The sequence below is a fragment of the Helianthus annuus genome, chromosome 4 (genome assembly GCF_002127325.2).
Source record: "Helianthus annuus cultivar XRQ/B chromosome 4, HanXRQr2.0-SUNRISE, whole genome shotgun sequence".
NCBI classification, from domain to species: Eukaryota; Viridiplantae; Streptophyta; class Magnoliopsida; order Asterales; family Asteraceae; genus Helianthus; species Helianthus annuus.
The window spans coordinates 187,535,294-187,607,382 of record NC_035436.2 but is presented as its reverse complement, the minus strand read 5'-3'; the positions used below and the strand labels follow the sequence as shown (position 1 = coordinate 187,607,382).

Genomic DNA, 72,089 nt, shown 5'->3' with positions numbered 1-72,089 from the left:
CTATTTATAGGCTGAACAGAAGCTCGGGCACGGCCCCGTGTCCATCCTTCTCTCTTTCTTCATTAATTGCAGTTTATCTGCATTAGTTGACCACGCCCCCGTGTCTGCTGAGCACGACCCCGTGTGCAGAAGCGTATCTGTACTATCAAGATTTGTCTGGATTCTGCGAATCTTATAGTTGACCACGGCCCCGTGTCCGCTGAGCATAGCCCTGTGGTGAGCGATAGAAGCTTCTAAAACTTTGTCTTTTCTGCTGACACTTGGGCACGCCCCCGTGCTCACTGAGCACGGGGCGTGTTCATCCTTCTGTTCTCTTGTTTTGCTTGGGAGGATGCTGTCCGGTGGGGGGGGGGTCGGGCATGCCACGTTTGTTCCTTTTCTTGTATTTATGTTAGATTTAGCTGCCTTTTTGCTTCTTTTGTTCATTTGATCTCATTTAATCCTGAAAATATAAAAGGAAGACAAAAACACACTTTTTCCAACATTAATACTAAAAAAGGGTTAGTTTTATGCCACAATTGATGTAATTTATATGTTGCATTTTGTGCACATCAAATACCCCCACACTTGAATCTTTGCTTGTCCTGAAGCAAAACTCTTTATAATGTGGCTTTACACTCTCAAATGGAATGGGTAGAAGAGAAGGTTTTTGGGCTTGTCATAGAGTGTCGGGATTTCCAAGATTCTTTATTATGTTTTATTTTTATTTATTTACAATCCTATTCGTCATGATTTATTAAAAACGTTTCATAAGATAAATTACTTATAAGGGCATAACATGTCTTTTTAAAATTCCATTTATATACAAGTTCACATACCTCACGGGGGATCACTCAACACTCGGCCGAAGGTGTATTTTTAGTGAATCACTCGAGAGCGGCATAGAACTTACTCCTACCATAAGCTTGCCAAGCAATCAATCCTCCTCCTTTTTAACTATACACCTTTGTAAATTTCAAGAGGACTTTTTGGGTGAAGGGTTAGGCTTGGGCTAAAGGTGGGTGGTTGGGTTAGTGGTTAGTAAAAGGGAGAAAAGCGTAAAAAGCGTAAAAAGCGTCGGTTTTCATAAGACTCGATATTTTTCAAAACTTTTTTATTTTGATGAAGCATTTCTTTCAAAAAAAGTTGTTTTTGATTAACTTTTTTGTTTCTTTCTTTAACTTCATCCTCATTTTTTTTAAGTCATAAGAAAAACCGAGCTTTGTTACTAAAATAAAGGGTTTAAAAGGAAAAAGGGTTTAGGTGGTTAAAAAAGGTGTTTGGTTTTGGGTTAGGAAATGAAAAGGTTTAGGCTCAAAGGGGTTAACTAGGGGGATTTTGGGTAGGTGGTAAAAAAAAAAGAAAAAATAATGGTGTAGAAATAAAAAGGGTTAGTCCTAATGTAACACCCCGTGTTTTTGAATGTCAAGGTCAAAGTCAAAGTCCAAGTCAACTTTGACATTCTTTGACTGTAGATAGTCGATTTTGTGTTTTAGTTGTATTATGTGGAGTAAGTGTTGTAATCAGCAAGAATCGAAGTAATCGAATGTGTTTTAACGCGAACCGATCTACGACTGTGAATAATAGGAAGTAACAATGCGATAAAGTTAACCTAATCAGTAATCAAACCGATCTAACAATCAATCAAACTCGAGACTCGAATTATTGAATTGTGGTATTGTTATACGTGTGTGTGTGCCTTATGTGTTACTTGTGTGTGCTTACTTTATGTTTGGTGTGGTATTCAAGCAAATCAATCGAAAATCGAATCGAAACTCGAAAGGCAAACAACTCAAATTGAAACCGACATCGAAACGTGACTTACAGAAGATTGTATGTTAGATATAGTGGTTGGGATTAAAAGTAATTTGACTAGGAACTCTATCGAAATCGTATCATCGTACATCGGAATCGAAACGTCGAAAATCGTCGCAAAATACTCGAAGTGCGTGGCGGATCGAACAGGAAGCATCCTGATCGAACAGGCCAGCCGATCGGCTAGCATCTTGCCAGCCGATCGAGCAGCCCACTCGATCAGATCTCCCAGCCGATCGGCTGCCACTTTCCTCTTTTGGAAGCCTATAAATAGGGCTGTCACTATCATACTTTCCATTTTTGGAAAGCTCTGACCGAACCAGCTATCTTCTTCACCTTTTCTCAGATTTCTCTCAATCCCGGTAAGTTTTCACTCTAATTCTTGTACGTTCTTGATCATTACTTGATTCTACACCTTTCTATCTTTCAAAACTTGGATTCTAACCGTGAAATCACCAAGATCTAAGTGTTCTTGGGTGATGTCATCATGGTGTTCTTGAAGAACATCATGTTTTGGCCTCATTCCACTATGATTAACTTAGATCTAACCGATTTCCACATAAACAAGTTAAGATCCATCATAGATCTAAACATTTTCATGATGTGAAGGATTGAAAGAAGGATTTCCGACTTTCTTTCAACTCTTTTACACTCAATGCTTTCAAACCGGTAGAAACGGAGCTTGAACCGGCTAACTAACCATTCAAATAGATTAAAAGGTTCAAGATTCGGGTTCTATGAACAAGGTTCACCGATTTCGGGTTGAACTCTAAACCGACATTCCGAACCGTTCAACCGGCCGGACTTGGGTGATTCCTGTTCGAGCCAAGGGAACAGGTAGGAACGAAGGTTATCATAGTTCAACACGTTGTCAAAATACCTTGAAAGAATGACAAATAAACAAACAACCAAGTGTTAGACGAAAGGCCGACCAGGTCAGAAATGCTGGCCGAACGGCTAGGCTGTCGAACAGCCCAGCCGATCGGACATGCCAGCCGATCGACCGGGCCAGCCAATCGGTTAGCACATGGTCTCACACTTCCAAACTTTTGAAGTATAGTATTGACGAAGTAATGTTCAATCGAATGGGTCACTCGATGGGTAAACATTAATGTTCGGATCATGAGATACTATGCTTCAACACTTAATCGTTTTCACAACTTGTTTGTAGTAGGGAATGCCAGCCGATCGAACAGACTATTCGATCGAGTGACATTCAGTTGAGGACTAATCCTGAAACTCCTAGCCGATCGAGTGAGCTAGCCGGTCGAGCGAACCGCTCGACCGACTGACTTGAAAGGTAGGAACACTTCAGTGTTCTCAAATACTGCAACAAAAACTTCAAAAGTTCAAATCCTCTAACACAAACACACTAGAGGAAGAAACAATCCACTCGAATGGTCCAGCCGATCGAGCCAACCGGCCGATCGAACAGGACTGTCCAATCGGATATACTAGCCGATCGAACAGGTTGTCCGATCGAACCTGCCGTTCGATCGACCAGCCCATTCGATCCATCCATACTTGTTTACTTTTCCGCGTTACTTATCATTATGCTATCGAACTATTCAGGCTAATCTTACTCTCAGCGCTCCCTTCAATTCACAATCAATCACTGTGAGTGTTACGCCCTAAAACGTAATACCTTAAAATGACGCAGCGGAAATTCGTGCCATAAAAATTTCTTTCATGATATACGTATTGACATTCTAAAAATTCATTTTTATAATATTAGAACATAACTTATCCTCACTAAATTACATAATTAAGCATTCCCGTACAATCTGTCTTGTGACTCGATCCTCGATTTCCAAATCCTTGGATATCCTCATGACTGATACTACCTGCGCTCACCACATAAAATTTACAATATTAGTACGCAAAATAAACACACAAGGTTTGTTCATGTTTACTTCTCGTTTCGACAACTTTTTACATCCCAACTTTCCCATCCTGTCATACCATCCGTGGTGAGACTTCTTTGCTATTCCTGCATTTCCCTTAAAGCTCCAGGTACACGAATAAACAACGTAAACACTTAAGCGTACTGAATAGCCTACATGCATACCTAACTTCATACATATTATTTCCATACATACATACGTACACACATGCATACATACCTACTTGCATACATACTCACACACATACATGTCAACCTACATGCATACTTACATATAAACACATCTACATCATTATATACGTATCTACAAGTACACATACCTACATCATTACATACACTCATGACATTATACATGTACACATACATACATCCCTACTTGCATCATACCAAGCTTATACATACCTACTCCTATACATACCATCATAGGTCCACGTACTTGCTCGCATACTTATAAACATACATACATACCTATCTACATAAGTGCATACCCTTAAGCTCATAAAAACGTAATAAACCTACAATGCATAAAACATGAATTGAATCAGTCATACGTACTTTAAAACGTGTCAAAACGAGTCCAGGAAGCTGAATTGATTGAAATACAAGTTTTTCAACAAAAATGGGTTCTTTCGCGCCACGTGACGGAGCCATGTTGCTCCCTCGCGTGGCGCGGGGGAGGCGCTTTTCCAGCAGATCTGCAGCTCAGTTCAGCTATGCCAGTTTTTACGGAAACGGCCATAACTTCTTCGTTATTGATCCGTTTTACCCGATTCTTTTTCCCACGCGTCCGTAATTTAATCCTCCATCTTTTGGAGTTGAAACCCAACATCCAACAAAATAAATTTTTAGACTTTTAAGCCTTCGACTCATCACCTTTTTACCGTATTTCAACCCGTTTATGCATTTTATCAAACAAACATGATTGTTTGATCCCGATTTCACATGAACCTTATAATTTCAATGTTGTCTAACATATTAGGTTCAATTCACAAGTTTATGCACAATCTTAAACTCATTTATACTTGAATGATTATTTTGACCCGTTATGGGTATTTGCGCAATAAGTGGACTATGACATACCAAACCCTATACTTCGCTTTCATACTTGTCCAAAACATCACTCTAATCGAATAGCTTGTTTCCAAACGACTTCTAAGGTCGTTTGCCCGATATACCTATCAAGGGCATTTTAGTCAACTATGCTCTATCCTTAATAACAAAGGAATTCCTTACATAAGTAACCAATTCCACTACTTAGCTACAATTTCTTAATCACACCTACCTTGCTCGGATCAAAACTAAGATCCGTTTAATACTTCATTGACATCATACAATTCATTCCTATTCGACCTCAATTATCACATATAATTAAATTGCATATAACATTACATAAACAACTAAGAAGTGATTACGGAATCACTTACCTTGTGCATCCGAGTCCATGCTTAGCTTCCGTGTTTAACTTGACCCGTTGTCCTTCCATGCTTGTGTCCATGATGACATACCTCCTATCCGTACATGTCATCATATTCATATCATTATTAGCATACATACACTTATTCAATTGTGTCCTAAAGCTCATTTACGGCATTTATACATGGTTGACTTCCAAAAGTCAACTATCCTAATTACATTCAAATCAAGAACATGACTCCGTTTTAATATGGTAGACCATAATATAAACATCATTTACATTCCACACTCATATTGTACGACATGTAACAATCATATCATTCGCATAATTCATACTTAACTTTCCTTAGTCATTTCTAACAAGCATCAAAACATCTAATCAACTTCATATCCTTTCCAACACACGTAATTCATCGGGTAATCAAAATTAACACATATTAACATAACATGTATCAAACGACTTCCTATAATCCTGCTTTTACGATAACGAGTCAAATCATGTTTCTTGTGCTTGTTGACTTCCAAAAGTCAACTATTAACCATAGGTAACTATCGACTTATCAACATATGCCCGTAACATCATAATCGACTATACGGACGGCATTGTATACATTTTATCATACACTTACATAACTCTTGCATTCACATATAGTATGCATTCCATAACACTTTTTATATAAAAGACCAATTCCATAATTTTCTACATGCAACACAAGACTTCATTATTCATTCAAATTTATAACATTACCCATTCAAACATTTAATCGAACACTTGGCGTGCATATAACATTGTAAGCTCTATGTACAAGTATACAATGCACACTTTCACTAGTAGTCTTCATGAATCATATAATCAACTAAATCCACCTCACTTATTCATTCTACAACCTAATAATCTGTCTATAACTTGCACACAAACAATCACCCATCTGAATTTCTTGATTAATTCACTACTAGTTCACTATTCAACTAGACCAAATGGGTTTTTATTCAAACTTTCAAACAAATCAGTATTATTCATAAAATATCCTCTATTTGATGATTCTAACTCATAAGCAAGTTCAATTTCAAACTACCTCATGGATTAATCAAAACCCTTATCATCATCTAGCATAAATTCACAAAATTCGACTTACCCCATGATGGAAAATCCTTAGATAACCGAGGAATTGATCACATGCATTTGATTATCCATGAGATTTCTGTCCAATTTGATGAAATTGGTGAAACTAGGGTTTCACCTTGTTCTCCTGCCTCTGATCGATCGTACTACACACACACACGCATATGTGTGTGTTTTTAATTTTATTTTCTTTTAATATTTCAAGTCTTACCATTTTACATGTTTGGCCCCTCAAGAATACTATTTGTATTAATATAACTAAAACTATCCTTACATATTTATAATTAGCTTGAATTAACAACCTCATGGAATTTGGGGTGTTACAGTGAGTATACTCGATCCCTTTTGCTTTTAGCACTTTTGGGTGTTACATACGTTACCTATCAAATCACAATTAAACACAAACTATTTGAACGCTAACCGAACGCATGTGCTATTTGACTAAATGAATGCTGTTTATTATGTTTACACGTGGAATGCTATCTACCTGCCTTAGCAACATAGTACTATAGTTTGGACTCAGCACCCGTTCACACGGGGGTTGTTAAGGACAAATACTTGCATGGATTAAAAACAAGGAAGAAATTTCTAAGCCAAGGGGTGAAACCCTGACCTTGGCAGTTTGTTCTGGATTTTATTTATCTCACCAAGGCTCCGATGGACTCCAACGACCTGAACTCACAAGTATGACCTAGGAGGCGCGTGTGGAATGCCCAAGAATCGAGGCAGAAACACAACCGCTAGAGTCGGAAGTGATGACAAGTCTACTGTGAATAGTTGAGTTGCCTTGGTTAGTCGATGTCTAGTAGCCACAGACAATCTATCTCTCGATTTTATATGTTTCGGATTTGACAAAGTCGTCTGGTACACTTGTTGATTTTATGTGTATATGTGTGCTTTCTCTGCTTTGTGTTTATATTTGCTTCTCTGTTTTATTTTGGGATGATATTCGACTCTGCTATCGTTTTAATCAACACCACGCGACTCGTACTGTTATTCTATCCCTAATCGACACCCAGCTATCGCGAATCTAGACGTTATCATATTGTGCTATACGACTAAGTTAGGTTATTCGATGCAATATTCGAACGACACGCAAGCTTTGAATGATAGGATCTTGAGGCAGTTAGAAAAACTATATGTGCTTATAGGGGAATTACGTGATATTACCTGCTTCTGTAATTAAATGGTTACGTGTTTTCGTGTTTATGTGCCTCTGTGTTTATGTGCTTCTGTGCTTACGTGCATCTGTGGTTTTGTGCATATGTGTTTACGTGATATGTGTTTCGACGTGATTCTAAGCTTTAGATAGTAGTAGACGTGTGAGGTGAGATTCGATTTCGTTGTGTTGAGACTCGTGACGATGTCTAATGCAGACCATGTCGTCGTCTGGATCCCGACCCCGAGCCCCACTTACCCGCCAGGAAAAGAGGGACAGACGTCTCGCTGCTATCATCTCCAAAACTGTGGCCAAAGCTGTGAGTGAGGTGTATGAGAACGCTAGCAAGTCGTCTGAAGAATCACGAGCTGAAATCCCTAAGGATTCAAACAAGGCTGCTTTCAGCTTCAAGCAGTTCAAAGCATGCGGGCCAAAAGAGTTTACTGGCGAAGATGGTCCGACAGCCATGTTTCACTGGTTCGACTCGGTCGAAGTCACTCTGCGCCAGAGCGGATGTCCTAAGCATCTCTGTACACTCAATGCAACAGGCGTCTTCAAGTCCCGTGCTCTAGACTGGTGGACGGCTGAACGAAACAAGCGCGGAAATGATGCAGCTTACGGGCTATCATGGAAGGAGTTGAAAGCGATTATGATCAAAGAATTCTGCCCTCCTCATGAGCGCCAAAAGCTGGAGGACGAGTTCTGGGGAATCAAGCAGAAGGACGGAGACAACGCTGCTCTCACTGCTCGCTTCAAGCAGCTTAGCATTATCTGTCCTGATCAAGTCAAGACCTCAGATCAAGCCATCAAGAAGTACATCCGAGCTCTACCCGACTGTGTAGCCGACTTCTTTCACGCCGCCAAGCCAGCAACAATCGAGGAAACCTACCTACTCGCCGCTGAGATCAACGATAAGCGAGTCAAGTCAGTTTTTGGGATAAGCAAACCAAGTCTCTGCATCAAGCCACAGCAACACCCACCGACTCATCTGCTCAATCCTCCAAGTCTTCAAGAAGGAAGAAGAAGAACAACAACAACAGCTCCAGCAACAAGAGTTGTGCTGCCGCAACCACCGATGCTCCCCTACAATCTGTACCAGCTCAACAGCAGCAGCACCAGCGTTCAGCTCCAGTGATCAATGCACCGCCAGCAAAGCGTGCATACACAGGCCCTCACCCACTCTGCCCGACATGTTCGTACCATCATCCAGTGGGTCTAGCTTGTCGCTTTTGCGCTCACTGCAACCTCTATGGTCATTTCACTGTGAACTGCTGCTATGGTCCCCGTCAAGCCCCAGCTCAAGCTACTGTCAACCAAGCTCTACTCCCTGCTCCTCAAGGCCAACCAGCAGCTCCAGCACCAGCAGTCAACGCTCGAGTCTGCTTTGCATGTGGTGACCCTAACCACTTTGCCAATAGATGCCCGAACAGGGTAGTCAAGCAAGAGCCCCAGCAGCAACAGCAACAACAGCAGCCTCAGCAGCAGCAGCAAGCAGCCCATGCCCGAACTTTCAACATCAATGCCCGCCAGGCTCAGGCGGATAACAACGTGGTTAACGGTACGTTCCTTGTGAATGGTATTTATGCATCATGTTTGTTTGATACTGGAGCCGAAAACTGCTTTGTGTCATTTGAATTCGAGAAGCTCCTTAGTCGTAAGCGCTCTTATCTATCCTCGTCATTCGAAGTCGAAGTTGCTACAGGGAGAACTATTGCCGTTAACTCGGTACTTCGTGATTGTACTCTCGAACTCAACAATCACATCTTTCCGGTCGACCTTATTCCGATGCAACTTGGAAGTTTTGATGTCATAATCGGCATGGACTTTCTTCGTGAAAACCATGCTGAAGTTGTGTGCTTTGAAAAGATGATTCGATTCTCGCTCGCGAATGGTGATGTCCTATGTGTATACGGTGAAACAACGTCAAAAGGTCTTAAGCTTATGTCATGTATTCAAGCCAGCAAGTATCTCCGCAAGGAATACCGAGCCTTCTTGGCCAACATCGGAGTAGCGGAGAAGGGAAAGAAAAAGAAAGATGAAGTCAAATATGTTCCAGTGGTTCGTGAATTTCCTCAGGTATTCCCTGATGATCTTCCCGGACTACCACCAAGTCGTGATATCGACTTTCGTATCGACCTCATTCCTGGAGCTAACCCTGTTGCCAAAGCCCCTTATCGACTCGCTCCATCCGAAATGCGGGAACTCTCGAACCAACTCCAGGAATTACTCGAAAAAGGCTTTATTCGCCCAAGCACCTCTCCTTGGGGCGCGCCAGTCCTTTTCGTCAAAAAGAAGGACGGGTCGTTCCGAATGTGCATCGACTATCGGGAATTGAATAAGCTAACCATTAAGAACCGATACCCTTTTGCCACGAATTGACGATTTGTTTGATCAGCTACAAGGTGCAGCGTGTTTTTCTAAGATCGATCTGCGTTCAGGATACCATCAGCTACGGATTCAAGAGGAAGACATTCCAAAAACCGCTTTTCGAACCCGTTATGGCCATTACGAATTTGTTGTCATGCCCTTTGGTTTAACCAACGCACCCGCGGTTTTCATGGATCTCATGAATCGTGTGTGTAAGCCTTATCTTGACCGTTTCGTCATCGTGTTTATCGACGACGTCTTGATCTATTCCAAATCGAAAGCCGAACACGCGCAACATCTACGTTTGGTTCTCGAGTTACTTCAGGGGAACCAACTCTATGCCAAATTCTCCAAGTGCGAATTCTGGCTGGAGGAGGTTCAGTTTCTGGGTCACATAGTGAATAGTCGGGTATCCATGTCGATCCTACGAAGATTGAAGCTGTCAAAAGCTGGATTACGCCTAAGAACCCGTCAGAAGTTCGTTCTTTTCTCGGACTAGCGGGCTATTATCGACGATTCATCGAAGGATTCTCCAAGATCGCTGTGCCGCTTACCGCTCTTACCCATAAGGACAAGCCTTTTGTGTGGGGAAATGCACAAGAGACTGCCTTTCAAACCCTCAAACTGTGACACCCCGTTGAAACGCTTTCACTTACGCTAGCTTGACAGTGGCTGCCTTAACTTTCGGGACGAAAGTTCCTAAAACTTGGGGATAATGTGACACTTCGGATTTTCCCGGATAACCTTTCGATGTAACTTACGTGTATATGTGTTTTTGAATGAAAATTTGAACTATTATGTTACATGTTATGTGTATGTATGTATACGCGTATATAGATATATATATATGTGTGTTATATATATAGGAGCCGAAACCCGACTCGAGACCATGCTCGGTCTCGAGTGAACAGTAGCAGTTGGGCCGGTTAGGGCCTTGCGACCGAGAACCCAACCCGGAAACCCCTAAGCCCACTTGTGACATTATATAAACCAACCCTCCCCTCCCTTAACCATTTTTACAACACTCTCCTACTATCCTCTCATCTCTCTCACTAAAACCCTAGCACAACACCCTCATTTCCTCTCCTTTCCTTCTTCCTCGGATCAACCAACAACAAGAACACCTCGGCTCTAGCTCGGAATCACCAACCGGAAGCTCACTCATCCCGGAAGCTCACTCATCGGTCCATCATCCCCTCACACCTCGAATCTCTATTGGTTAGTGTTTATGATGTTTGTTGTGTGTGCTTGTTGATGCTTCACTGTGTATGCTTATTGATGCTTCATTATGTGAATCAAAAGGTGTAATACGGGTTAACGGTTAGTGTTGCTTTGATATCTTGTTTGTGTGCTTTAAATGCAAGAATGGTTGTGATGTTGAATGGTTTGGTTATCCGGGTAATGATAAGGGTTTGGTTAGAGGATTTATGCATGATTTAGGGTAGAATGTTCATGAATTGTGTGTTATCCGTCTTGTTATGATTAATTGGTTAAGTCCTCATGATAGTGTTGTAAAATATATGTTTCGGATGTTTGAATAAATGAAGAACATGTATGAAGATTTTATGAACATTCAAATATGCTAAGTTTGATCCGAATTTTGCACATTTTAGACAAGAAAACATGTTAGTGGATATAGTACACAATTTGCATGAAAATGCAATTCTATTGGTCAGTACATTGCAGGTTCTAGAAGGTTTGTTGTGCACGTAATCACGGTTGCGAGTCGCAACCTTTGGTTGCTACTCGAGACCACATCAAGCTTTGTCGAGACCTCCCAGTTGCGAGTCGCAATCAACACGAGTCGAATCCGGTTGCGAGTCGTAACCACTGTTGACAAGTCGGAACCGCCGGTTGCGAGTCGGAACCTCTGGTTGCGAGTCGTAACCAAAACGTGATGAACCGAGACCTCAGTTGCGAGTCGTAACCTCGGTTGCGAGTCGCAACCACCCTTATCTCGACTGGGCTATTTTGGTGTTATTGGGCTTTGACTGTTGGGCTCACTGTTGACTGGGCTGCATGTTTGTCACTGCTGATTATATGTTAGGGCTGACCCAATAACCCAACTGTTTGTGTTTACGCATGTTATACGTGTTTGCTATATGTATTGCCATACGTGTTCGCTATGTGTTTACTTGTACCCGACTTGACCCATATTTGGTAACCATGTTAGGACGTGGTGACCAACATACTTGACCGGGTAAAATATCTACCGAGCAACCCAAGGTGAGTTCACAACTTAAAAGCATGCGTCCCGGTGGTTTGGGACACGAGACTAGAACAACCCTATCCCCTTGTAAAGGGGATACCATTTACATTCCTTCCCTAGTTACTGGGAACAAACTTACTTTACCTTCCCTTGTATTGGGAAACCTTTTAGTTAATTACTGTTTATACGGAATGCAACCAAACGGCACTAAACGCAACTCTATCACTCAAGTCCCTACTACATAATACCGATTAGTCGCCGGGGCCAGGCGAACGGGTTATTAGTTGATAGCGCTATTTAGGTTTTACCAACCTCACACCGTGCCATGGTATGGGATCGGTCGTGAACTAATGTACTCAGGCATCCGTCAATGATGATAGAACATTGACATCGGGGCATCCTGCGGAAACGCAAACGGTTACCTAGTGTTCGGTATTGGAAAAACAGTTTAGTCGCTAACTTTTGGGGTAGCTCCCCATGGCATGTATAAACGGATAAATTAACTGGTGAAACGAGTTTTTGGTAATTAAAACTGGACAACTAGTGAACTCACTCAGCATTATTGTTGACCCCCTTACTGCATGCTTTGCAGGAGGCCAGTGACTGGAGCAGCTGCTTGGGATGTGTAGTGGTCGTCTGCCCGTGTGTTGGGCATTTATCATGCTTACCCTATGAACATTGTTTAAAACTGTTTATTTATGCTTCCGCTACTTTTTACTCTGCACTTAAAACATTGAACTCTAAACTTAACACTTGCTAATCGTATGGTTAGTAAGCACTATTTGGATATTAAATATAAGCATTCAGTATGATTGGTGGCTGGATCCTGGTCAGTCACGCCCTCAAAGCGGGTGTTACCCGCAGGTGGATTTTGGGGGTGTGACACAAACATATGCTGTGCAACGCACTGATTCTTACACTGCCCGACGGAAGCGACAACTTCATTGTCTACTGTGATGCTTCTAACCTTGGTCTCGGCTGTGTTCTCATGCAGCGAGACAATGTTATAGCCTACGCATCTCGTCAGCTCAAGATCCACGAGAAGAACTATACAACCCATGACCTCGAGCTAGGCGCGGTTGTCTTTGCATTGAAGATTTGGCGACACTACCTGTATGGCACTAAGTGTACAATCTACACTGATCACAGGAGTTTACAACACATCTTTAATCAGAGAGAGCTTAATATGCGTCAACGCCGATGGGTAGAACTTCTCAATGATTACGACTGTGAGATTCGTTATCACCCAGGCAAGGCGAATGTGGTTGCTGACGCTCTCAGCAGAAAGAGTTACGTGCTCAGTACTCAAAACATCCAAGCACGGCACAACCTCGAAAACCTCATCCGAGAAGCTCAACATACTTGCTTTAACGATCGTACATTGAAGAAAGAAAGGATCTATCACGATGGAGCTCAGTTAGTAAGCAAACCAGATGGGATATTCTATTATCTGGACCGAATCTGGATCCCTAAGCGGACCGATTTGCGAAATATTATCATGAACGAAGCCCACAAGTCCCGATATTCTATTCATCCCGGTGCAGACAAGATGTACCAGGACCTGCGTTATAAGTACTGGTGGCCGGGTATGAAAAGGGATATCGCTCTGTACGTTTGAAGCTGTTTAACTTGTGCAAGAGTCAAGGCTGAACATCAAAGACCTTCTGGCTTACTCGAACAACCGCCGATACCTATATGGAAGTGGGAGAGTATAGCTATGGATTTCATAACAAAGCTCCCGCCCACGCCATCAGGTCACGACAGTATTTGGGTCATAGTTGATCGTCTAACGAAGTCAGCCCACTTTTTGCCTATACGAGAGGACTACAAGGTGCAACGACTAGCCCAAATCTACACCGACGAGATCATTCGTAATCATGGTACGCCTGGTGACATCATTTCAGACCGCGACGCTCGGTTTACTTCGCGATTGTGGGAAACGTTTCAAGCAGCCCTTGGTACGTCGCTTAATCTGAGTACTGCATTCCACCCTCAAACCGACGGACAGACTGAAAGAACGATCCGTACTCTTGAAGACATGCTCCGGGCGTGTGTTATAGATTTTGGTGGTAGTTGGAACAAACACCTGCCCTTGGTCGAATTCTCGTACAATAACGGCTATCATGCCAGCATCCAAATGGCACCTTTTGAGGCTTTGTATGGTAGAAGATGTCGATCGCCTATTGTATGGCACGAAATCGGTCACTCACAATTAACCGGTCCCGAGATTCTACAAGAAACGACTGACAAAATCCACCAGATTAGAGACAACTTGGTGAAAGCTCGGAACAGACAGAAAAGTTACGCCGATAAAAGACGCAAGCCCCTTGAATTCGAAGTTGGTGACTACGTACTCCTAAAGGTATCACCTTGGAAGGGTGTAGTACGATTCGGCAAGAAAGGGAAACTCGCGCCTCGATATGTTGGACCTTTTAGGATTCTGGAAAGAATCGAAAAAGTCGCCTACAGACTCGAATTACCGGAGGAACTTAGTAACGTCCACCCGACTTTCCACGTCTCTAACCTCCGAAAATGCCTTGCTGATCATGATCTAATCGTACCACTCGACGATCTTCAGGTCAACGAAACGTTACACTTCGTGGAAAAGCCTGTCGAAATCATGGATCGCCAAACCAAGCAGCTCAGGCGCTCTAGCATCCCGATCGTGAAGGTCCGATGGGAAGGCAAACGAGGCGCGGAGTTCACTTGGGAACTCGAAAGCGACATGAAGGCCAAGTACCCGCAGTTGTTTAAATAAATAGATCTGAAGCATCAAATTGGTAAATCACGGTGTCGTGTAGCCTTCGAGCCTAATTTCGGGACGAAATTCCCTAAACAAGGGGAGGCTGTAACACCCCGTGTTTTCAAATGTCAAGGTCAAAGTCAAAGTCCAAGTCAACTTTGACATTCTTTGACTGTAGATAGTCGATTTTGTGTTTTAGTTGTATTATGTGGAGTAAGTGTTGTAATCAGCAAGAATCGAAGTAATCGAATGTGTTTTAACGCGAACCGATCTACGACTGTGAATAATAGGAAGTAACAATGCGATAAAGTTAAACTAATCAGTAATCAAAACGATCTAACAATCAATCAAACTCGAGACTCGAATTATTGAATTGTAGTATTGTTATACGTGTGTGTGTGCCTTATGTGTTACTTGTGCGTGCTTAGTTTATGTTTGGTGTGGTATTCAAGCAAATCAATCGAAAATCGAATCGAAACTCGAAAGGCAAACAAACTCAAATTGAAACCGACATTGAAACGTGACTTATAGAAGATTGTATGTTAGATATAGTGGTTGGGATTAAAAGTAATTTGACTAGGAACTCTATCGAAATCGTATCATCGTACATCGGAATCGAAACGTCGAAAATCGTCGCAAAATACTCGAAGTGCGTGGCGGATCGAACAGGAAGCATCCTGATCGAACAGGCCAGCCGATCGGCTAGCATCTTGCCAGCCGGTCGAGCAGCCCACTCGATCAGATCTCCCAGCCGATCGGCTGCCACTTTCCTCTTTTGGAAGCCTATAAATAGGGCTGTCACTATCATACTTTCCATTTTTGGAAAGCTCTGACCGAACCAGCTATCTTCTTCACCTTTTCTCAGATTTCTCTCAATCCCGATAAGTTTTCACTCTAATTCTTGTACGTTCTTGATCATTACTTGATTCTACACCTTTCTATCTTTCAAAACTTGGATTCTAACCGTGAAATCACCAAGATCTAAGTGTTCTTGGGTGATGTCATCATGGTGTTCTTGAAGAACATCATGTTTTGGCCTCATTCCACTATGATTAGCTTAGATCTAACCAATTTCCACAAAAACAAGTTAAGATCCATCATAGATCTAAACATTTTCATGATGTGAAGGATTGAAAGAAGGATTTCCACTTTCTTTCAACTCTTTTACACTCAATGCTTTCAAACCGGTAGAAACGGAGCTTGAACCGGCTAACTAACCATTCAAATAGATTAAAAGGTTCAAGATTCGGGTTCTATGAACAAGGTTCACCGATTTCGGGTTGAACTCTAAACCGACATTCCGAACCGTTCAACCGGCCGGACTTGGGTGATTCCTGTTCGAGCCAAGGGAACAGGTAGGAACGAAGGTTATCATAGTTCAACACGTTGTCAAAATACCTTGAAAGAATGACAAATAAACAAACAACCAAGTGTTAGAAGAAAGGCCGACCAGGTCAGAAATGCTGGCCGAACGGCTAGGCTGTCGAACAGCCCAGCCGATCGGACATGCCAGCCGATCGACCGGGCCAGCCGATCGGTTAGCACATGGTCTCACACTTCCAAACTTTTGAAGTATAGTATTGACGAAGTAATGTTCAATCGAAGGGGTCACTCGATGGGTAAACATTACTGTTCGGATCATGAGATACTATGCTTCAACACTTAATCGTTTTCACAACTTGTTCGTAGTAGGGAATGCCAGCCGATCGAACAGACTATTCGATCGAGTGACATTCAGTTGAGGACTAATCCTGAAACTCCTAGCCGATCGAGTGAGCTAGCCGATCGAGCGAACCGCTCGACCGACCGACTTGAAAGTTAGGAACACTTCAGTGTTCTCAAATACTGCAACAAAAACTTCAAAAGTTCAAATCCTCTAACACAAACACACTAGAGGAAGAAACAATCCACTCGAATGGTCCAGCCGATCGAGCCAACCGGCCGATCGAACAGGACTGTCCAATCGGATATACTAGCCGATCGAACAGGTTGTCCGATCGAACCTGCCGTTCGATCGACCAGCCCATTCGATCCATCCATACTTGTTTACTTTTCCGCGTTACTTATCATTATGCTATCGAACTATTCAGGCTAATCTTACTCTCAGCGCTCCCTTCAATCCACAATCAATCACTGTGAGTATACTCGATCCCTTTTGCTTTTAGCACTTTTGGGTGTTACATACGTTACCTATCAAATCACAATTAAACACAAACTATTTGAACGCTAACCGAACGCATGTGCTATTTGACTAAATGAATGTTGTTTATTATGTTTACACGTGGAATGCTATCTACCTGCCTTAGCAACATAGTACTATAGTTTGGACTCAGCACCCGTTCACACGGGGGTTGTTAAGGACAAATACTTGCATGGATTACGGTGGTAATCATGTATTGCGAACCGTCTCGAACGGTCAACCCGCAGTCGTTGGTATCGATGGTCCCATGTCGATAATTAACATGCATCGTTTTCCTCCGTGTACGTGCCTGGTTATGCGTAAACTATTCGAACTCTATATGCTATTACTAAACTTGTGTGTTCACCTTTACATTTTATGTTTTGACTTTATTTTAACGTATGTGACAGGTGTTTAAGGTGTTAGCTTGCTAGGAAAGCGAGGCAATAATAAAGCTTTAGAGCCCATCTAGCAGTTGTAGGTCGTAGCCTACCTAGGGGTCTCTAGAAGCGAATAAACTCTAGCCATGGAGCCGTTGGAGTTGTTCGATCAAGCATCTATGGCATTAATTGTCTGTAGATCTTGTCCGGATGAGTCTTAATGACTCTGGGCAGTACCTTAAAACATTTGGTCTGTAATAAATTGAATCTGAGTTGTCGAAACAGTACTGTTTGTTTAGTTGTATTCTATGATAACTTGTTTATTTATTTGGGATACGGTATGGGACGTATCACTTAACTGAATTTGTAATAATAGTTGTTGTGGAAACTTCTAGACAATCTGTTTCGCTCAGTGCCGCGCCCCGATGATTCCGCCATCGGTTGGGGTGTGACACCTAATGCCTCCATCATTTACTTACTCGGGTTTAAGTTGGTAAGGACCGGGAATGTATCATCGTGGCAAGTTAAAGAGTTGTAAGAACCAAGCGGCTATTCACACAAGAAACGAAAAATGAGCATTTAGTTTAAAGATATGTATTTGTATGCTCAATAAAGGCTCAAAACTCACTTTTGTGGGAATGGGTTTTTGTGTGATCAAGTATATATAATCAAATTTTAACTAAGTTTGTCATGCCGTTTCATAATTTTCTTATGTTGGTTCTTTTTATCACGACGCTATCAGTTGTAAATTTGTAAAAATATAACATTTTTAGAATTTTGAAATTCCCAGCTTAAACCTAGACAAGTGAAAAAAATGAAAATTTTTTTGAAAAAATTTGGGGTGATTAGCGGTTCCAATAGAGTTTTGTGTAAGGCTTGTTAATTAGGACTTGCAAGATTCAAAGTTTTAGCATCCCCCCACACTTAAATTACACATTGTCCTCAATGTGTCCCAAAAATAAGTTTTTAGGTTGATTGAATGTGTAAAAAGGTGTGAAAAACAAAGATTTGTGTTACTGGTCGTCTGGACACGGCCCCGTGTCGGGTGAACACGGCCACGTGTTCAGAGTGCCAGTAACGAAAACTTACAGAAGGTGGACACGGGGGCATGTTGGTTGGGCACGACCCCGTGTCTGGCAAAAATCTGCAGAATTTAAACAAACAGCAGGTCTAGGAGGTGGGCACAGGGGCGTGTCGGCCGGACACGACCCCGTGTAGACAATTTGCACTGGTGAAAAACAGGTTTTCTGGCTTCGGTTTTCCTGTCCCGGCTTTAGTAGTACTAATATTTAGTACTCTAAGCCTCATATGTACCTGTTTTATCAATAAACACTACACCAAACCATAGCAAATATCCTAGATTACCAAGTTCAACATCTAAACCACAAAGTTAAAAATAAAAACAAAAGCAGAAAATAAAAAGAGTTAAAGGGAAAGTAAATTGTTCAACACTCAGCACACAGGCCGGAAATTGTTCGATAGAAAAGAGGGGTTAACCTGTGGGATCACCAACCAGCTGCTCCTGCTCCTACTCCACCTGCCTAGTCCATATCCTCATCCTCATCATCACCTCCTCCTCCGTACCCCGCCATGTACCCCCGGATGTTCCCGATGTCATCTTGAATATCGGAGATGTTTCTCTCAATGGCTCCGACCCGGTTGTACGTGTTGCTGGCCAAGTTATAGGTGTTCCTGGTGCACATGTGGTTCTCCTGCAACAAATCATGTAAACTTTGAAAGTTAGGAAAACCGCCTCCTTGTGAGGAGGACTGGCCCGGATCACCATGGGGCTGGTGTTGGAAATGAGGGGGTGGTTGGAACTGTGGAGCGTGAAGGACAAGTGCTTCTTGTGGGTTCCAAGCATACCCTTGGACCATTTGGAAGCTAACCGACCCATCTTCGGCTTCATAGATTAAGTTCATGGAGCGGCAGATGTGTATATCTACTTTCCCCGACCATGGACTCCTTTCAAAAGACCGAGGTATGTTCACGAAGCACTTGAAGAGACGGTATATCCAACCCCTGAAGAAGATAGGGGTTGGCGGAGTAGCAAGCCTGTTCCAGTGCATGTTTCGGAGTAGGAGGAAAGGAACATCGAGATGTTTGCGGGTATGAATGCAATGAAGAACTATCAGATCTCACAACCCAACAACGGCACTGCTATCATGCCTTTGACTAAGAGAGTAGGTGAGGACCCGATGAATGTAACGGTAAAGAGGGTCCCTCAACCTAGTACTCTTAGTGCTGCTTGGGTTGTAGTGCCCATCTCTAATTTGTGCCCATGCAGCTTGGCGTTCTTCTTCATCAAGTTCACGTAACCCTCCAGTGTTTTCTTCATTGCCCGCGTCTTCCTCCTCATACAACCCCACCATTGACCCAAACTGTGCCATTGAAATTGAATACTTGGTTCCACCACATCGGAACTCCACACCATTATTGTCAAATAGCTCGCACCTTGAGTTGAACACAAATGTGCTCTAGAATTCCAAAGTGTATTCAGGAACCGAACGAAGGCGAGTAGTAAGGGCGGCTCTCAGCGACCCGGTGACTAGGTTGTCGAAGCGGACCCATTAGTTTACTAATCCCAAAAGATCCGAACACACTTGTCTTCGGTATTCTTCTGGTCTTGTTCGAAGTGTATCATATCTTGCCTTGGCATCGAGCTCAGTTGCGTTGAACCTTGTGAATTTCTTCGACATCTGAAAGAATACACCAAAAGTTAGCATGAAACGGTGAAATTTTCGGAGAAAACTGAAAACAGTGAGCTGGACACGGCCTCGTGCTCAGCGGGCACGACCCCGTGTCCAGGCGTCTGTTACTCAAAAATTTCATTTTTCAACCCGGTCCCGAAAACTTGAAAATTTTTGGTCAAGTAGGTGCGGTTTCCCCCGAAAATGAAACCCCAAGTGCCGTTTTTCCCAAAACAAACCGTTTACCCCTTCGATTTTATCTTTTTCGGTTCAAAAACAAGGGTTTGGGGTTTTTGTGAGAAATCGGGCGAATCTATGAACAGTACAAGTGGATTTACTTCCCATAACACTAATCTAAACTAATGCTAACAGATTTATGCAAAAATTTGAGGTTCGCTCCAAATGAAATTCAAGAACCCTAGATTTTCCACAAATTTTTTATGTTTTAACTACATGCAAGTATCTAATCTAACTACTAAAGATGATAGAATCATACCTTGATGTTGTTAGAACGAGAGGGAACGTCGGAATTCTGCGGAAAATCGCCTGAGCCAGAGAGTTTTCGGGGAAACGGGGCGTGTGGAATGAGGTAACTGTAATGAAAAGGGGTTTCAGCCGTTGGCCATTGACTTTGAATGGAATTCCTTTCCGAGATTTAATTTCTACTGCACCGTGTGGGAAAATATGGGTGATAGAAAAAGGTCCTGACCACCTAGACTTTAATTTTCCAGGAAATAATCGGAGTCATGAATTAAACAAAAGAACTTGATCCCCTACTCTGTAAGAGCCGCTTTTTCATCCTTATAAAATAACATCATTAATACATATTTTTGACAAAATTTTGGCATGACCCGTCCGTAAAACGGACATACCCCTGTTTTAAACATAAGTAGGACAATTACCATTCTACAACTAGTTCAACATGACACTACTAAAAGAAAACCAAGACATCAAGTGTTAAAATGTATACCTACTACAAGTTGTACAAAAAAGAAATTTTGACCCAAAACGTTTGTGCGAACTAGCGGAAGCGCCTGATATAACATATCATGAACACATGCTCGCTCCAATTCTCCAAGTCGCCTAAATTGAGGATTTACCTACACTCAACAACAAAACTTTTAAAAGTTAGTCATTATACTTGCTACGCTTACAATACCATTAATTTAGTTCCATTCGTTAACATACTTTCATTTCTTTCTTATGCATTCGATTTCCCAATTAAATGGGAATAGCATATACACTCATAACGAGATTTAAGCATACCACTTACAACCCGATAACATAGGGTCAATTGCTTTCAACATAAATCTTTCGTTCTATCCGTATAACGGATTGAACTTCATTCCTTTATATTGGCATTCACGACCACCCGTTCTAAACGGATGGCATACATTCTTACTTGACACGATTCAACTTGAACCGGTCAACTTGCAAAGCTCAACACAACTTTCGTTAGCATAACCAAATCCACAAAGGATTTGCTATCTACTCACTAATTACCATAATTATCGTAACAAGGGTTGTTTTACATCAAAGTTAAATAAAAATTTAAACAAGGATTTGTATGCAACGGAACATACCTCGATCTTGCGCGCCTTCTGTTTTCTTGGTGCTTGTATCTTCTTCCTTTACACCTACATTACAACATTCATTCATTCATTTAGTCTATCGATTCATTCAACCATTTTCCATGTTACATACACATTCATCTTTTTGGCATTTCATCAAACACTTGGTAAGCATCATAATTAAGGTGCAAGGTACAAGTCTATAAAGCATATCCCTACTAACTCATAATCACAAAACAATTACATTCATTCGAATTTACATGGCTCTTTCATTCTACATCAATTTCAACTTCCTAGTTTTATGATTTCTCATAATCATCCTACCCTTACTAACTTCTTAACAAATGGGTTCTTGCTATAACCTTTCATGCAACCTAAAATCAACATAATTCCTGCCCTAGGAGGAAATCCTAACTCAGATTTCTTGCATTCAAACACAAGAATTTAGGATGGGGTTGAATCCCTTTATTTAACAATTCATGAATTCAGAAAATCTAACTTACCACTTCAGATATTAGGGTTAGCTATTCGAATTTGAGAGCCTGTGCACTGGAAATTCCTACGAATTTTGATTCAATTCTTGATCTCTTGTAGTTAGGGTTTTCACCCCTTTTCCTGCTCCTTGTGAGATCAACCAAAACACCAGACGTGGTGTTTCTTTTGATTTACTAATTAACCCCCCCCCCCCATTTGCTTATTATTTACACCTTAGACCCTCCTTCTTTGGAAGAGTATTTTAACTTAGGCTTTCCAAATTAAACTAACTACCATTTAGTCATATTTCATTAACCAAGTTACATTCTTTATTTATTTGTACTATTATCATACTAAACATTTTGGGGTGTTACAAGTCTATCCCCCTTAAAGGAGGTTTCGTCCCCGAAACCTGAGCACATATTAAATTCAAAAATTTACATACCGAAAAGAAAAGGATAGTGTTTCCTCATTTCATCTTCTGCTTCCCATGTAAGTTCTGAACCCTTTCGGTGCTGCCATTGTACCAACACTTGTCTAATAGCATTGTTGCGGAGATTCTTCACTTTGAAGTCTTTAATGGCTATGGGTCTTTCGACATAATTCAACCCCTCATCCAACTCGATGTCATCGAGAGGTACTAATGTTGTGTCATCCGCAAGACACTTTCTCAATTGCGACACGTGGAAGGTATTGTGAATCCCGTCTAGAGCAGGCGGTAATTCTAATCGATATGCAACCCTTCCAACCCGAGCCAAGATTTTAAACGGTCCGATATAACGAGGACCTAACTTACCCCGTTTGTGAAAACGGATTATACCCTTCCATGGGGACACTTTCAGCAGAACCAAGTCTCCGACTTGAAATTCAATAGGACGCCTCCTCTTGTCTGCATAAGCTTTTTGCCGATCCTGGGCTGCTTTCAATCTAGTTCTAATCAATTCAATCTTTTCATTTGTTACTGCTATTAAATCACTTGGCGCAAGCTCTCTTTGGCCCACTTCACCCCAGCATACGGGAGTTCTACATTTCCCCCCGTACAGTAATTCATAAGGAGCCATTTTAATGCCATTATGGTAACTGTTATTATAAGAGAATTCCACTAGTGGTAAATGGCCATCCCAACTTCCTCCAAAGTCTAAGGCACACGCTCTCAACATATCCACGAGTGTTTGAATGGTTCTTTCTGACTGACCGTCAGTTTGAGGGTGGTAGGCAGTACTTATGTGTAACTTCGTGCCCACACTCTCATGAAACTTTTGCCAGTAGCGAGAAGTAAATCTAGTGTCCCGATCCGAGATGATTGACACGGGCACCCCGTGACGAGATATGATCTCGAACATAAATTTCTGCCATCCTCTCGGAAGAGTAAGCTTCTTTGATGGGCAGAAAGTGAGCGCTTTTCGTAAGTCGGTCTACGATTACCCATATTGTATCATGCCCTTTCTTTGTTTTAGGAAGCTTGGTTATCAAATCCATCGTTAGTTCCTCCCACTTCCATACCGGTATCTCCAAGGGTTGCAATTCCCCGTACGGCTTTTGATGTTCTGCTTTCACCTGGGAGCATGTTAAGCATTTCGCGACATATTTGACTATATCGCGCTTCATGCCCGGCCACCAATAATTGGCCTTCAAGTCCCGATACATCTTTGTAGCCCCGGGGTGGACCGAATATCGTGACTTATGTGCCTCGTCGAGTAGAGCAGCCTTGACTTCGTAGAATCGTGGTATCCAAATTCGGCTGAATCGCGTCTTGAGTCCGGTCGAATTTTCTTCTAGTTTATCGATTACACCTTTTAATCATTCTTTCTTTAAGTCTTCCGCTCCAAGCGACTTTATTTGAGATTCACCTATCGTCTCAAGTAATCGTGGCGTAACTATCATCTTCATGGATTTTACTCGAAGGGGAGACGGATACTCTTTTCGGCTTAACGCATCGGCTACCACATTTGCTTTTCCCGGGTGATAAAGGATATCACAATCATAATCTTTAATGAGTTCCAACCATCTCCGTTGCCTCATATTTAAGTCTTTCTGCTCAAAGAAATATTTAAGGCTTTTGTGATCCGAATAAATTGTGCATCTAGTGCCATATAGATAATGCCTCCAAATCTTTAAGGCGAACACTACCGCTGCCAATTCTAGATCGTGGGTTGGGTAGTTTACTTCATGCGGCTTTAATTGTCGTGAAGCATAAGCGATAACCCTTCCCCTTTGCACCAGAACGCAGCCTAATCCCTGGTGTGAAGCGTCTGAATAGACCACCAGGTCTTCAGTCCCATCCGGTAATGTCAAGACCGGGGGACGTGATAGTTTCTCCTTTAATATTTGAAAGGCCTCCTCCTGTTCTTTACCCACACAAACTTCTCTTTCTTTCTCGTCAGTTTTGTTAAGGGTAAGGCTATCTTTGAAAAATCCTGTATGAACCGTCTATAGTATCCCGTGAGGCCCAGAAAACTTCTTATTTCAGTCGGGTTCTTCGGAGAAACCCACTTCATTACGGCATCGATCTTTGACGGATCTACTAGGACACCCCCCGAATTGATTACATGCCCCAGAAACTGCACTTCTCTGAGCCAAAAGGCGCATTTTGAGAATTTCGCGTAAAGTTTCTCCTTGCGGAGAATTTCAAGTACTTCACGCAAGTACTTTGCATGCTCAGCTTTGCTTCGCGAATAGACTAAGATATCATCTATGAACACGATTACCGATTTGTCTAACATGGGTCGGCACACCTGGTTCATAAGATCCATAAATGCAACCGACGCATTCGTTAATCCGAAAGACATGACTAGAAATTCATAATGCCCATATCGGGTTCTGAACGCGGTCTTTGGAATATCTTCTCCCCGTACTCTAACTTGATGATACCCTGAACGTAGGTCTATCTTGGAGAACCAACTCGCCCCTTGTAATTGATCAAAAAGGTCGTCAATTCTAGGTAAAGGGTAGCGGTTCTTTATGGTCAGCTTATTTAATTCTCTATAGTCGATACACATGCGCATCGACCCGTCTTTCTTCTTAACAAATAAGACAGGTGCTCCCCAAGGCGACACACTCGGGCGTATGAAGCCCTTATCTAAAAGATCTTGTAATTGTGTCATTAACTCACGCATTTGGGTGGGAGCCAACCTATAGGGGGCCTTCGCAACCGGTTTCGCACCTGGATTCAATTCGATACGAAATTCTACTTCTCGTTCGGGAGGGAGCCCCGACAATTCCTCTGGAAACACGTCCGGAAATTCGTTCAAAATTTCGACATCTTCAAGCTTCGGGGAACCTGGTTGAGTATCTACCACGTAAGCTAAATATGCCCTACTCCCATTAAGCACATACTTAATGACTTGAACGAGGGTACATAGCTTCGCTTCCACCTTTCTTTCGCCTTGTATATGTAATCGCCTTCCACTTGGAGTTTGGATAAATATTGTTTTGGTTTCACAATTAATCTCCGCATGGTGTCGGGCCATCCAATCCATACCCACTATCATTTTAAATTCTCCCGAAGCCATGGGTATAAGGTCGATATCGAGCTCTTCATCCTCTATAGTAAATTTGCAGTTTCTACAGATCTTGCGTAATAAGTAGTTTTTGCTATCCGCTATTTCTACTTCTAGAGGAACCGGCATTGATTCAGTCTTAAACGAGGGATGATTAGCTACCTCGTCCAAAACAAATGACATGGTTGCTCCGGTATCAAATAATACGTAAATCGGCATAGAGTTTAATAAAAAGATATCTGAAACAACATTCGGATGAACTTTAGCCTCTTCGGATGTGATTTGGAACATTCTCCCTTTAGCTTTAGAGCCCTGTTGCTTCTTATCTTCCTTTTTCGATTCTTGCTAAAGTTTAGGGCACTCCGATTTAATGTGCCCCCTTTCGAAACAATTAAAACAAGTCTTCGGGTTGTTCGGGCATTGGTAAGATGAATGCCCCTCCTTACCACATTTGTAACATCCCTTCTTGCCTAGCAGACACTCGCCAGTATGAAGTTTTCCACAAGTCTTTCAAGGAGTAATACCCCCCTTCGGCTTATCCTTCCTTCCTTGCTCTTGATACTTCCCCTTTTTAGATGGACTCGAACTTGCACCCTTTTCGCTGGGTCTCTTTTCACCACGTTCTTCTTGTCTCTTGATTTCGATTTCTCTATCCCGTGCCAAGTTAATAAGCTCATCAAGGGTCTCATATTTCTAGGGAGTGATGAACTCCCTAAATTCCGCCTTTAATACCCCGTAAAAACGATTAATCTTCATTCTTTCAGTCTTCACGAAATCCCCACAGAACTTCATCTTATCCATGAAAATGTTTGATATTTCAATTATTGACTCGTTTTTCTGTCGGAGGCGCAAGAAATCCTCCTGAATCTTATCAATAGCCAACTGAGGGCAATGGTATCTCATAAAGGGCTCCTTAAATTCTTGCCAGGTCATCATTTGGAGTCTATCCTCCCCTATCTCCTTGCTATGCGCATCCTACCAATCTTTCGCTTGGAGAGTGAGTTGGCCAGTAGCGAACATTACCTGATCTTCCTTATCACATCGACTTCGTATAAATACCGCTTCTATATTTGAGATCCATCTTTGACATGCGATCGGGTCGATCTTACCATCATACGTTGCGGGATTGCACGCCATGAAGTCTTTATACGTGCACCGTCGCTCCTTGCTTTTGCCTTTAGATCCTTCAATTAATTCTTTCAACTCTTCGATTTTACTTGTCATCATGGCATCCACAACTCCCAACACCCGACTTTCTACTTCTTGAGCTAATCGTGGAAGATTAGCTTGCATAACCCCTTCCGCCACCTCCGTGACCCTATTGTTAAATGCTTCTTGACGAGCCGTGTCATCATCTTCATTAACGTTTCTTGCATTAGCCATCTATAAAATAGCATTTACATTCATCATTAAACACAAGCTTTCAGTACATCATAGTTCATTAGTCCGACTTTACTTCATTCACATTCTTATATTCTAGACTTTTCTCGTTTTTTTTTTTTTGAACTTTCATCATTCGTTCGTGTCTTTTGACACATTACTTTCATCTTTTACAATTTCCTTACATCGTAACCACTAAGTGTGGTTACACATATCTTATTAGGCCTTATATGTCCCTTACATGAACGTTTAATAGGTCTTTGGACAATTCGGAGGCTCAAAATACGAAAAACAAAACAAAACAATGACTGAGTTTTGTGCGTGGCGTCGGCGACGGCTGCTGTAAATGTCTGTCGGCTAAAAAGCCCGTAAGCAGCAAGTTAGGCCGTCGGCCCATTTGGGGGCGTCGGCGATGCACAATAGCAGTGTCGGCGACGGCTTGTCCGTTGTCGATTTGCTACAGTTGATTTTTTTGAGTGATTTGTTCCTTTTTCGGGTCCATTTCCAGCCACGCTGTTCCTGAAACTTCCCGTATCGACCCCATGTATACTTTTTCACGTAATTAAATTAAATTTTGTATCTCAAGCGCATTACACATGCTAACATTTACCAAAACTTCAATTTTACCTCGTTGGCGATCTTGGAGCGAGCATACTTTCGAATGAGCCATCGGTTTGAGTTCAAGCACTATTACTCTTGCTCGAATCCCTCAAACCTAGGCTCTGATACCAACTTGTAAGAGTCGCTTTTTCGTCCTTATAAAATAACTTACAAGAGTGATTTTAAGATATTCAAATAACATCATTAATACATATTTTTGACAAAATTTTGGCATGACGCGTCCGTAAAACGGACATACCCCTGTTTTAAACATAAGTAGGACAATTACCATTCTACAACTAGTTCAACATGACACTACTAAAAGAAAACCAAGACATCAAGTGTTAAAATGTATGCCTACTACAAGTTGTACAAAAAAGAAATTTTGACCCAAAACGTTTGTGCGAACTAGCGGAAGCTCCTGATATAACATATCATGAACACATGCTCGCTCCAATTCTCCAAGTCGCCTAAATTGAGGATTTACCTACACTCAACAACAAAACTTTTAAAAGTTAGTCATTATACTTGTTACGCTTACAATACCACTAATTTAGTTCCATTCGTTAACATACTTTCATTTCTTTCTTATGCATTCGATTTCCCAATTAAATGGGAATAGCATATACACTCATAACGAGATTTAAGCATACCACTTACAACCCGATAACATAGGGTCAATTGCTTTCAACATAAATCTTTCGCTCTATCCGTATAACGGATTGAACTTCATTCCTTTATATTGGCATTCACGACCACCAGTTCTAAACGGATGGCTTACATTCTTACTTGACACGATTCAACTTGAACCGGTCAACTTGCATAGCTTAACACAACTTTCGTTAGCATAACCAAATCCACAAAGGATTTGCTATCTACTCACTAATTACCATAATTATCGTAACAAGGGTTGTTTTACATCAAAGTTAAATAAAAATTTAAACAAGGATTTGTATGCAACGGAACATACCTCGATCTTGCGCGCCTTCTGTTTTCTTGGTGCTTGTACCTTCTTCCTTTACGCCTACATTACAACATTCATTCATTCATTTAGTCTATCGATTCATTCAACCATTTTCCATGTTACATACACATTCATCTTTAAGGGATTTCATCAAACATTTGGTAAGCATCATAATTAAGGTACAAGGTACAAGTCTATAAAGCATATCCCTACTAACTCATAATCACAAAACAATTACATTCATTCGAATTTACATGGCTCTTTCATTCTACATCAATTTCATTCATTATTTAAGTATCACAACAAGCTTACACACCAACTTCCTAGTTTTATGATTTCTCATAATCATCCTACCCTTACTAACTTCTTAACAAATGGGTTCTTGCTATAACCTTTCATGCAACCTAAAATCAACATGATTCCTGCCCTAGGAGGAAATCCTAACTCAGATTTCTTGCATTCAAACATAAGAATTTAAGATGGGGTTGAATCCCTTTATTTAACAATTCATGAATTCAGAAAATCTAACTTACCACTTCAGATATTAGGGTTAGCTATTCGAATTTGAGAGCCTGTGCACTGGAAATTCCTATGAATTTTGATTCAATTCTTGATCTCTTGTAGTTAGGGTTTTCACCCCTTTTTCCTGCTCCTTGTGCGATCGACCAAAACTACCATTTAGTCATATTTCATTAACCAAGTTACATTCTGTATTTATTTGTACTATTATCATACTAAACATTTTGGGGTGTTACATACTCGAAATTCATTAGGTTTAATATGTTTGTCATGCAAAATTTTCATTATTTCCTTATAAATTTCAGAGTTAGAGTATGCATAATTCCTTAATTCGTCTAATTCATTTAATTGACAAAATTGATTTTTACCTGCAAATTCTAAATCTAAGTTTACATTTTTAATTGCCCAGTAGGCCTTGTGAGCTATTTCTACCGGCAAGTGACAGCTTTTTCCATAGATAAGCTTATATGGGGTTGTACCTATTGTTGTTTTATAAGCAGTTCGAAAGACCCATAAAGCGTTATCTAATTTATCAGCCCTTTTCTTTTTATTTAACCCTACGGTTTTTTCAAGCATTCGTTTTAAACCTCTATTAGTCACTTCGGCTTGTCCGTTTGTTTGAGGGTGATATGCTGTTGAGACCCGGTGATAGACCCCATATCTTGTTAGGATTTTTTCAATTTGATGATTACAAAAATGGGTACCTCTATCACTTATTAATGCTTTAGGTGTTCCAAAATGAGAGAATAATTTTTTCAGAAATCTTACCACAATTCTTCCATCATTTGTTGGAAGTGCCTCGGCCTCGGCCCATTTAGACAAGTAGTCGACCGCCACAAGTATATATTTGTTTCCTTTTGACGGTGGGAAGGGTCCCATGAAGTTGAGTCCTCCCACATCAAAAATTTCACAAACAAGAATGCCATTTTGTGGCATTTCATTTTTGGAAGAAATATTACCTGATCTTTGGCAGGCGTCACATGTCTTGACAAGACTTTGGGCGTCTTTGTAAATGGAAGGCCAATAAAATCCTGAATCAAATACCTTTCGTGCGGTACTAGCGGCACCATGATGTCCTCCGTATGGACCTTCATGACAATGGCGGAGAATTCTTCTTGCTTCACTACCATGTACGCACCGTCGGATGAGTTGGTCGGCACACATTTTGAAAAGATAAGGATCTTCCCAAAAGTAATGCTTTACATCAGCAAAGAATTTTTTTCTTTGGTAACGTGGCCATCCTTTGGCGACTATACCGCTAGCTAAGTAGTTAGCATAGTCGGCATACCATGGTTCTTGTCTATATTCCACCATTTCCAAGGACTCCGTTGGAAATTTTTCGTTGATTTGCTCGTCCCTGGTTGCCTCCAAAGTTGGGTCTTCTAGGCGTGAAAGATGATCTGCTGCGGTGTTTTCTGCTCCTCTTTTGTCTTTGATTTCAATATCAAATTCTTGGAGGAGTAGAATCCACCGAATCAAACAGGGTTTAGCATCCTGTTTCTTGAAAAGGTATCGAATGGCTGCATGATCTGTATAGACTATTGTTTTAGAAAGAACAAGATAATAACGAAATTTATCAAAAGCAAATACCACAGCTAGTAACTCTTTTTCAGTTGTTGTGTAATTTTCTTGTGCATCATTAAGTGTTTTACTAGCATAATAAATTGGGTGAAAATGCTTTTCTTTTCTTTGTCCCAAGACTGCTCCAACTGCAAAGTCACTTGCATCACACATGATTTCGAAAGGTAATTTCCAATCAGGCGCTATCATGATAGGTGCATTGACTAGCATTTCCTTGAGGGTTAGAAATGCTTGATTGCAATCCTTGTCAAAGATGAAAGGGGCATCTTTTTCAAGTAATTTTGTTAGAGGTCTTGAAATTTTTGAAAAGTCCTTGATAAACCGTCTATAAAATCCGGCATGCCCTAAGAAACTTCTAATTGCTCTAATGGAGGATGGTGGAGGTAATCGAGAAATAGTGTCTATTTTGGCTCGATCAACTTCCATTCCTTCGCTTGAGATTTTGTGACCGAGTACTATTCCCCCCGTTACCATGAAATGGCATTTTTCCCAATTAAGGGCGAGGTTAGTTTCCTCACATCGGGATAGCATTCGTTCGAGGTTATCGAGGCATTGGTCGTATGAATCTCCAAAGATAGAAAAGTCGTCCATGAAGACTTCCATTGTCTTTTCTATCATGTCATGGAAGATGGCTACCATGCAACGTTGGAATGTTGCGGGGACATTACATAGACCGAATGGCATGCGTCGATAAGCAAAAGTTCCATAGGGACATGTGAATGTTGTCTTTTCTTGGTCTTCGGGTGCTATCAGGATTTGAAACTAACCTGAAAAACCATCCAAGAAACAATAAAATTTATGACCGGATAATCTTTCTAACATTTGGTCAATAAAGGGCAAAGGAAAGTGATCTTTTCTTGTTGCTTCATTTAACCGTTTATAGTCTATACATACTCTACATCCTGTGACAGTTCTCGTTGGTATTAATTCATTTTTTTCATTAGTTATTACCGTCATACCTCCTTTCTTTGGAACTACTTGAACGGGACTTACCCAAGGACTATCGGAGATAGGATAAATAAGTCCGGCGTCAAGTAATTTGATGACTTCGCTTTTAACCACTTCTTGGACATTTGGATTTACTCTACGTTGTGGTTGAATTACCGATTTGTAGTCATCATTCATTAGAATTTTGTGCGTGCACATGGAAGGACTTATTCCTTTAATATCTACAAGCTTCCAAGCGATCGCATTTTTGTGTTTTTTCAAAAGTTTAATTAATTTTTCTTTTTCTATACTACTTAGGTTAGACGAAATAATTACAGAAGATTTACCATCCTTGTCTAGAAAAGCATATTCCAAACCCTTCGGAAGTTCTTTGAGCTCATGAGGTGGGTCTTTAGGAGACTCCTTATTTGGTTGCTCATTTTGATCAAGAACTTTAAAAGTTTGTTCTATGGCGACCTCTTCTTCAACAAAGTGGTCCATCTTTTCACTTGTATCGGGTGGTTCATCTTCATCTTCAATTAGGGGGTCATTATTGCGAAAAGGATATTTCATTGAGCGCTCAAGATCTATGCTCCTTTTGAATGCCCCTAATTGAAGAGGTAGATTGTTGTACTTCCGGTTTTTCAAAGCTTCGTGAGTTTTTACAAAAGGTCGTCCCAACACTAGAGGAGCGTCATCAAGGATGAAAAAGTCGGTTGGGATTACCAATTGATTTGTTTGAACCAAGACATCCTCAACTATACCGATTGATTTTATTATTTTCCGATTGGATAGAAAAATGGGTATTTGAAGTGGAGAAAAATCACTAATACTTAATTTTTCAAAAATGTAATTAGGCATTATGTTAACACAAAGATCTTTATCAATTGTGACATTACTAATAAAGGAATTTTGAAAAAAACATGGAACCGGTGTAATGTTGATTTCAAAAGGGTCTTCTTTTATTAGTGAAGTTTGATCGTTAGTTAACTTAATACTTACCATTTCGTCAACTTTAGTGCTAGTGTTTAACTCTTTTAAAAACTTAGCATGAGTGGGTACTAAACAATGATTTTCAAAAGAAGGTGACAAGAGATTAATTTCTTCAAAATTAGACTCTTCCTGGATTTTAACGTTGTCGGACTCACCTTTTTCGTTGTTTAACTCATGTGTCGGTTTTTCACTTATTTGTTCTTCCATTTTTACCTCTTCAACTATCTTTTCTTTATTTAATCCTTCTCTTGTGCGGGACTCCTCTTCCCTTGCGCGAGATTCTTTTACGTATCGCTCGATAGTTTTAAGGTGTTCTAATCGCTCGATAGTTTTAAGGTGTTCTAATATCCTATCAGTCACTTCGGTGATAGAGAAAGGATCGGGATTTTCAAAGCTTGAATCTGGTTGTTCGATCCTTGGTTCCTCATAGTACTCATATGAAGTAGATGGTTCATACCATGGTTCTTCATTGTAAGTATATGATGGATAAGGGTCGTAATTTTGTTCTTCATCGTACTCATATGAGGTGGGTTGTTCACGCCATGGTTCCTCATAATAAGAGTATGAAGGTGGTGGCTCATATCTTGGTTCCTCAAAGTATGAGTACGAAGGCTCATACCTTGGTTCATCAAAATATGAGTATGAGGGAGAAGGTTCATACCTTTGGTCTTCATAGGATGTGTATGAAGTGGATGGTTGAAATGAGTTGTAATATTGAACCGAGTGCGGGTTACCACAATTAGTGCAATAATCTTCCTTATAATCATCCTCTTCATAGGTGTAGTTATAGCCTCCTGAGTATTGATCCATAAGAATCACTCAGCAGACCATAACAGAGTCTCGGGACCAGAAAACAAAAATAAAAACGGAAATAGAGGCTGGACACGGCCCCGTGTTCAGTGGACACGGCCCCGTGTTCAGGGTCTGTATCTGGGCGTTTGAATAAAAGTTACTGGTCTTGTTGGGCACGGGGGCGTGTTCAGTGAGCACGACCCCGTGTTCAGACTCTGTATCTGGGTGTTTTATGAAAAATATGCAGCACGGCCCCGTGTTCGGTGAACACGGCCCGTGTTCAGGCTACTGTAAATGCAAACTAAACTAAAATGCAGAAAAACGTGCGCGCGTTTTGAAAAAGTTTTGAAAAACTGATTAGGCCGTCGATTTTAAGCTTTCTTAAAATCCTTGTGTCCCCGGCAACGGCGCCAAAAACTTGATGCATGTGTAGTGTAATGTATTTTAGGTGTATATTTTAAGCCCTTTTTTACACTTTTTTAGCCAAGTTTTAAATTTATAAAACACGATATTTACTAACACTAAACACACATATGGGCAAGTGCACCCATCGTGGACGTAGTATAGTGCTGGTAAGATACCGAGGTCGTCCAAGGACACAAGAGCTTTTAGTACCGGTTTATCCTCAACGTCTAATCAAATCAAAAAGTTAGAAAAAAGGTTTTTAAACTAGAAAAATAAAACTAACTAAAATGATGAAAAATAAAATAAAAATAAAAACAGATAGACAAGATGAATCACTTGGATCCGACTCGTGTGTAGTGTAACCTTTGATTATTTCCGCACTTTTGCACATTTTAAGAGATTATCTTAGTTATTGTAGTAGGCCCTCTTTTGAAGGTGACGTTACCCTCAACCCAGTAGTTTGAGTCAGCAAGGATACAATCCTAAAGGGTCAGATTATTGAAAGATAATTAATTAAGTTATTAATGCATAATGTGGTAGGCCCCTCTTTTGAAGGTGACGTTACCCTCGGCTAAGTAGTCTAAGTCAGCAGGGATACAGTCCTAAGTAGTCGGGTTAAAGTTTTAATAGTAGTTTAACTTATGAGGGGATCAAAGAGTTTGGACCCCCGCCATCCAATACCGGTGGGTATTGAAGGAGGTCCTACTAAATTTGACCCAGGTCCTTTGCAGGATCTATACACTGAACAATGGCAAGACTCTTACCAAACTGTTCCCTTAACCCCCGACCAGCTAGCCAACATATCTCCATATAGACCGTGGAGATATGAATGGTGAAAATCTTTTATTTTATATAGACAGTAAAATAATGCCAAGACATCACGGACAAACAATAAGGAAGAATCACCTTCAACATAAGAAACTAGTTATTAAAGTCATTAATACATAACCAAATAAAAAGTGCGAAAATATTAAAAATAAAAAGTATTACACTAAACACTTGTCTTCACCAAGTGATGTAAGAGACTTAGGCAAACATGGCCTTTGATTGTCAAGAACTCTTACGATCAATCTTGAATCCCGAGACGACTCACACACTCTATGATGGACAATGGATGATGGTGGTGTATTTTGGTGGTGGATGATGGTGTTGTGATGGTGGTGGGTGAAGTGTGAGAGAGGTGGTGTGCTAAGGGATGAGTTGCAAGTGATCCAAGCACTCCTATTTATAGGCTGAACAGAAGCTCGGGCACGGCCCCGTGTCCATCCTTCTCTCTTTCTTCATTAATTGCAGTTTGTCTGCATTAGTTAACCACGCCCCCGTGTCCGCTGAGCACTACCCCGTGTGCAGAAGCGTATTTGTACTATCAAGATTTGCCTGGATTCTGCGAATCTTATAGTTGACAACGGCCCCTTGTCCGCTGAGCATGGCCCCGTGGTGGGCGATAGAAGCTTCTACAACTTTGTCTTTTCTGCTGACACTTGGGCACGCCCCCATGCTCACTGAGCACGGGGCGTGTTCAGCCTTCTGTTCTTTTGTTTTGCTTGGGAGGATGTTGTCGCGCCGGGGGGGGGGGGTCGGGCATGCCACGTTTGTTCCTTTTCTTGTATTTATGTTAGATTTAGCTGCCTTTTTGCTTCTTTTGTTCATTTGAGCTCATTTAATCCTGAAAATACAAAAGGAAGACAAAAATACACTTTTTCCAACATTAGTACTAAAAAAGGGTTAGTTTTATGCCACAATTGATGTAATTTATATGTTGCATTTTGTGCACATCAGAAGTGTATTGTCGTCTACACAAACGGTAGACGAGTTCAAAGGCATCAACGTCTACTTAGAGTCAGTGGGCTAAGTGCACTTCATGAGTGAAGGTTCGAAGGGTAACACCTACCTATCGTATGCAAAACTCAACTGCTAAAATATAATGGGAATTATGTTGTTTCTGAGATCGACCTCCATTCATGTGGGGGATTGTTGGAAAATTAGGTGTGTTTGAATGGATGTCCCAAATGGTAAAACACTTGTCCCACATAGGTGTGGAGACAAAGTGGAAGGTTATTTATAAGGTGAAACATTTGCCTAGCTAACATAACTTTATGACATGTTTTACCACAAGTCCTACGTGTGAGCGCGCAGGGGGGTGCAAAAATTGGAACCGGAATTTAGTCGAACTCATGTGCGCCCGCATGTGCTGCGGACACGAATGCAGTTCCGAAAACCCAGGCCCGCGTGTGGCGGTTTTTTGCATGCATTCGAGAATGTAACGGTTGAACTCTTAATGGGTGTTTTTTAAACTGAAATGATATTCAGTATTAATGAGAATTATCATTGTTTTCGGTTATGATTATCATCAGTTTCGAAACCGATGAGCCATTATGTGAGTTAATTCTGTGCAATGATGAGGCCAGAATCAGTTATAATCTGTGCCTATAAAACCCAATGCAGACAACCAATTTGGACACACCACGACCATCTCTTCTCTCTTGATCTCTTTTGCAGCGTTCTCCTGTTTTCTTTCAGGCAAGTGTTTCAAGTCCGGCAGTACGCTGTTGCTGCTTCGAACCGGCGTACCCTGGGAACAGACGGCGAATCTGTTTAAGGGAATTGTGTCAAACACAAGCCCGGTTCTCGTTTACTGTTTCTCCAATTTTATTACTTTCTGCCCAGATTCTGTTCAATCTTTTATACAGGTTTACTAACAGATTACCATGCTAATGAACTGATATTATATTTCGTTGAAAGTTGAACTTGTTTTGTGTTTGGATAAACGATTTTAGCTTGTAATATATTAGGTTGAACTTATTTTAAATTTTGTTATTTTAAACTATTGAATAACGTTTTACACAATTGAATTTTGAAAGCTACATATTAATTTATCTTTTTACATCTTAGCCTAACCTTGCCGAGCGCTGGCTCAAAACCAGGCCAAGCGCTGGCTCAAAACCAAGTCGAGCTCGAGCTTATATTTTCAGCTCTGTTTCAAAGTCAAGTCGAGCCAGCTCAGTTTATAATCGAGTCGAACCCGAGATTGTTCTGGCTCGGCTCATGAACAACCCTACTCCACTCCTTTGATTCCAGATGACGATGTGATGGTTCGATTTCAAACTTTCTAATGCCGAAAAAGAATTAGGTTAAGAAAAAAATTGAGTGTTACTCTTGAACTTTGTTCTTCATTGTCACTCTAGACGCAAGTATTAAATGTTGATATTTTAAGATGTTCGCTTTTAACCCCAAGAATTTGATATCCTCGTACGCATGTTGTAACTTATTTGGACCACTATTATTATTAAGATATCATAGTACGCATGTTATAACTTATTTGGACCACTATTATTATGATTAAGATGTATAAGCTTCAACTCTTTTGTTTAAAAAGTCACGTCCTCTACGATTTCGTTATTTTCATAGTACAATGAATTTAATATCATAGTACTAATGTTATAACTTATTTGGACCACTATTAAGATGTATATGCTTAGACTTTTTTTAATAGTGGCGTCCTCTACGCTTTCGTTGTTTTTATAATATAATAAAACATGTTATTTTTTATCTGCATTTCAATAAAAGTTTTATTCAAGAGTTAACAAATTAAATATAAATGTTTTTTTATTCTTAACTTGTACCAATTTCTTTTAACTTTTTTATTCAAGGAATTTTGGGTTAGACTTGGTTGGTTCGGTTGGCCAGTCTGGTGGATTACTATGCATGTGGGACTCGGAGTTGTTTGATTACAGGGAATCGGTGAAGAAAATGAATTTTATTATCATTAAAGGTTGGCTTAAAGGTTATAATGAAGTTTTGAGTGTTGTTAACGTCTATGCTCCTCAGAGTACCAGAGCCAAACAGGATCTTTGGAACGAGATTCAAGCGGAGATGGCGTCTGAAGAAGGATACTGGATAATTGCGGGAGATTTCAATGCGGTTAGAGTCAGAGAGGAAAGGAGAAACAGTGAATTTAAACCGTCGTGTCCGAGAAACTTTAACAATTTTATTCATAATAAGGGCCTCGTGGAGTATAATATGGTGGGAAAATAGTTCACCTATGTCAGAGATAGTGGCAGAAAACTAAGCAAGATTGATAGGGTGTTAGTGTGCTCAAAATTCTTCAATAAATGGCCCGAGGCGTGTCTAAGGGTGCTGCACAATCTTCACTCGGATCATAGACCGTTGATTCTTTCTATAAGCTCTTTGAACTTTGGACATAAACCCTTCAGGTTCTATAATTCGTGGCTGAAAAAGGAAGGGCTGGAAGATGTTGTGAAGTCGGCTGCTGCGTCGTTTAAATTCAGTGGTGAGCCAGATCTTTTTCTATCCAAAAAACTAGCATTTATTCGATCCAAAATCAAGATTTGGAGGGACGAGATGATTGAAAAAGAAGGAGAGGAAGAAAGAAGGGTCAGAGATGATTTAGAAAGGCTTGAAGAGTTAATGGAAACTAGGAATTTATCGAAAGACGAGGAATGGACGTTCGCGGAATGCAATAAAGTGCTTAAAGACTTGAGTTTGAAAAAAGGAGAAGACTTAAGACAAAGGTCGAGGATTAAGTGGGCCATTGATGGTGATGAGAATTCAAATTCTTCCACGAGGTTATCAACAAGAGAAAGGCATCTAACAACATTCCAGGTTTATCTATTAACGATATTTGGGTGACGAAGCCGACTAAGGTTAAGAAGGAGGTCCTATCCTTTTTTTAGGAAAAGATTTGTTGAAATCCAAACGGATAGGCTGATGCTCGTTTGTAGTGGTATTAAGACTCTGTCCGATTCGGATCGGGAGTTTCTTAAGGAGCCATTCACTAACAAGGAAATTAAGGAGGTCGTGTTTGAGTGTGGTGACGACCGGGCTTCCGGGCCCGATGGTTTTAGCATGAAGTTTATTAAGCACTTTTTGGGGTGTGTTTGAGGTGGATTTCAAAAGTCTGATGGAGTTTTTTCACAAGGATAGCAAAATTAATGTAAGTTGCAGGTCCTCTTTCATTACTCTCGTGCCTAAAATTAAAGACCCGGTGGATCTCAATAATTAAAGGCCGATTAATCTGGTTGGGATTATAAGCAAGGTGATTTCTAAAATCCTTGCGAACCGCTTGAAGATGGTGATTGGGAAAGTGGTGTCGGACTCGCAATCGAATTTGTTGAAAGGTAAATTTATTCTTGACGGGCCGCTTATTGTGAACGAAATAATAAGAAAAAGGCGTTTCTATTAAAGATCGACTTCGAAAAGGCGTATGATAATGTCAATTGGTCTTTCGTTGTGGATATCATGAAATAAATGGGATTCCCGGATATCTGGTGCAATTGGATTTGGGGGATCCTTAATTCTGCGAGATCTTCTGTCTTGGTTTACGGATCGCCTACTTTCGAATTCAAATGTGAAAAAGGGATGAGGCATGGTGACCCAATTTCCCCGTTCATCTTTTTGCTTGTGATGGAAGCGCTTTCATGTATGTTGGACAAGGCTAAGGAGGAAGGTATCTTGAAAGGTATCAAAACCCCAAATGACGGGCCGTCTATTTCTCATCTTCTGTATGCTGACGACGCTATTATTCTTTGGGATTGGTTATCAGAGAATGTTTTGAATGTTGTGAGGATTCTTAGGGTTTTCTACATGTGCTCGGGCTTAAAAATTAATCTGTCTAAGTCAAATTTGTATGGCATGGGGGTGGAAGGGTGGGAGGTTGAGGAAAAAGTAGCTAGGGTCGGGTGTAAAGCGGACAAGCTCCCGTTTCGGTACTTGGGGTTAATGGTTGGAGCTAATATGAGTAATATTAATAACTGGAAACCGGTGTACGACGTTTTTGAAGCGAGACTCTCAAAATGGAAGGCGGACTCTCTCTCCATTGGAGGCAGGTTAGTGCTCATCAAGTACGTTCTTGAAAGCCTCCCTACCTATTATTTCTCGCTCTACAAAGCTCCCTGTAAAGTGATACATGATCTGGAAAGTATGATAAAAAGGTTTCTTTGGGGGGGGGGAGCAAATGAAGGGCATAAAATCCATTGGGTGGCTTGGGATAGTGTTTCGGTTCCAAAAGATAGTGGTGGGCTTGGTCTCTGTAAGCTTAAAGACATTAATTTGGCTCTCATTTCCAAACGGTGTTGGCGGTATAAGGCAGAGGAAAATAATTTATGGCGGAAAATTATCACAGCCATTCATAGTAGTGTTCGGAATTGGGACTTCTTGCCGGCAAAAAATATATGGGAGGCCCATGGAACAAAATTGTGAAGTTGATAGCCAAATCCAAGGTGGAAGAGAGCTCGCTGAGAAGCTTCTTCAAAGGTATTCCGGGTAAGGGAGATAGTATAGCCTTCTGGTTAGACCCTTGGGCTACGTGCGAGCCGCTGAAAGACATTTATCCTAGATTGTTCCAGATTGAAGTCAATAAAAGATGCAAAGTCAGTGACCGTATTTTTAATGGAAGCGGACAGGAGAAGTTTGGATGGCAATGGAAAAGACCGTTGGCTCCTGGGCCAGAATCGGAGGATCTGATTCAGCTTCTTAACCTGCTGGATTCGTTCGTTGTTTTCGATAGTAAGGATAAGTGGGTCTGGCTCGGGGATGGGTCGGGGGATTTTAGCGTCGGAGCTGTTAAAAGAACTTTAGTGAAAGGCCGTGGATCGGACAACTTCTCGAGGTTTAAATGGTGCAGGTGGGTTCATGCTAAGTGCAATATATTTGCTTGGCGGACGGGATTAGGCGGAATTCCTACGGTAGAGGCCCTTCGAAGAAGAAACATCAACCTTCAAGATTTGAGTTGCGGTTTTTGTAACGAGGGAGAGGACACAGTGGGTCACCTTTTCACGGAATGTCTTGCTGCTAATGTGGTCTGGAATTCGATCAGCATGTCAGGTTACGCAGATTTACGCGTTTTCGTTCCAAGATCTTATGGAGGTGCACTTGTTCTGTGGGTTAAAGGAACCGGAGAAAACTATCCTTCAAGGTTTGATTATCATTGCTTGTTGGAGTCTCTGGAAGGCGAGGAACGAAGCAAGATTCAGTAATAAAAGGCTTAGAATCGAGAAGGTCATTAGCGAGGTGAAGTCGTTTGGGTTCCTGTGGGCTAGGAATAGAACGAAGTTTAAGAACATGACTTGGGAAAATTGGTGCCTCCCGGTTTTCGGGTTGGTGGTTTTCTAATGAAGTTCACGTTTCAAAAAAAACACATTTTCCCATCTTAAATCTATTAGAGACCTATTTTATATTTATTTATTCACATTTGTTTATTTTGAATATTGGAGAATTAGTCTTAGGTTGTTTCCTTTATTTAAGGAGTCTCAGAAGGCTCTGGCTATTTGATCGATGTATTCTGCATATTTGAATCTCAATGAAAATCAATGTTCCTTCATGGTAATCAGAGCCTTTCCTAAACCCTAAATTTTTTTATTTTCTCTACATCAGCAATCATGCCTACCGATGATACAGCCACCAGTGGCTCCCAAAACAACCAAAATCCACCGGAAAAATCCTCACTACATCCGGCTTACACCGTTACGAACATCAACAACAAGATCCGAACACTCGATGGAAAGAAGGTAACGTATTCCTCTTGGGTTAAACTGTTTAATCTTAATGCTTGTGCCTACAAGGTCTTAAATCATATTGATGGTACTGCCCCACCCGATGAATCTGATCCCTCTTATGCTTCCTGGTCTGAAATCGATGCTCTCATCCTCCAATGGATATACAGTACTTTGTCAGATGATTTATTGGCTCGTGCTCTGTCTACCGAACTCACTGCTAGGGCTGCATGGCTTAAAATACAGGAAATTTTTGTCAATAACAAACAGGCCAGGGCTGTCACTCTTGAAACCCGGTTCACCAACACAACTCTAAATTCATGTGCATCCTTTGATGATTATTGTCAAACGCTGAAGGATCTCGCTGAACAGTTACGTGATGCTGATCAACCCGTCTCTGATAGTCGGCTTGTTATTCAAATGGTCCGTGGCTTACCGATCGAATATGATACCATCGCTGCCATCATAAACCAAAACAAACCCTCGTGGGATGTTGCTAGAAGTATGATTGAAGATGAACAAAGTCGGGTCTCGGCCAGATCAAACCAAAATAAAGATTCGGTTCTCCTTCATTCTACTAATCCCACGTCCACGGATTCGACCCGCTCACCTTATCCTAATGGTTATCGGGGTCGTAATTATGATCCAGTGAAAGCCGCTCGTGGACGTGGTGCGAATGCTCGTGGTGGTAGGCAAGGAGGTTCAAATCGGAATTACTCATCTTCACCATCAGGTCGTGGCTCATCCTCGTGGCCACCACAACATCCCAACATCAGCCAAAATTCCTCTTACCAAAATTCATCACAACATCAGCCAACCTCATTTCCCAATCCCCATCCCTCCTCTTAACAGCAGCCGTGGTCACCATCTACACCACACCAACCTTTTACTCAACCACATTGGACCCCACCTCCCACTCCTTACCCATCTCAGCCTACCACTTACCCAAATCACCCTAATCCATCCTATCTGGCTCCATCACAGGCTCATTTGGCCCATCAACCCCCACCCGGTTTCACACCGCAGCCATCAAATGCCTTGTGTCCGACGGATATCGGAATGGCGCTTTCTCATTTTACTATGAACTACCCAGATCCTCAATGGAACATGGACTCCGGGGCATCCTCTCACATCACCGCCGATCAAGGTACAATTTTAACTCCCTCATTATTACCTCCAAGTCCTATATTTGTCGGTAATGGTCAACGTTTACCCGTTACGGGTTCCGGTAATGGCTTCTACACCCTACCAAACAAAACCTACAAACTTAACAACATTGTTCACTCACCCAATGTAATCAAAAACTTGTTATCTGTTCGTAAATTTACTATTGATAACCAAGTTTCCATTGAGTTTGATCCTTTTGGTTTTTCTTTGAAGGACCTCAAGGATGGACGCCTCCTTTCCCGCCACAATAGCCGTGGAGACCTCTACCCGCTCACCCCGCCGGAGTTTGCTTTAACATCATCCACTGCACCTCAACCATGGCATGCTCGTCTCGGACATCCCGGAACGAAAGTGCTTCAACACCTTCAACAGACTTTTAGTATTTCCTGCAATAAAACTGTTGACTTTTCTGTTTGTTCTTCATGTCAATTGTCAAACAGTAAACGATTACCATTTGTTGATTCGGTTTCTCATACTTTTAAACCTTTTGAAATTATTCATTGTGATTTGTGGACTTCGCCTATTATTAGCAACTCCGGTTACAAGTATTACATGGTTTTAGTTGATAACTTTACCAATTACGTTTGGGTATATCCACTAAAATTCAAATCGGACACATTTAACACCTTCACCAAATTTCATAAATTAATTCAAACCCAATTTCAGTTACCAATTAAAACATTTCAATATGATCTAGGTGGTGAATTTGATAACAACAACTTCAAAACCTTTGCCGATCAAAATGGCCTTCTTTTTCGTTTTGCGTGTCCTCAAACATCCCAACAAAATGGCCGATCAGAACGCATGTTGCGTCGGCTCAATGATGTTATTCGTGCTTTATTGATTCATGCCCACCTTCCACCACAATTTTGGGTCGAGGCGCTCCATACCACCACTTACTTACACAATATTTTACCCACATCTCGACTTAACTTCAACACACCAGCTTCCGCCCTATTTTTTCGCCAACCTACGTATGAACACATTCGTACTTCTGGTTGTGCCTGTTACCCGAACATGTCTGCTACTCAAGCTCACAAACTCTCACCTAGATCCGCACGGTGCGTCTTCCTCGGATACCCATCGGACTTCCGGGGTTACCGGTGTTACGATCCTGTCACCGGCCGTGTCCATCTCTCTCGACATGTTATTTTTGACGAAAACACTACCCTTTTAGTGAACTCTCATCCACACACTCATACAAATTCCTAGAAGACCCATCAATCATCTCTCCTCAAATTTTCCCTTCATTTTTTCCTACGGTTCCTTCTGTCCAACACATACCCACTACTTCACCTTCGACTACCACCTCACAACCTGTTAACCTTCCTTCCTCTAATAACTCCAACCATTTCCCATTACCTACCTCTACTCCTCATCCTCCCACCCAACCCGTACATAGTCCTACCACCCCCACCCTCAACGACGATGTCACTCTCAACCCCACTCCTACTTCCTCGCAACCTAACGCTAACGAACACCACATGCAAACTTGCTCTAAAGCGGGAATTTCCAAACCAAACCCGCGATACAACCTAGCCGCAACCTCTTCCATTTCACCGGTTCCTAACTCACACACAAAAGCCTTATCGGACCCTAACTGGCTACGCGCCATGAATGACGAATTTAGTGCTTTGCAGAATAATAATACTTGGGAGTTGGTTCCAAAGCCCATGGAGAGCCCGGTCATCCGTTCGATGTGGTTATTTCGACACAAGTTTAATGCTAACGGGTCTTTGGAGAGGTATAAAGCACGACTTGTTTGCAATGGTAAATCTCAAACTGTAGGCATCGACTGCACTGACACTTTCAGCCCGGTTGTCAAACCTGCTACAATTAGGACAGTCCTTTCGTTAGCGGTTTCTCACTCTTGGCCGATACACCAATTAGACGTTAAAAATGCTTTTCTTAATGGTCAATTGCAGGAAACGGTCTACATGCATCAACCGGCCGGCTTTGTCAACCCAAATTATCCAAACCACGTATGTCGGCTCAAGAAATCGTTGTATGGATTGAAACAGGCACCACGGGCGTGGTATACTCGGTTCTCTACCTTCATATCTTCACTGGGATTTCGGCACATCCTATGTGACACGTCGCTATTCATTTACTGTCATGGACCTCATATTGCGTACCTACTCTTGTACGTAGACGACATTGTTCTAACCGCTAGCAATCCAGCCCTTCTTAATGGTTTCATTTCCAAATTGTCGGCTGAGTTTGCAATGACGGACTTGGGTTCTCTTCATCATTTTCTCGGTATTACGGTTAGTCGTGACCACAATTCTTTGTTTTTGGCACAAAGTCAATATGCTAGAGACATTTTACATCGTGCAAACATGACTGCGTGCAAACCGTGTCACACAGCAGTCGATACATCCACCAAACTAAGCGCTTTGGACGGTACGCCTTTACCTGACGGGAGTTTATACAGAAGTTTGGTTGGTGCTTTACAGTACCTCACTATTACTCGTCCGGACTTATCTTATGCTGTGCAGAAAATCTGCCTCTTCATGCACGCCCCACGAGACACTCACTTTGCATTCATGAAACGTGTCTTACGCTACATACATGGTACTATTGACCTTGGTTTACGCATATCAGCCTCTCCATCGCATTCGTTAGTTGCTTACTCGGATGCAGACTGGGGAGGGTGCCCAGACACTCGACGCTCCACCTCGGGTTACTGTATTTTTCTCGGGGACAATTTAATTTCATGGTCCTCGAAACGTCAACCAACCATCTCCCGCTCCAGCGCTGAGGCTGAATATAGGGGTGTAGCAAACCCGTCCGCCTCCTAAAGCCACTGTTGTCTTTTGTGACAACATTTCAGCAGTGTACCTGTCAGGTAATCCCGTACAGCATCAACGAACAAAGCACATTGAAATAGACATTCATTTTGTTCGGGAGAAAGTCACTCTTGGCCACATCCGTGTTCTTCATGTACCATCACCCGAACAGTATGCTGACATATTCACGAAGGGCTTACCACGATATCTGTTCGAGACGTTTAGATCCAGCTTGAACGTCAGCACGTATCCACGCTCAAGCTGAGGGGGAATATTAGAGACCTATTTTATATTTATTTATTCACGTTTGTTTATTTTGAATATTGGAGAATTAGTCTTAGGTTGTTTCCTTTATTTAAGGAGTCTCACAAGGCTCTGGCTATTTGATCGATGTGTTCTGCATATTTGAATCTCAATGAAAATCAATGTTCCTTCAAAATCTAGGTGTTTTGTCTTTCCCATTCACTTTCTTAATTTGTGGAGTTTTCTTCTTCTTCTTGCCCTTGTGTAAAGAAAGGAATTGAATCCCATGTGCATATATATAATTATATGCATGTTTGTGTGGATTTTATCTTACTTACACCATGCAACTAGATCAACCTCTGATTGTGATACAATAATTCCAGTCTCTTTCCTATATTTAATCGTCCTTTGATGGAACTTCAAGTCATCCATTAATTTGCCCTGCAAAATAAACTAAATAACATTAAAATAAGATGGCGATATATCCATGTTCATGAGCCACTACTTAATTGGCTGGTAGCTAACCCATTAGTTACCAATGTGAGGTAGCTCACTTGGTGAAGACATATGTCTATTAAAGGTGAGGTCTCGGGTTGATGGCATAAAAACGCAACCAACCTTGGACTAGTTTCTTGTTTTTCGGTAATTAACTTACTTTAGACCAGAAGCAGCCATCAAACGCAACCAAAATTGTTCATCAAAACTTGATACATACAATCAAGCATAAATACTATAAAAAAAAACTTGCATAGTTTTAACCTTATTAATTTTGCAATGACGTTAACAAAATACTACAACATTTGTAGCACGACAGGGCTGACGTCTTTCACGTTATCGCGAAAATGTGTTGCACAGAAGCCTTGTAAAAACAAGTTTTAGACACTTTCAATTTATCAGAAGGAAGATATAAACCCTAACAACAAGTTCAACATAAAAATTGTTGAGAAGGATTTTATTTAAGTGGAAGAAAAACTAAGATGAATTAAGAGACCTCTTAAAATACTAAAATGTGCCTAACTAAACTATTAAAAGTTGCACACTTTTTAATATGTTAGCTAGATTTGAGTGACGCCTTTATCCCATCCCAAGTCCTAACATGTAGATGCATCCATAGAGATGATGTAGTTTTAAATTTATTAAAAGGGCAAAATGACTCAAACCTTTTATAAAGGAGCACAAAACTAGTCGGAGACCTCAGCCCTTTCATAAATCGTCATAAACATATGCGACCACACTGTGAAAGGATCAATTCTTTCATCTCTACCCCTTAAGAATAATGGACAATTTCAAACCACCCAATTCGAACATGGAACATACTTGAGTGACCTCTGGATTCATAAAACACGTTTCCATGATCATGAATACGGGTACTAAAGTAGTCATACACCCCGCCCCTCCCCGCCACCCCACCCCCCTTCTCTCTCTCTCATGTGTTTGAATGAGTTATTAAGTTATAAATTGGTGAGTGATACTTGTTTATTAAACTTCATACCTTAAATTAGTACCTGCTACATCAAAAAAAAAAAAAAAAAAAAAAAAAAAAAAAAAAAAACCCTACTACACAAACCAAACTTGTATTGCATTGAATTTTATAAACAAAATGTATGTTTTGTTGACAATACATAACACAAGTTGTTACGCGAGAGGTTATTCACGTCCCTCATACTTTTCAATAGATGTTGATGGAATAAAGTGGATACGCAAGCCAAAGTGAATACGGTTTTGTGTAACTCATATTTATAGGTGTAAGGGTGAAGGGGGCAACCCCTAATGAGGTGAGTGGAAACTTTTTTTAACCCAATCATACGTTGTCATGTCATTTCTCCTCTATAACTTCCCTCTTGTCCAAAAACGTACGGGGTGCACCCCTCTTAAGGGAATTGTTTTTTTATTAAAAAAAAAATTGATTGGTTGTTACAAGCTATGGGCCCACCATCTCCTCTCTTCTTGTGCAGTGACTTCTCCCCCAACCCCCTCCCCGATTTCCCTCCCCTCTTGGATGGCGGCACCATACCCGCACGGTGAACATGGTCCCTGAAGGGAGTCCCCGAGGGTGCCCCGGGTGCCCTAAGTATTCAATGGAAAGACTATTAAGGTATATCACATTTGAAAGTAACTTATTTCATGAATTTCTCAATAAATAAACAGGATATAACTATTTTATTGATTAAAATCATAGTCATTAGCTTATTTGTTATTAAATTTACAATTCTTTTCATAATCAAGTCACAACATCAACCATGTTTGTTTGGTTCAACCATTTTTTTATTATCTATTTAAGAATTTAAGGATGTGAGCAATCCATCAATGATCTGGTTTGCATTAAAATATGTGTTTATAGTTATATACTACAAGTGTACTAATATGTACAATGAATGACATTTTTTTAGGTTATCTTAACATACAACATATATATGATGAATGGTTGATTGATTATCTTCACCTTAATTTAATATAGACCACAAAATTTGACATAAAATTGGGGGCCATATTGTTCCATGCCATAATATTAGGGGTGTAGTTGACAAAAGCCAAAACTTAATGTGATGACTATGTACAACCAACTCATTTTCATATTGCTAGTTTTGAAAAAAATGTCGTTAATCCCATCTTTAAGTTTGAGCTACCCCATTAGACCAATGTTAAGATATTAAACAAAAAGGATTAATCATACCTAACTAGTTAGGCTTGAAGCGTTCACCAATAGCATCTTTATAAACGTAAAAATATTTCGTGAATAAAAAACATATTAAGAAAAAATTATAAAGTAACAAACCGAAAGCGTTAGAAAATGGATTCGAGTCAGTCAATTATTTTTGGCCACGTTAATATAAACATGTTTTACTCAATATAACAATCTTTTAATGATCACAAGAACCTAGTTCTCTAACATTAACCTTAACATAATCTTTCTGAAAAGACTAATTGTATGGGTATATATGTAAGTTGTTACAAAGTTAGTGAGGCATATTGCTTTTACTTCATAGATGGGGTAATAAATAAAAAATTACACCTATCTTTTTGGCTTTTTTAAAGTTATTTATATTTATTTGTTTGCGGTGGAAAGCAACTGAAAAGAGGGGGTTCATCATTTGACTTACCTACCGGTAACATCATTTTCAAAAAGTGCCAAGCAAAACCCTCCCTTTTCTTCGATTTTGGCGCAGGAAAACGCTAATTTCTGCGTCCAAAATCACCATTCTCCTCAATAGTTTTTGAAACTATTAATCCAAACGAATAAATTAATGTAAGTTTATGTTATGTTTTCTTGTTCAGAATCACACACATGAATTCATTCATTGATCACAAGAATTTCTTGTTTTATTTGAACATACTCTTTTTTATTCTTTTGGCAGATATTTAATGTTTTGATTCATCGTATCTTCATTTTGTTGGATTTTATGTTTATTGTAATATTGTAATGTCTCTTTATCAATATTTTATTAATATTATATTAATAAAGCGAAAGTTTTTGGTGATGGAATTATTGTTTGGTTGTAATATTGATGGATTATTATATATATATGATTTGTTAGCATCTCCACTGACTCAGTATTCATATGTTTTTGTGGATCTTAGGTGGATTAAAAATATTCATGTTTCTTTATTGTTATTGATTTTGTTTCATCATCCATTAAATAAGTTATTTCAATACTTTGATCATTTGTTAGCATCTCCACTGCATCAGTATGTAGTTTATGTTCAATGATTAAAGTTTCCATTTTTTAATTGGTGTTCATCCATAAGTTTTTTTCTTTAGTTAATTACAGGGTTAATCAAAAAGCTAGTGTCACTTTGGAGGCCGTTGTTTGAGCATATGCAACTTTCTTGTTTATCCGAAGATCGTATATTCATATCGAGCCATTCATCCAAGTATTCGGTCATGTAATAGTGAAGAATTTCATATTATAATTGGTGTAATCATGGGTTGTTTTTGTTCAACTTCTTCAAAAAATTTTAAAAAACTGCCTTCTTTTGATGCTGCCGAGCTTGCTGCCGAGACCCCTTGTAAGTCGCTTTGGTGATTTATATCATCATCTTGTCATAGTTGTATAGATGGCCTTTTGTACAAGGGTGGTTAATATGTATTGTGCATTAGCGATGTTTCCGGTGGTTTTTTTATCTAAATTTTGGGGTGTTTTGTAATTGAAATTACTACTTTTCAAACAATAACAGAATGTGAAAAAGAAAAAAATGTTTTGGGATTTATTTTGTCGTCGTTTGGATTGTAACGGCCATTGAACACTTATAAGTCTTGCAGTTACTGTTAATGAGGTGGAAGCTTTATATGAGCTATTTGGGAAACTAAGCAGTTCTATGGATGATGATGGGCTTATAGGAAAGGTATATATACTCTCCTGTTATTTTATTTGTTATATATTAATACTATTCTATTATAAAATGCTTTGATACAGTATGTGTTTACAGGATGAGTTCCATCTAGCTTTATTCAGAAATCACGATAAGCGGAACTTGTTTGCAGATCGAGTAAGTAGGGTTTTGTTATTTTGTATTTCAAACAATAAATAGATTCTATTTTGGATATAAGTTATATAACTCTTAACATTGTACGTATATTCGCTAATTGTTTTAGAAATTTGTTTCCTGGTGCAACGTATATTGTTGCTTGTGCAGATATTTGATCTTTTCGACGTGAATAGGAGTGGGCATATTGACTTTAGCGAGTTTGTTCGTTCGCTGGGTGTGTTTCATCCGAAAGCTCCTCAAGCGGACAAAGTTCTGTGTAAGAAATGATGATAAGATATACTTTTATTTTGTCATTTGTACAAGTAGTTTTCGTTACTTCTTATATCTAGAAGACACAATATAATAAGAAATTAAGAATAATTAATCTGATAAAAATTAAAATCAATCTTGTTGCAGATGCTTTCAAATTGTATGATTTAAGGCGGACGGGCTTCATTGAACGCGAGGAGGTAATGTGGTTCTATTTCTTGATATTATTTTTTTTTCTTTTTGGGGAAATGCATATTTCTTGTTTTTGTTTGTAAATTTAAAGCTCATTTTTTCCATATATATTCATGTCATAATATGGATTGTACATCCCAAATATTTTGAACACTGAATGCTGGAAACTTTTTTTCATGGTAGCAGTTGAAGGAGATGGTTTTGGCGCTTCTTCATGAATCTGATCTTGAACTATCGAACGATATAATCGAATCGATGGTAGATAAGGTAGGCTTGCTTCTTTGTTATTGGTACAGGTGGCAAAGTCAAGCCATTTACATATAAATGGGTCAATTTGGGTTATGTTTTATCTCTAACAGGTTGAGTGTGTCAAACGGGTAGAAAGTCGCACAAAGCGAAAATCTAATGCATATATCATCCACGATCATGTTATTTATAAAAATTAGATGATCATGAAATCATATATTTTGGTAATCAAATTTGAGTATTTGATGTACGTACTAAATTACTAATAACTTACAGTAAATTTTAAAATGGATAAAAGATGTTTCGGGTCAACCCAAACTGACCAAACCTGTTTCGGCCCTTACCATAAAATGGCCCATATTGACCCGTTAACCAACCCGACCTCATACTTGAATTGTGATGATTGTACCTTTTGTTTATTATTCAGACGTTCACTGAAGCAGATAGTAAAGGTGATGGTAGGATCGACCAAGAAGAATGGAGAGAATATGTAGACAAAAACCCGTCGTTATTGAAGAACATGACTCTTCCTCATTTAATGTAAGCTCTAAAACTTCCACTGATGCAAGCTTCCTTTGAGTTAATTTACATGAGCTTAGATAATCATGCATGTTAATATGTTATATTATTGCTTTTGTCCACATAAAAGAGAGATGTGTCACAATGAAATCAAACATTCTGATCATTTTACTCTTTAACGGGTCGACTCCAATGATTATTATTTTTAATGGTGGATTTTCAGGGACATAACTTTGAGGTTTCCAAGCTTTGTGATGAACAGTCAGGTAGAGGAGACGTACACGACAGGCTAAAACCGTCTTTTTCGTACGCGATCGTGTAAAAAATGTATCCAAGTGTGAAAGAGCCTTCCTTCCTTACTTTTATAGGAGCAGTTAAGATAAAACTTGGTTCTGTTTCATTATTTTTGATGCTTCTTTCATCAGCTTTCATGTGCCTATTTCTAGTTTGGTACTTGGGGAGTTAAATGTTAGCCACTACATGATGGACAGAAACATGAATAAAAATGTTGATTTTGGAAGCCTCTATAGATATAATATTGTATGTGTTTATTTATTTATTTTTTTGAACGACATAATATACGTGTATGGATGGATGCAAGGCCATCCTAAGAATTCGGATAATTCAGGGGCCCTATGTGACTAGAGAAAACTTATAATTAAAAACTAGGCTCTGTCAAAAAGATTTTGTTATTTGATTTGGGTTTAAAATTCAAGTTTTTCAGTTGAGTTACTTAGGGTTAAATGAAAATTGGGTTTATATAGACTAAAATTAAATAGGTTAATGGGTATAAAAATCACATTAGGTTGTAAATATTAGTGGGTTTTTAATATTATAGGCTTTTCTTACAATAATTATATACAAAATAAATTTATACAAAAATAAAAAAATTGGGCCCAGAAAAATAGGCCTTGGGCCCACTCTCCCTTGCTAAGAGTCAACCCCAGTATCCCCCCCCCCCCCACACACACACACACACACCAGACGTCTTAGTGAACCTTTGCTCAAACTGAATGACGTCATTGATAATTTAAATGTAAATATAGCCAATTAAAAACAAAATGTGTGTATATTTAATCTTTTGGTGTGAATCTGTTATATTAACAAAATATGAAGTTTGAAATAAGAAAAATGAGCGCGTTAAACTAATGATTAAACGAGAGTTTGGAAAGAAAGATGAAGAAAACATAAATATATATATATATATATAATTTGTCAAATACAGTCCAACCACACGATCTAGTTCATTGGTTCCACCCGTCCGATCAGTTCAAATGGAGCCATTAAAGTAGACCTAGCTAGATCGGCTATGTAGTTGGTTCTAGGTCTAATCCGGTTTCAAGAACATGTTTCAATACATAACCAAATTTAAGTAGAACCACATAAAGTATGTGTGTCTACCACCCAAATAAATACTTGTTCAAACATATCTTTTATTGTTTTAAGTATAATAAATAACCGCTCTATTTCTCTCTTTTATTATATTTAGTCATCATGTTTTTGCGGTTTTTATGTTCCTTAATTTAAAACTAGTTTTTTTTACGTCGCGCGTTGCGGCGAAACCGAGTAAATGATAATGTAAAACAATCGTGATTTGAAAATAAAGCATGTTGTTTAGAAAGCTAAACCATTAGTACAAATAAATACTTATTTTGAGTACAACTTTGTTTTTAATAAAATTTATAACAGAATTTCAGGGAAAAAATAAGCACAACTACGTACTTAAGTTATTAGAAAAAAGTTATAACGTAAATTATTAAAGAAGTATAAAATTAATCGATAAATTAATATATGTTTTAAAAAAAAGAAAAAAAACAATTATTAAAAATGGTAAAGGAAATATATATATATATATATATATATATATAGAGAGAGAGAGAGAGAGAGAGAAAGTATAATGTACAAAACGCCTTAACCTACATTAACGTACGCGACCAGATATATAACGTGCGTTATTATTTTTTTTGACCATCTCAATGTGCGTGATTATACTTTCCATGCGTGATTATTACTTCTCATGCGTGATTATCACCAAAAATCTGATCCCATGCGTTATTTTGTGTCCCATGCGTGATTATTGCCTGATCCGACGGTTTACAGCGTCGCGTACGTGAAGTACGCTAACGCGTAATGTATGTTAACCGCACTCTATATATATATTTAAAAAACGGGAAAAAATTAAAAATATGTTATTAAAAGTAAATATAATAATAAAGTATTATAATATAGGGTAGGGATATGGTAAAAAGTGTTTAAAATGTAAGAAGGGTAAGAAGTGTTTTAAACCATTGGATATTTGATCTGATGGTTGAGATCAATAGGGTATAAAAATATAAATTGTGTTTTAATTAGAGGGACCTTATGTAAAATTGAAGGGCAATAGTGTCTTTTTCAATGTTTAAAATATGGTAATCGTAACCTACACAACCAAAAACACCTACATTCACTCATTTTTCCTTAAATATCGGAATTAAAGATTCACCTTAATTGTAGGAAGTCTTTGGTTGCATATTCTTCATACGTTATCATAAAGAGGTCTATAATCAGATTCATGGCGTTGTGTTTTAAAACAACTGGATAAATTGACTATGATTTAAGTCATGGTGTTTTATCTGGAGACATTGTTCATGGCGTGGTGTTTTAAACATCTATGATTCAAGTCATGGTGTTTTATCTGGAGACATTGTTCATGGCGTGGTGTTTTATCAATACAAAACCATTCCCAGATTTTAAAACACCATGACGATGATTCAAGTCATGGTGTTTTATCTGGAGACATTGTTCATGGTGTGGTGTTTTAAACATCTATGATTCAAGTCATGGTGTTTTATATGGAGACTGAAGGGGTATGGTCCCAGATCTCGCGTCAGCATCGACCGCGAGTGACCATTACCCTTATCAAAACCCCCACTAGCTAAACAACCTACTTATGTCCGTGCGGGAACGCATCGGCACAGTGGTTGAATCCAATCTGTCCAATGATGGAGGAGGACTTATCTGGAATATGAGAACGGTATAGCGATGCGGCTGACACCGCATCTGGTGTATGAAAACGGAAGTATTCACAGCGATGCGGCCTGACACCACATCCAGTGAACACTTCTATCAATACAGAGAAGCTGGATCACAACAACAGTCACCACGGACGACGATGCGGCTTGGCACCGCATCTCGCGTATTTCTTGATCAAAGAGTGAGAAGCCGGAACGTCTACAGTTACCGCAAACAGCGATGCGGCCCGCACCGCATCCTGTACACTCAGCAAGTGGGACTGACACCACAGAGCAAGTAGCACCAATGACAGCCGCCTGTCAGGTCTACGTAAGCGACAGACTGACGTGGCATCACCTCCACAACCGACATGCCTGACACACCTGCAAAGGTGCAGCATGCCTTCAGTCTATCCATCCACCTCCTCCTTCACTCCTCGGCTATAAATACCAACCCCAAACCAGGTTTGAGGTATCTCTTCACAACTCTCTCACTACTACTACTATCATACTTTGCTTCCCAAGCAGACTACTGATTCTCACGCCGGAGAGTGGTAACAAGGAGCACCCCCCACCCCATCCTCCTTGTTACGAATCAACGGTTTGTTTCCTTGTGCAGGAGATCAACCCACCAGTGACCCAGCCAGCGATCCTCGAGAGGAAGGGATTAACCCTTCTTGACGAGACCAGTGAGTTAACCCTACCCGGTTAACCATTGTTTCATCATTGGCGCCCACCGCTACTCTTAGCACTTTTTCAGCCATCCTTCTCCCTCTCAAAAGATCATGACTTGTCACACCCTGATTTTCCACGTGTCACCGGTGGGCCCGGTGGGGAGTATTGTGACGTCATGGTTGGCAACATAATAGTCAAACAACACAATATTATTAAGCACAGCGGAAGCAATTAAAATATAATACAACCCAATTTATTATTGTAATATCAACTATCACAATATTCGGGAGCTTATCCACAGAAGGATCGAACATAAAATGGAAACAATGGTTCAACAGACTTCAGGCATCTTAAGCTTGCGAAACTCTTTATTGATGCTAAGGAGACAATCCAGCCAATTACGTTTAGTACCTGCATTTAGTCTTTTTGGAAAAATACGTCAGTTTACACTGGTAAATACAATCAACTGACTCATTCTGGAAAATGATTTAAAAATTGGTTTGGATGCACATGGCATAAATGTTTTTATAATTTGATTAAAGTGCACAGAGGCAAGATTAATCTTTTTATTAACTTGGGAGAATTATTTAATATTATAATCTTGTGAACGAATTACATGTTACTTATGCGTTCAGTAGCCCGGATCTAGTCCGGGTTAAAGATCAATAGACACACCACATAATTGAGTTATACACGGACGGTGTACGCCTACACGCCGTGCTCAGGTCGTGGCCAATCTCGTAAGATGATGCCAAGGATATCCGGGACATGGTCATTAACCCCCCAAAGGCTGTAAAGTAAACAAGACTGTTTAAACGAGCCGATCAAATTATTCAACTACCCACTAAGCGTGGAGATTTGATGCTCGATCAAGCGGTACGCTATGTACCGTAACCCAAGCCCGTATAGGGAAAATAAGTTAAAAGTATTTACCTGATGCAAAGTATAAATCACAATAATCAAAATGCACGTAGCTTTTACTGGTTCTCCTAATCTGGAACGAAGGTTTAATATAACCTATTAGAATACTAACGGGTCTTTTATTAAGCTTAAGCTTAGACCGACTAGTTTCAAAGATACGGTTCGTACGCACGATTAAGCGAAGACCGGATAGAATGTGATTTAGACCCGACAAGTTCAGAGACTTGTTTAATGTGGGTTTATTATTCACATTCTGGATTTTGAGATGAAACCGATAAGGTTTGACCCGTGTCGGTTAATTTATGTAAACCTGTTACATAAACCGAACCGAACGCGTAAAATGCGTAACTGGTATACGTAAGAGCCATATACATGTTTCCTAAGTTAATATGCTTCAAATATGTTGTGACATCAGTAGGATGTCTTTCATTATGCCCCGAACTAATTTAAACACAAACTATGCCCCGTAGGGGTAGTTTGGTCGTTTTAAAGTTTGTAAAAGCGCTTAGATGTTTAACTGAGTTATTGGTCTGACGTAAACAGCAAACATACTCAATTTGATGAGTTATAACAGTAGGCTAAAGCATATATGTGAAATTTATCATTTTTAACCAAACTATGCCCCGTAGGGGTATTTTGGTAATTTCACATAAGCCGAAAAGCTCAAAAACGAAGTCTGAGTTAATCAACCTTTTCTTACTGTTAGAATATCATAATTTGCCTCATATATCAGTAGGTATCAACCCGAGTATGTTCAATATGATTTTAAAACATACTATGCGTTAAAAACGCTAAATAAGGCGATTAAAGGCCATTTCCGGGTTTGATACTTAAATCTGATATTTTTATATTTCCAGAAGGCTTAAAATAATTTATTTATTATATGTGGTCGGTAGCAAAATGTTTGGAGTCGTTTCGATAAGTAAAACTCATTTTTATGGCCCGTAAGGGCAAACCGACAATTACCGGCTTAAGCCTACGACTACTAGTTATGCTCAGCCTAAAATTAATTAAAAATCTTTAAAAATGCCAAAATAATATATTACATCAGTGGGTATTAAGTTTGATACCAAAAAGTAGGCTTAACTAGGCTATACGCTAATTACGCCATTTTATTAACATAAAGCATTGATTTAGCGATATTGAGCATAACTCTTAATCTACAAGTCAAACTGATGTCAAACTTTGCATACAAGTTTATATATCGGTAACTAAGGTTTCTACACTTTTACATTTTCATAAATCACGTTTTTAAGATAATAAGGGCATAACGGTCAACATATGAGCAATTAACGGAAATATGCATATTAATTGGATAACTAGTGAACCAAGGTGCATAATCGTAGAGGGTTGTTCTAACATGTATCCTAATCCAATTAAAGCTCTGAGGCATTTCTAAAACATGCCTAAACGGGTCAGAACTGAAAGTCAAAGTGAAAGTCAAACTATGTGACTTTCGGTTCCGAACCGGGTCTAAACAGGAAATAGTCGGGTGGAACATGTTTAGACATGTTCTTACACTTATTACTAAGTTATAACAATGATCAAACAGGTTGTATATGTTCTAGATAGCTAATTATGCATAAATGACATTTTAAGCATCCTGTTGACTTTTTAAGTATATGTTTGACCCGACTTTTGACCTGGTTAGAGTGGTAATCAGGGGGAACCCTTTTGAGGGTTTATTACCCACATAATTGCCAACTTATAACTACTTTCACTTCGACTAATCACTGAGCTAACAATGACTAATCGTTAAGTCAACCGTTAATTACGATGGTTTGACTTTTAAGCTAAAACTAAGCTAAAAGTTTATTAAGAAAGGTCAAGCAAACTTACAAGAGTCCTAAGCTTGATTAGTGATCACTTGAGAGTGCCTTGGAGCTCCAAGAATGATCAGATTTCAAGAATGAATGGTGTGAAGAATGTTGCAACTTATGGTCCTTTATATAGTGGTTTTAGTCACCACAATTTGTTGACACACAAGCCTACAACCCACCACAACTCATCAACACATATCCTAGATGTTCTAGGGGTTGTTAAGGGGCCAAGCTTGAAGAGGCAAGTCGAAATAATGGGGTTACAAGGGCTGGGGCAGACAAGGATCAAAGAAAATCAATTTCTGTCCAGACATGGCAGTGGCGTAGCGCTACTGCATGAGTAGTTAGTGCTCGCGCTACGCGAGCCCCTAGGGTCATCCAACAAAACTTTTATTAATTGCAGTTTTGGTCCCTGGCTCTTCAAACTTCGATTAGGCACTTGTTTATTGCATTTTGAGCCCTCGTAATTGATCTATAAGGGCCTCAAGACATATACCCACTTTGTTAAGTCCCCGGGTAACTTTATTGTTACCCGAAAAGGCCTAACTTTCAACGTTGACGCTTTAACCCCTCGCACACGAATTCGATCATAACTTTCTCATACGTTAACGAAACTTTACGAAATTTAAATCGTGCATTCTAGTGAGCATGATTAACATTTACAAAGCTTCGGGTTTGTCAAAAGGTCACTCAGAGGTATATCTTTAAACATGTTGACACATTTAACCCCTGTAGTTTGTAATCTCTCACTTTTAGCTTCGTATGATCCATGATTTATTCGTTTGAAGGTATGAGCATCATGTAGGGTTAATGTATATTATATTTATTCACAGTTGACACTTAGAATACGTATATTCACATACTTTCCATGTTTGTCAACTTTAGTCCTTCTATAATATTTCTTTCACACGTTCAAACTTTATGACACGTGTCAACACTTTACAGGACGTGAATTTTCGAGGTGTTACATCCTCACCCCGTTAGAATAAATCTCGACCCGAGATTTACTGAACTAAGTAAGGGTACTTTTCTTTCATCGTGGATTCAACCTCCCACGTGAATTCGGAACCTCTACGGGCATCCCATTTGACCTTAACAATAGGTACATGCTTCCTTCGAAGCTTCTTTACCTGTCGACCTTCAATCGACAAAGGTTTTTCCACAAACTCTAAGCTCTCATATATATGCACATCTGTATGTGGTATAACCAGTGATTCGTCAACGAAACACTTCTTCAGATTGCAGATGTGGAACACATTGTGAATTCCACTGAGCTCTTCTGGTAAGTTTAACTTATAGGCAACTGACCTAATATGTTCGATAATCTCGAAAGGTCCTATGTATCTCGGGCTTAGCTTGCCTTTCTTACCAAACCGCATCACACCTTTCCAGGGTGACACTTTAAGTAGGACTTTGTCACCTATTTCGAAGTGAAAATCCTTACGCTTAGGATCAGCGTAACTCTTCTGCCTATCCTGGGCAGCTTTGAGACGGTCTCGAATCTGGACAATCTTGTCCGAGGTTTCGAACACTATCTCTGGTCCTGATAACTGGACGTCTCCAACTTCCGCCCAACAAACGGGCGATATACACTTTCTACCGTATAATGCCCCAAAAGGCGCAGCCTTGATGCTGGTGTGGTAGCTATTGTTGTAGGAGAATTCGATTAATGGTAGGTTCTTATCCCAACTACCACCCAAATCGACTGCACATGCTCGTAGCATGTCTTCCAACGTTCGAATAGTACGCTCACTCTGACCGTCTGTCTGAGGATGGTAAGCCGTACTAAAATTCAAACATGTGCCCAAAGATTGCTGGAAACTCTTCCAAAAATGCGACGTGTACCTAGTATCTCTATCAGAGATAATAGACACAGGTATGCCATGTAAGGCTACAATCTTATCAACGTAAAACTGGGCTAACATGTCGGAGCTATAAGTCTCCTTGATGGGTAAAAATGTGCTGACTTAGTCAGTCTATCAACTATAACCCATATTGTATCATTTCCTTTCCTGATCTTTGGTACTTGGTAATAAAATCCATGGTTACCATTTCCCACTTCCACGTAGGAAGTTCAGGCTGTTGTAGCAAACCTGATGGTTTCTGATGCTCGGCTTTGACTTGCGCATGAGCCAAGCATTTAGCTACATAGGTGGCCACAGACTTCTTCAAGCCTATCCACCAATAGTTTGCCTTTAGATCCTGGATAGCTGATGGCAAATTTCTAATCTTTGACTAATTAGGGTTGCGGCAATTAATGCGTAAGCAAAATGAACCGTCTTTCTTATTTAACAATATCAACTCTCGGAATATCGAGTTAGGCTATATGAACCCTCTATTTAAAAGCTTAATTAATCAGGGTTTCGATTCTTCCAATGATGGTACTAGCCGTCATGGAGATTTCATAATAATGCAGTCTTAAATGGAGTATTAAAATTTAATTCTACCTGCCTTCCAGGAGGTGAGCAGGGAAAACTTATGAGAAGATAATCAAGGTATAAGGAGGCTACAGAGATTTTCCATATCTCAGGCTCCAGTTCATCCACCATTGCTCGTGTCAAATAAGTGACACCTTTATGTTACTAGTTCACGAATTCCTTAATCGGGAACATTTACTTGGAAAATTCCATTCTGGATATCTTCTTTGAATACTACTAGTCGACTTTAGTACAATATGATCATTGGGATATCTTAGGGGTTCCATGTATTAAACCTCCATGCTGATCAGACATGGAAATAATCTATGGGACACACTAGGATACGCCAATCCTCATATGACACTTTTATCAACATAGTTTGGCATTCGCAGGCGATAGAAAACAATGAAATAAAATAATTAAAATAACATATGTTGTCGCACTCTATGCAAAGAAAGAGTGCTTTTAGATTTTCGGAAGGACTCCTTGCCGATCCATAAGAATCGGTTACTATGGTTTCCTTGGTAAGTTATACCTTGTGGATGATAATAAAAATTTTGCTAAGTTTATGGTTCATGAAGATTTATTATTGCCTGTATTAAAAACAGGACACTTAGCAGATGTTATCATTGATAAATGATAAGGAAGTTTATTGTGCAAGTGCTTATATTAAATCAATAATGGAAGTTTCACAAACTAGGCACCTAGCTCAGTTGGCAAGGTGCGCGAAAGGTGCGACCTAGACCCAGGTTCGACTCCGGGGACGGCCAATTCCACCATTTTTTTTTGTTTAATTTTAATTAATCGTACGGATACGTGTAATTATGAGAGTTGTCTCATAAGGAGTCTTGATAATTAATTGCTTCTTATCACCCACGATATGGGCTTGATTTTTCGAGGCAACCAATCGATTTTTATCACTTTATTGAGTCCTTATATTTAACGGAACTAGGACATCGGAAAAATGATTCTTTATGGATATAAAACATCCATCTAATAATGCTGAAGCAGTCTCAGAGGTATACAGGCTTCTTACCGAACTTTCGTTACTTTTTATTAAGCCTGTACTCGCTCTCTTTCTCAGATTTCTGGGAGTTATCCTCCTTCTTTGGTTCATCCTTCATATTTGAAGTGTGAGCATAGCTCTCCTCATGAGTAATTTAACATGGTTTTGAATGAGATTTAGAGCGAGAAGTATTCAGCTCTTTGTATTGTCTCATGACCTTTTCCATGGTCCTTTCAATTGCTGCGTCAACCACAGCCCGATGATTAACTCCATTAATATTGAGGTTTACGTTTGTAGTTTTATCAACTTTCGTCGCCTTAATAGTGTTGCGACTTTCGTCTACCTCACCCGAGTTTTCCATACTCGAAACTTGGTACCAATCACCAAGATTTACCCATTATTAGTCATCATCCTGATGACCTGACTTACATTAGCCACGGCATTCATAAACCGTATGGGCTATTCTGTTCCGAACATTCATAGCGAATGTTATTTTGAACGAAATTCCATTATATTTAGCCTAGGTCACAACTGGACCATCAATGGCATTCAAAGTTTGGAGCGAGTCCAATACTTGCTTGACCGGGGACCATAATGTCACAACTGTCTTTGTCACAGTTACGATTATAAATAGCTCAAGGGCTAGCCTTTCATGACTTCGGTTATATATTTTTATACATATATGGTATAGAAGCCTGTCGCGAGGGACGTAGAAAATATGGCATAAAGCCCAGTCATGAAGGACATAAATGATTATACGGCACGAAGGCCTTGTCACAAAGGACATTTAGATATGGCACAAACGGCCTTGTTATAAGGACATTCTTCAAATCTGGTACAAAGGCATGTCACCAGGAATGTTAACATTTAATAGGTCAACTTGTCACGAATGACCAATTATAGCACATAGGCTTGTCCTGAATGACTTTAAAACATAACTCGATGGTCTATTTTCAAGGACCTTAATTTATTAGCCGCAATCTTATTAGATTAGGGCTTCCAGGTTTGAACGTGGTTCTTCACCTTTGGACAGGGAGTCATGGACCACAACCGTCATCGTCTTGAAGGACGATTCATTTGGCAGAAAAGAAGCCAATCAACATCACTAATGGATGTTTATATATAACCATCGTATCTAATGATATTAGTCATGATCACATCGATCATATTGACTATTAGGTTTGGGTATAATCACACCATTTTGACTAGGGGATCATAAAGATCACTACTATCGTTGTCTTACCGACACCAGAATAGGGTATAGCCCGTAGGCATTTCATCGCGAGGGATGTTAATATTATGATCATCATACTGATGATACCAGTCAGGATCGCAACGAGTATAGAATATGGGGTTTGAGTATAGCTCACCCCTTTGGCAAAGAATCACCAAAGATTAAAAATTGCCTCGTCTCGATTGGACAACATAATATAGCCCTTAGGCAAAACATCTCTAAGGATGTTGAAACTGTTTTAATCATCGTATTGATGATTTTTGTCATGCTCGCATTGATCGTATCGACTATTAGGCTTGAGCATAGCTCACTACCTTGGACATGGAATCGTAACGATCACAATGTCTTTGTCACACATGGACAATATAATATGGCCCATAGGCGAAACATCACTAATGGATGTTTATAATAGGTTCATCCTATTAGAAGATATAAGTCATGATTGCATTAATCATATTGACTATTTTGGCTTGAGCATAGCTCACCACCTCAGACAAGGAATCATAAAGATAACAATGTCAATGTCTCAAATGGACAATATATTATAGCTCGTAGGCAAAACATCACTAAAGGATGTTAAATAATATTATCATCATATTAAATGATATTAGTCATGATCGCATTGAATCATGTAGACTATTATGTTTGGACATAGTCCAATATTTTAGACAGGAGGTCAAAGACCATCACTGTCGTTGTCTTATCGGACAACAAGTTTAGCCCGTAGGCACATCATCACTAACGGATGTTCCTAATATGATCATCTTATAGGATGGTATAAGCCATGATTCCTAAATTTCTAGTTTTAGATAAGGGGATTGGAAGAATCCAATATAAGGATGACTGTTGTGATTCTCTCGAATCACATTAGTCAAGAGTGCTAACACGTTCCTAAGTGTTAACAAGGATCTGGATTCCTTGAGCAGGTTTCACCATCTTGGCCGCGTAGGCCAGGTTTCACCTTTAAGATTTCCTTTTAAACTGCTTACTGACAGGGAAGGAAGGATATTTATTTTATTCAGGATTTTTATCATAAATCCTAATTCATAAGTTAATAATAATAGCACAGATGGCCTAGTCGCGTAGACAAGTTAAATTTATAAGCCATGATTTCAGAGAATCGCGGCATTTAAGGTTTGAATCAAAGTTCATTACCTTTTTCCTGACAGGGAGCTGTAGGCTGCCACTGTCTTCAGTCTCAGAGGACATTAACTATAGCCCGTAGGCACTTCCCTTCTAAGGGATGTTTATTACAGAATTGCCCTTAGGGAAATTCATTAACCATGGTAAACAGAGACCATATTTGGTTAATTTATTATTCATATATTTATTTAGGATTTCTATTATAATTTATCCTAATTATAAAACATTAACAGTTTTATCAGTGGCACCCAACGGCCTGGTCACATGGACATTTATAAATTTTAAGCTATGATTTCAGAGAATCAAAGCATGAAAGTATATTGGCACAATAGGCCTAGTCACCTGGACAATTATAAATTATATGCTAGGATTTCAGAGAATCAAAGCATTTGAGGTTTGAACCTAGTTCATTAGCTTTATCTGACAGGGAGTCTTTGCTACCACTGTCTTTTGGCTGATATGGAAATGAGCAGGGCCCGTAGGCATTATGTTACCACGTATGGTTAAAATATGATCATCTTAATTAATGATGTAAACCCAGGATTCAGAGATCATTAAACTGGGTTAGGAATCTTTTGAAGAATCCTTTATAAAATGACGTGTGTGATTTTAAATGAAATCACATCTGCCAGGAGTGTTAACATGTTTTAAGATGTTAACAGAGATCTGAATCTTTTACACAGGTCTTACCATCTTGACCCGGTCTTATAATTGACACGAAGGCGAGGTTTCACTCTCAAGATTCTTAATTAATGATTTGAATCTTTTTAACAGGTCTTACCATCTTGGCCCGGTCTTATAATTGACCCGTAGGCTAGGTTTCACACTTAAGATTCTTAATTAATGATTTGAATCTTTTTAACAGGTCTTACCATCTTGGCCCGGTCTTATAATTGACCCGTAGGCTAGGTTTCACACTTAAGATTCTTAATTAATGATTTGAATCTTTTTAACAGGTCTTACCATCTTGGCCCGGTCTTATAATTGACCCGTAGGCTAGGTTTCACACTTAAGATTCTTAATTTATAATTAACGCAGAACAATTTTAAATTGAGGTGTTAATATGGATCTAAATCTAATTATGGAATTACCATCTTGGCCCGGTCTTAAAATGACACGTGGCTAGGTCTTGTCCTTTTTAGACTTTGCCATTTTATTATAATGGTAGATCTTATAAAAGAAATGTTATTTTACATTTATTTAATATTTCTTGTTTAGAATGAAAGTTTAAACTTAATCATTCCATTATATAAAAATAAAAGTATAAAGTTGCCCTAAGCGGGACTTGAAAGGAATAATGTTGTCCTCGTAGGGACTGAAAGATAATTATGTCCTTATAAGGACTAATAAGGAAACGATCTTCAATAAAAGGAGTTTCTTCTTCATTTTATTTCTGAATGCTTTCTCCTTGGATGCTCGTTTCATTCTAGCCGCGGTACGAAGCTCAGCATCTCAGGGCTCCGGGTGTGGAGAACTCCTATTACGGCTTCTTCGCTTGGCGACGTATCCAACAAAAATTTGAAAGTAAAAATTTCAAGATTAGGATTGAGAATATTCCTAAGTTAAGTCTAGACTCAGAAGGTTTAGATATGTGCAATTTTGTGTAACTGAGATTAAACACTAAGGCTAGTGTTTAATTCACTCAGTGTTGGCTCTGATACCAACCTGTCACACCCCGATTTTCCACGTGTCACCGGTGGGCCCGGTGGGGAGTATTGTGACGTCATGGTTGGCAACATAATAGTCAAACAACACAATATTATTAAGCACAGCGGAAGCAATTAAAATATAATACAACCCAATTTATTATTGTAATATCAACTATCACAATATTCGGGAGCTTATCCACAGAAGGATCGAACATAAAATGGAAACAATGGTTCAACAGACTTCAGGCATCTTAAGCTTGCGAAACTCTTTATTGATGCTAAGGAGACAATCCAGCCAATTACGTTTAGTACCTGCATTTAGTCTTTTTGGAAAAATACGTCAGTTTACACTGGTAAATACAATCAACTGACTCATTCTGGAAAATGATTTAAAAATTGGTTTGGATGCACATGGCATAAATGTTTTTATAATTTGATTAAAGTGCACAGAGGCAAGATTAATCTTTTTATTAACTTGGGAGAATTATTTAATATTATAATCTTGTGAACGAATTACATGTTACTTATGCGTTCAGTAGCCCGGATCTAGTCCGGGTTAAAGATCAATAGACACACCACATAATTGAGTTATACACGGACGGTGTACGCCTACACGCCGTGCTCAGGTCGTGGCCAATCTCGTAAGATGATGCCAAGGATATCCGGGACATGGTCATTAACCCCCCAAAGGCTGTAAAGTAAACAAGACTGTTTAAACGAGCCGATCAAATTATTCAACTACCCACTAAGCGTGGAGATTTGATGCTCGATCAAGCGGTACGCTATGTACCGTAACCCAAGCCCGTATAGGGAAAATAAGTTAAAAGTATTTACCTGATGCAAAGTATAAATCACAATAATCAAAATGCACGTAGCTTTTACTGGTTCTCCTAATCTGGAACGAAGGTTTAATATAACCTATTAGAATACTAACGGGTCTTTTATTAAGCTTAAGCTTAGACCGACTAGTTTCAAAGATACGGTTCGTACGCACGATTAAGCGAAGACCGGATAGAATGTGATTTAGACCCGACAAGTTCAGAGACTTGTTTAATGTGGGTTTATTATTCACATTCTGGATTTTGAGATGAAACCGATAAGGTTTGACCCGTGTCGGTTAATTTATGTAAACCTGTTACATAAACCGAACCGAACGCATAAAATGCGTAACTGGTATACGTAAGAGCCATATACATGTTTCCTAAGTTAATATGCTTCAAATATGTTGTGACATCAGTAGGATGTCTTTCATTATGCCCCGAACTAATTTAAACACAAACTATGCCCCGTAGGGGTAGTTTGGTCGTTTTAAAGTTTGTAAAAGCGCTTAGATGTTTAACTGAGTTATTGGTCTGACGTAAACAGCAAACATACTCAATTTGATGAGTTATAACAGTAGGCTAAAGCATATATGTGAAATTTATCATTTTTAACCAAACTATGCCCCGTAGGGGTATTTTGGTAATTTCACATAAGCCGAAAAGCTCAAAAACGAAGTCTGAGTTAATCAACCTTTTCTTACTGTTAGAATATCATAATTTGCCTCATATATCAGTAGGTATCAACCCGAGTATGTTCAATATGATTTTAAAACATACTATGCGTTAAAAACGCTAAATAAGGCGATTAAAGGCCATTTCCGGGTTTGATACTTAAATCTGATATTTTTATATTTCCAGAAGGCTTAAAATAATTTATTTATTATATGTGGTCGGTAGCAAAATGTTTGGAGTCGTTTCGATAAGTAAAACTCATTTTTATGGCCCGTAAGGGCAAACCGACAATTACCGGCTTAAGCCTACGACTACTAGTTATGCTCAGCCTAAAATTAATTAAAAATCTTTAAAAATGCCAAAATAATATATTACATCAGTGGGTATTAAGTTTGATACCAAAAAGTAGGCTTAACTAGGCTATACGCTAATTACGCCATTTTATTAACATAAAGCATTGATTTAGCGATATTGAGCATAACTCTTAATCTACAAGTCAAACTGATGTCAAACTTTGCATACAAGTTTATATATCGGTAACTAAGGTTTCTACACTTTTACATTTTCATAAATCACGTTTTTAAGATAATAAGGGCATAACGGTCAACATATGAGCAATTAACGGAAATATGCATATTAATTGGATAACTAGTGAACCAAGGTGCATAATCGTAGAGGGTTGTTCTAACATGTATCCTAATCCAATTAAAGCTCTGAGGCATTTCTAAAACATGCCTAAACGGGTCAGAACTGAAAGTCAAAGTGAAAGTCAAACTATGTGACTTTCGGTTCCGAACCGGGTCTAAACAGGAAATAGTCGGGTGGAACATGTTTAGACATGTTCTTACACTTATTACTAAGTTATAACAATGATCAAACAGGTTGTATATGTTCTAGATAGCTAATTATGCATAAATGACATTTTAAGCATCCTGTTGACTTTTTAAGTATATGTTTGACCCGACTTTTGACCTGGTTAGAGTGGTAATCAGGGGGAACCCTTTTGAGGGTTTATTACCCACATAATTGCCAACTTATAACTACTTTCACTTCGACTAATCACTGAGCTAACAATGACTAATCGTTAAGTCAACCGTTAATTACGATGGTTTGACTTTTAAGCTAAAACTAAGCTAAAAGTTTATTAAGAAAGGTCAAGCAAACTTACAAGAGTCCTAAGCTTGATTAGTGATCACTTGAGAGTGCCTTGGAGCTCCAAGAATGATCAGATTTCAAGAATGAATGGTGTGAAGAATGTTGCAACTTATGGTCCTTTATATAGTGGTTTTAGTCACCACAATTTGTTGACACACAAGCCTACAACCCACCACAACTCATCAACACATATCCTAGATGTTCTAGGGGTTGTTAAGGGGCCAAGCTTGAAGAGGCAAGTCGAAATAATGGGGTTACAAGGGCTGGGGCAGACAAGGATCAAAGAAAATCAATTTCTGTCCAGACATGGCAGTGGCGTAGCGCTACTGCATGAGTAGTTAGTGCTCGCGCTACGCGAGCCCCTAGGGTCATCCAACAAAACTTTTATTAATTGCAGTTTTGGTCCCTGGCTCTTCAAACTTCGATTAGGCACTTGTTTATTGCATTTTGAGCCCTCGTAATTGATCTATAAGGGCCTCAAGACATATACCCACTTTGTTAAGTCCCCGGGTAACTTTATTGTTACCCGAAAAGGCCTAACTTTCAACGTTGACGCTTTAACCCCTCGCACACGAATTCGATCATAACTTTCTCATACGTTAACGAAACTTTACGAAATTTAAATCGTGCATTCTAGTGAGCATGATTAACATTTACAAAGCTTCGGGTTTGTCAAAAGGTCACTCAGAGGTATATCTTTAAACATGTTGACACATTTAACCCCTGTAGTTTGTAATCTCTCACTTTTAGCTTCGTATGATCCATGATTTATTCGTTTGAAGGTATGAGCATCATGTAGGGTTAATGTATATTATATTTATTCACAGTTGACACTTAGAATACGTATATTCACATACTTTCCATGTTTGTCAACTTTAGTCCTTCTATAATATTTCTTTCACACGTTCAAACTTTATGACACGTGTCAACACTTTACAGGACGTGAATTTTCGAGGTGTTACATGACTGATCACCAAAACAACACTACCGGGGATAATCTACTCCCCACCAACCCAAGGAATGCGGGGACTGCTCCCCCAGACCCAAATCCGGGCCACATTGGCACATCAACGCAAAGGGGTCCATCCCTAACGTTCGGACACGACCTATCACAGTACGCATACGTGATCCCTCCGGACATGGACCCTCACACCTGGTATGGCCAGCAGGCCGCCCTGCTGGCCGCAACATATAACTGAGCTTGCGCTGAAGCGCAAATACAAGCCGGGCCTACCCCGGCACCAAACACACCTACGGGTCGTATTTTACGATACGATGGGTCGGCAGGGCACCCTCACGTCCAGCCTCCAGAAGCAGGCGTGAGGACCATGGATCCTCTTACTGTGAGGTCCGCACATTAAATGAGGACGATTCCTCATATGGGTCCCGCACCAGAGGCTCAATACAAAGCCGCCTGGGCCCCCAAGGCGATAACAGGCGGCAATCCACAGTCCACCGCAGTTCCGGCATCTAAAACCGGCTGGGACCGCTGCCCCAATATGAAGGTTATGGCCGTACCGACCCGGACGACCATACATATTGCGGGGATTCGCATGACACCAGCAGCAGACCGGGAGGACGCAACTATATTCCTCCCACTCATCCCCGCAACACATACCTTAGGGCTGCAAAGCGCCCTGAGAACCAGCCCTACAGGCCAAAGGCTGCGGCCGAAAACTCCAAATTCGCCCCGCGAATTGCCCACGCCCATGTCACCACAACAAAATTCCCATTTAATGTTGGGAAATACAACGGTTCGTCCGACCCGGACGATCACATGAACGTTTTCATGGGCGCGGGATGCAACGGCCAGTGGGATGAACCCACTTAGTGTAATTTTTCCCCCCAGACCCTCACAGGTCTGGCCAGGGCTTGGTTCGATTCTTTGCCAGTGGCATCACTGGCCTCATTCGAGGACTTGCATGCAAAGTTCCTCGCTCATTTCAGCCAGCAACGACGTCACGAACGTGATTCGTTGGACGTCATGAATATCCGGCGCAGGAACGACGAATCTCTAGAAGCATTCGTCGTCCGATACAATAAAGAGTGCCTGGAGATAGGTGACGTGGCAGACCAAATGGCATGGAACCATTTTATCAAGGCCGTCAGGGACAAGCAGATGGTTATGACCATCTCTGGCAAGGAGGGCTTGCCTAAAAAATGGGAAGATGTCATGGCCGCAGTCAAGACATACGCCCAGACGCAGCGGTCCCTTGAACCGCATATGGCAAAGGCACAGCCCCAAGGCGAAACCTCCCACCAGGGGTCCAAGCGTAACAATAAACGCAACCGGGATGTTGGAAATCGCGACAGCATTTCCAAACCATACTTCCCGCGGACCAACCCGTTTGACCCAAGGAACCACAATCCCCAACGGGACAACCGGGCGTCAAAGAAAGATTCTCGGGACCGCAACTGGACCGAGATCACTGTGTCGCCAAGCGAAGTCCTTCTTACGGACGCACAGCTCTTGCGACCAGCTCAACCAATGAAGTCCAAGAAAAATCAAGATCTCACTCTCTATTGTGAGTATCACAAGGACTCGGGCCACACCACAAACAACTGCATCAGTCTCCGGCTGGAGATTGAGCGAGCCTTAAAAGAGGGGAAACTGCAACATCTTTTGTCAGGTGGGCAGAAACCCACCAAGCGCATCACCCCTCATGGCGAAGGCACCTCCTCAGGGAAGAGGACCATGTATGTGGCCTCAACCCACATGATCAACGGAGGTAAAGGTAGGCCGCGCAAGGCGGCGAGAAGACCGGACAATGACTGGAAAGACGAGCAAGTCGTCTTTCCAAAAGTCCGAGGCGGCCCGCGCGACAGACGCGTCGTCGTTATTACAGGCCAACTGGCTCATTACTGCACCGAGCGTCTATTCATCGACCCGGGCAGTACTTCCGATATCATTTATGAGCAATGCTTCAACCAGTTCGATCAGGAGGACAAAGATCGGTTGCAAGCAGTAGACTACCCGTTGGCCGGGTTCGCAGAGAAAACTGTCTTTCCACTCGGCCAAATTACGTTTCCTGTGCGCCTTACCAGCGGAAGGCACACAAGAACAGAAGAGGTAAACTTTATGGTTTTACCTCATACCTCCAGATATGACGTGCTCCTTGGGAGAGAATCCCAAGGTGATTTCAATATGATTACGTCCGTACCCCACTCTACGGTCGGTTTCCCAACCGAAACAGGGGTCGCGATAATCTACGCACGCAGAGACGTCATGATGTCGGACGAAATACGTCCGACCAAGATAGCAAGGCCCACCCCCAACAACCAACCAGAAAAATGGGTTCTCAACGCGAGATACCCAGAACAAAAGGTTACGTTGGGCCACGCCTTGTCCCCTAACACCAAAGCGCACCTGAAGCAGCTTCTCTTCAGGAACCAAGACATTTTCGCGTGGACATCCACAGACATACCTGGGGTCCCGTGTGAAATCGCGCAACATTGCTTAAATACCATGCCAGGTATTAAGCTGGTGATCCAAGGCCAACGCCACGTTGGATCCGCTAAAAACCAGGCGATGCATGAGCAGGTGGAAGAACTGCTCTCCGCAGGCATCCTGCGGGAAGTTAAATACCAGACTTGGTTATCCAACCCAGTCATGGTAGAGAAACTATCCGGGGGCTGGCGCATGTGCGTGGATTACAAAGACCTCAACAAAGCCTGTCCCAAGGATTGTTACGCACTTCCGGAAATCGACGAAAAAGTCGACAACCTCGCACCTTTCAGATGGAAGTGTTTCCTCGATTGCTATAAAGGCTACCACCAAGTACAGATGGAAATCGAGGATTAAGACAAAACGGCATTCCGCACTCCCACCAGGAATTACTGTTATACAAAAATGCCGTTTGGGTTGCGCAACACGGGTGCAACCTATCAAAAACTGATGAACGACACTTTCCGCGGGCAAATAAGCAAAAGTGTCGAAATCTACATGGACGATCTAGTCGTCATGAGCATGGAGGAAGATACCATGCTCACTGATATTGAACGAACATTCCAAACTCTGTGAAGCGTTAACATAAAGCTCAATCCAGGGAAATGCTCGTTTGGAATGGAAGAAGGCAAATTCCTTGGATTCATCGTAACCAAAGATGGATTCAAGGTAAACCCGGAAAAGGTGCAGGCGATCGAGCGCATGTCATCGCCTTCAACGATGAAAGAAATGCAACGGCTGGCCGGCAGGCTAGCCGCACTAAATAGATTCTTAGCTAACCATGCAGCTAAGTCATATCCTTTAATCAAGACCCTACGGAACTGTTTAAAGAAAGAACAATTTCCAGTGGACCGCAGAGGCCTAAAATGCTTTCCGGGAAATGAAGGAGTGTTTGATACAACTCCCAACTCTAACCGCACCACGCAAGGATGAACCACTCATATTATACCTATCTGCCGCAGACAACGCGGTAGGTGCGGTACTGATAGTGGAGCGGGAGGGGGTTCAAACACTCATCTATTACTTCAGCAAGATGCTCAACGACCCAGAGACAAGATATTCAATAATGGA

General features: G+C 40.2%; 5 protein-coding genes across 9 annotated transcripts; 4 read left to right on the top strand and 1 right to left on the bottom strand.

Moving 5' to 3' along the window:
* Positions 1–21,043: 21,043 nt before the first annotated feature.
* LOC110934049 lies at positions 21,044–23,066 on the bottom strand. The gene is made up of 3 exons (XM_022177244.1): positions 22,451–23,066; positions 21,544–21,597; positions 21,044–21,060 (listed from the first exon to the last, which is right to left on the bottom strand). The coding sequence occupies exons 1-3, from the start codon at positions 23,064–23,066 to the stop codon at positions 21,044–21,046; spliced, it is 687 nt and encodes a 228-aa protein (XP_022032936.1).
* A 14,305-nt stretch (positions 23,067–37,371) lies between these two features.
* Positions 37,372–38,316, top strand: LOC110934048. The gene is made up of 2 exons (XM_022177243.1): positions 37,372–37,679; positions 37,881–38,316. The coding sequence occupies exons 1-2, from the start codon at positions 37,372–37,374 to the stop codon at positions 38,314–38,316; spliced, it is 744 nt and encodes a 247-aa protein (XP_022032935.1).
* A 618-nt stretch (positions 38,317–38,934) lies between these two features.
* LOC110934047 lies at positions 38,935–40,661 on the top strand. Its single transcript, XM_022177242.1, has 2 exons — positions 38,935–39,512; positions 40,082–40,661. Exons 1-2 carry the CDS (start codon positions 38,935–38,937, stop codon positions 40,659–40,661), a joined length of 1,158 nt encoding a protein of 385 aa, XP_022032934.1.
* Positions 40,662–41,063: 402 nt separating this feature from the next.
* LOC110934046 lies at positions 41,064–42,026 on the top strand. The gene has a single exon (XM_022177241.1). It carries the CDS (start codon positions 41,064–41,066, stop codon positions 42,024–42,026), a length of 963 nt encoding a protein of 320 aa, XP_022032933.1.
* Positions 42,027–48,444: 6,418 nt separating this feature from the next.
* On the top strand, positions 48,445–51,597 carry LOC110937567 (calcineurin B-like protein 4). Of its 5 annotated transcripts, none has more exons than XM_022180005.2 (9): positions 48,445–48,623; positions 49,137–49,384; positions 49,638–49,720; positions 49,805–49,864; positions 50,012–50,120; positions 50,261–50,313; positions 50,492–50,572; positions 50,979–51,091; positions 51,294–51,597. In XM_022180005.2, exons 2-9 carry the CDS (start codon positions 49,300–49,302, stop codon positions 51,361–51,363), a joined length of 654 nt encoding a protein of 217 aa, XP_022035697.1. In that variant the 5' UTR covers positions 48,445–48,623; positions 49,137–49,299; the 3' UTR covers positions 51,364–51,597. The 5 variants fall into 5 exon arrangements, with proteins under 5 accessions (XP_022035697.1, XP_035844585.1, XP_035844588.1 ...); XM_035988692.1 differs by having other exon boundaries at positions 50,489–50,572; XM_035988695.1 differs by having other exon boundaries at positions 50,489–50,572; positions 51,286–51,436.
* Positions 51,598–72,089: the final 20,492 nt, after the last annotated feature.

Coding starts and splice junctions, on each gene's coding strand:
- LOC110934049 (XM_022177244.1), bottom strand. CDS start 23,066: ATGGCTCCTTATGAATTACTGTACGGGGGGAAATGTAGAACTCCCGTA. Junction 21,598..22,450: donor ACACTATCCTTTTCTTTTCG/GTATGTAAATTT, acceptor GTTGTAATGTAG/GTGTAAAGGAAGAAGATACA.
- LOC110934048 (XM_022177243.1), top strand. CDS start 37,372: ATGTGGGACTCGGAGTTGTTTGATTACAGGGAATCGGTGAAGAAAATG. Junction 37,680..37,880: donor CATAATAAGGGCCTCGTGGA/GTATAATATGGT, acceptor TAAACCCTTCAG/GTTCTATAATTCGTGGCTGA.
- LOC110934047 (XM_022177242.1), top strand. CDS start 38,935: ATGGGATTCCCGGATATCTGGTGCAATTGGATTTGGGGGATCCTTAAT. Junction 39,513..40,081: donor TCTCTCTCCATTGGAGGCAG/GTTAGTGCTCAT, acceptor TTTTAATGGAAG/CGGACAGGAGAAGTTTGGAT.
- LOC110934046 (XM_022177241.1), top strand. CDS start 41,064: ATGCCTACCGATGATACAGCCACCAGTGGCTCCCAAAACAACCAAAAT.
- LOC110937567 (XM_035988692.1), top strand. CDS start 49,300: ATGGGTTGTTTTTGTTCAACTTCTTCAAAAAATTTTAAAAAACTGCCT. Junction 50,121..50,260: donor TCAAGCGGACAAAGTTCTGT/GTAAGAAATGAT, acceptor ATCTTGTTGCAG/ATGCTTTCAAATTGTATGAT. Junction 50,314..50,488: donor GCTTCATTGAACGCGAGGAG/GTAATGTGGTTC, acceptor TTTTCATGGTAG/CAGTTGAAGGAGATGGTTTT.